This window comes from Cyanistes caeruleus, chromosome 3 (genome assembly GCF_971803275.1).
Source record: "Cyanistes caeruleus chromosome 3, bCyaCae1.hap1.1, whole genome shotgun sequence".
NCBI lineage: Eukaryota > Metazoa > Chordata > Aves > Passeriformes > Paridae > Cyanistes > Cyanistes caeruleus.
The window spans coordinates 75420953-75493041 of NC_141703.1; the positions used below are offsets into that span (position 1 = coordinate 75420953).

Sequence of the window (72089 nt, forward strand, 5' to 3'; positions counted from 1 at the left end):
TGCAGAAATAAAAAAACATTCAACAATTATCCTTTTTTAGTCATTAATAAGTGAAGGGAAATAAACCTGGAAATCCCAATGACTTAATTTTATTTAATCCGTGAGAATATTATAGGATGATAAGAAACCAGAATGTTCATAGAGTACTATATTGTTATTTACTGGATTTGCATTTTTCCTGCTGTATAAGTATGATTTACTGTATTGCCTATAGCCTGTATTATGTTATAATTCATGAAATCTAACACACATATCCACGTCCCTATGAAAGGAATGCTTCTGAGGAGTTAAAGAGGTCACTTGTATGACTTAGAACAGCTGTGTCAAGCAATTTCATTTTAGTAAAGCACTAAAAGAGAAAACATGAGCCTAAGAGGTCTTTCATAAGGCCAGTGAAAGGACAACATAGCAACAAGTAAAATTTTAAGTGAACCTGACAAGTGAATTTTCTGCCAAAAGACTTTGTCAGAATGCTATTACACTAAAGAGCTGCTACATGTGTATTTGACATTTTCCGCTCTAGAAGTGCTGACTGTTCATAATTCTAAGAGGTGAATGGGAGCACTTCTGAAGAAAAAATCCTGAAAAAATGCTATGTATTCTGAAAACTGAGGTCACTCACATCTCTCACACTACTTGCTATTTTTGATAATTTCAACTGGTTACTTTACAGATTTTTTTTGCCTTTTATATATGTATATTTATCATGTTACACTTGACATTGACTGTGAAGTAAAAGACACCACTCAACTTAGATGCAAAACCAACTTTAAAAGCCAGTGAGGTACCTAAACAACTAGTTTCAAATTTACCAAGTATGGAATGGGAACGTTCATTCAAAATTAATAATCTCATTTCTATATGAGTGTGAAAAACATCATGTACACAGCGCTACACAGTACTTATTTCTCAGGAGATCTGGGCAGACTCAAGAGAGCAAGTTACACTGTGCAAGGATTTTGGTGCTTACCTTAAAAAAGACATACATTCTATTGTGCTAAACTCACCAAAGAATCTATGAAGGTATAGGAGGAGCAGAGAAAAGCTTACTAGCAACACTGCTGTCTTTCCCAGTCTGATGCCTAGGTGCCTGATCTCCTCCCAGGCTAAGGATACAGAAACTACTTATCTATGAATTGATGAGGTTTTGAAAGGACCTGATTTGCCTGTTTGGAAAGTCATCACAGTATGCTAGAAATGCAGGTTCAAACTTCTGAGGATAAAAAGAACTTGTTTCTAATTTCACAGGCATGCAGGCAGTTTCAGTAAGCCATACTATCAGAAGATTTTAAAAGAAAAGTAATCTGAACACTGAATACCAATGTTTTATTCTGATTTTCAGTCTTAATAAGCCTGAGGTAAATGTACATAATTGTGTAGGAAACAGATTTTCAGCTGAACTTGTTGCTCTGTTGCTTTAGCATCTCAGTATTCAGAGTGCTGTTTTTAAGGTACCCTGTCCCAAGTGTCTAACTCTCACACACTAATCTGGTCATTCAGTTCCAGGAGTGCAATTTATAATGCTAGGTCTAAATACTATTAAAATTGTTAAATGATTAAATGGTGAGGCAGTGTGCACCATAATGCATTGTTCCCTTTTTTGTTTCTAACCCATTAATAAATTCAGTTTGAGCAAGCATTGTCTACCCCAAAAATTTGTCATGTAACAGCAGCATGGGATTGCATAATTAAAAACCACAATAAGGCAAATAGTCATAGAGAAATACTGGGCATGGATATGAATTATGAATTCTAGTAGTTTCTTTAGTGTTTAAATAATAATCATTTTAATTATTGCATTTAACAAATTTGAATGAACTGGAGCCATAACATCAGTAAAAAAGAATAGATTAATATTACTTGACCAGTACACAGTTCCTGAATTAATCAGTGTGAATACAATTTTTAAGATAATCTCTCTTTCAGCTGAGGAACTGCCCTATCAGAGCTCTTTATTTTCTAAAAAAAATAGTACACATTTTTGTAGTCAATGAAAATTATTGGTTTTTTTTTAGCAGTATACTTTGTAAAGCTTTTTTAACGTGGTCCCACTCTTGTGCACTGCAGCACAAGCAGCAGACAGGGCAGATGGTGGATTTATGGATTTTAGGAAATCCTAAAGGTCAGATACAGAAATATTTTCAGAATCATGGAACATCCCAAGCTGAAGAGGACCCACAAGGATCACTGAGTACAAAGTCTGACTCCATACAGGGCAACCCGAAGGCTAAATGATATTTCTAAGAGCACTTTCTTGTACTTATATCTTTCTAGAAATAAATTTACCTAATAAGGCAGTTTCATGTAATTTCCAACATTCATTGCATGCTTCATTAATATAATCACTCATCTTAAAAAAAAGTCTGTGACTTACATGTTACCTGTTTTAAAAATTCAACATTTTTCATTCAGATCTGTTTCAAGACGTGCTTCCTAAGAACTTCACAGATTTGATTTATAAGAACTTGTACAAGCTTTCAGCATCTACCTTCCCCTAAATAGCCTACCGAATTTAAAGGTTAATTTTTTAAATCTTGCCACTGTTTAAAATATTGGAATTCTTTGTTTATTACAAGAACTTTCAGTCTTCTGAAAGAGGTCCCAGTTACTCTCTGCTTATCCTTGTCCTCTACATTTTGTGTGTTTGGTTTGCTGCTTTATTTTGTACTTTATTAATGGTGAACCACACTTCCTTATGGAGATATGCAAGTATTGGGCATAAACTGCCCAAAGCTCAAGCTACTAAATACTACAGAAGTGCTGCTGCAGGTTGATAATAATTCATATTAGAAATAATTCATATTAGAAATAATGAAATAATTGATGGTACCCAGGCCACCATTAGAATACTAGGATAGAAAAAAGATGAATTCTGTGTTGCTTTACAATTCATGAAAGTCTTGTCTTTTAAAAAAAACCCTAAAACACAGTTCTGTCATCTTCAAAGGGCAAAATTGATTTGGAGATTGATACTTTAATCTCCATGAGAAATCAATATATTTTCCAGCATCACCTTGAGAAACCAGTATATACTATCATGGATAATACCACATTAGCATAATGCAGCACCCTGGTAGACCCATATGCACAAACTTTACATCTTCCAGACCTGTCCTTTAAGCAAACATCTTACTGTAACTGCAGTACACTAAAGATTTGATACTGCTATTTTTACTCTGTTCCTTTCTTTCAGCTACATTTATGAACATCTTACTCTGTTGCAATAAAACAAATTCCCTCCAAAACCAGTCATGAAGTATGGTAAAAATACTTTAGTGCATGTCTGTACATAAATATTTCATATATGTATAGGAATGTAAACCCAAAAAATGGAGTCACGCTAATATGTATGGCAATTCTTATGAAAAAACATTTGCTTGTAAAAAATGAACAGGTATACACTAAAGAACAGTAACCATTTTCTTGTTCCTGTGGCTTGTGAGCTATGCTGTATATATAACAATCATAATGTATTCACAAGCAAAACCTTATCCATGTATTAGTCTAACCCTGAAACCATCTCTTTTGTACTGAAAAGCTGTTTCAGCTTCAATCCTACATTATTACCTGTGCAAGAAGGGCTTTGAACTGAGGAAAGACACTGTTGAATGAGCTCCAGATGGTCAGATACGAAGACTGTCATGTGATTTTACACAGCACAAGCTTAGAATAAGTTATTTTGTGAAAAACCTCCCCTGAAACCTCAAAACCTACTCTTGAGGAATACACAATCAAAACAAGTTGGAGTATTTGGGTAAAATAATTTAGTCTGGAGATACATTTCAATTTGTCTTTACAGCACATGTGAATTTTGGATTACTAAAATAATGTTGAAGATAGCCGTTAGTCACAATATTGGTTGAAAGCCAATGAAAACTGAACACCTCTCCTCTTGCCAAGAGGAAAATAAGTAAGGAAATCATTCAGGCCTGTCATATAATTTAAATGATCAGCATAAAAATGTTAACACTCACATTTACAAGTCAAAAAATGGCCAACATTTCTAGATTTAAGGTGACCGTAGAAACCTATTTCAAGTTGTTGAATGGTCTCTACAAAATCGAATTTGACTTCTTCTTCAAGGCCATTTTATCCTTAGCCTCCCTGTCAGAGTCTGTTTTCCCACTAAATAGCTTTGAGCATTCTAAAAGTTCTTGGTGCTTGAGAGAGACTGTACACAGCACTCCTTTTTTCCATGCTGGTCTTGCCTGTGGCTCTGTAGAATTAGACTGACACGACACCCCTTGCAGAAGGAAGCTTTAGTTAACTCATTCCTGTCATACTACAGTTTTTCCATCAGTTTTACCTGAAACATCTCCAGTTCACAGACACTGTGAAACTCAAAAGCCCAGTAACAAAAACAGCTAACAGTCTTAGAAGTGAGCTCCTCCAAGGCAGGTGATGTCCATACCATTCAGTGGCACATCACTTAGAAAATATGCCTCATTGTTTCTCAGAGACTTATGTGATTTTACAGGTAACATGTATAAACACACACAGTACAGTAAGATAAAAAATTTTCTCGTATTAGACATAAGAATAACCTGCTGAGGTTAGGGTCTGGAATGCAGTTTCTGAGAAGTTATACCAGTGTTCCATTCCTATTTCAATAAAAATGGAAGTGTTTTCTTCCAAGGGGAATGTTATCCATAGAAAGACTGGTATTGAGTCTTGCAGTCAATGGCTGTACAATATGATCAGAAAAAACAGCAAACCAAGGTAAAAATCCTGCTTCAAATCAGTCAGAAGTGGATTCAAATTCAGATACAGATATCACTTGAGTAACCTAATTATGGTCATATAAAGGAGGGAAGAGGAAAATACAATCTCCATGGGATAATCTATACCTATTTTGTCTTGAATTAGCTCTTACTTCCAAGTAGTTTGTTTAAAAAATGAAACAATAGACATAAAATGTTATGCTATCAGTTTAATTTGGGCATAATATATTTTTCTGCTAGAGCCAAGAAATATTGTACTGACCAAAATAATGTTGCATGACCATGAAATTGAAGAGGTGACAAAAAGAAAAAGACAAAAAATACCTGAACAATACTCTTCCTTGTCACATTTGAGGCACTTAGTGGAAATTTTTTTTATTACTCAGTTCAAGGCAGGTACCAGAAATGGAAAATTTCAACATAATGAGTTAAAAGTTCAAAAAAATGTTAAGCACCTTGGGACTAATGTCACCTAATGAAAAGTTGCATGCAGCTTTAGCTAAAGACCATGCTACCTGCTCCACTTTAAAGATTTTATTTATGCATGCAATAAACCCAGGAAAGGATGGAGAGACAAAACCTTTTCTTATGGATGAAATTAGCAATATTAAATTCTTCAAAATGGAACATACCCATGAACATAAAACATTAACTTGATGTAGTGGCTTGGACGCAACTATTGCACAAAAGAAAATCTACTGCTCTCAATACCTTACATAAAATGATTTTGGAAAATGGTAGAAGCCACTAAAACCCTTGGCTTACTGATGAATCTGTACAAATATTTAGAGATGCAAAGCAGGGAACACAACAAATCTATTGGTAAAGGTTCACATAGAACTTTATTGCCCTGTAGGAAAGTAAAGAATTTTAGGAATCTTTATAATCCTGTTGGGCCTGTAAAAACAGAAACAAAGAGAGGTCAAAGGATTTCAATGGATGGCCAGGTTGCAAAGCATGTGCACAGTGAAATACTTTAATTTCAGAAATTACTGTGGACAATAGCTAGTATCAAGACTACTGAAGTCTATTGATTTCAGTAAGAGTATTCTAAATCATTAGAAATGATAAATTTTATTAGTAAAACTATTATAAATATATATTTCACAAAACAGGAAGTTACAATGCACATGCACACCAGCCACCAGCACAATCCAAGTATTAAACTTCCAAAACTCAGGCGTTGGAACAAGGTCAATAGCTTTCTTGTCTACTTTTCTAATCAGAGTCCAAAGCATGCAATTTCAAGAAAGCAAGTCCAAATGTCTGAAGTATAAATATTTACATTGTGCAACTATTCATCAGAGGAAAGAAGCTGAGCAACCCCTAGTGGTAGCAGAAAAATACCTTCTGGAAAAAAAGCAAAATTTTTTACAGGTATTTTCAAAAATACATTAATTTGTAAACACAAATTCCTATATTACATGTAGTGTCCAAAGTTGATGATAACATTTAGAGAAAACAAAACCAAAAAATTTATGCATGATTCATAGCCATTTTTCCTTAGCATTCAATTAGGAAGTGTTAATTTTGTTTGATAAAACACTCCAATATATAAGTCTTATAATATATTTAGAAGAATCTTTTAATATATTTTTCTGAAAGAGAACGTGTTTTGTTTTCTAATTCTAAGATGTTCTAATGCAGCTTCTGCCAAATTCAGCATCACCATTTAGGGAAGGATTTGTAAACTCCCTACTAGAGAAATGCAAATATGATATTAAAAAAAAAGGCTAGACCTTTTTGTATTTTTGTAATGTGGTTATCTAGAATTCAGTTTTATCAGCTCTCATCTATAAATTGTCACTTTTTCTTCCTTCTTTTATGCTTAGAAATAAGAAAGAACACTGCCAGTACAAACTATACTTTCTCTCCATTAACTTTTTTGAATCTCACTCCAGCTGAGTGAGATTTTCTGTGTTAGCCATCAGCTGCTCAAGATTTTCATGCATAACTATCAGAACGGAGTAAATACAAAGGCAGAGATGAATGCTCCTAGTAAAATCAATGCCAAACCATATCTGAACTCTCTAAAGTCTTTCACAAGTTATCTATACACTTGTATTAAAAGGAAAAGCCCTTGCTCCACAGACACCATGCCTCCAGCCATGACCAAATTAGAGGGACAGACTTCATGAAGTCCAGGTCATTTCACATACCATGACTCTGGATATTACAGGTATTACAGAAATAAAAGAATGAGCCCCAAAGTACTCCCTCCTTTTTCTAGAAAATGTAATGTTGCAGACAGTATTTCCAAAATCAAAGACAACAATAAGACATAAAATCACACTTAAAGGTGCACAACTAAAAATCACTTCAGATCTCAGTTCTTGCTTTTCACTGTTTCTAAGGTGACTCTTAAAACTGATTTTCAGTCTAAAAATTAATTTAGGCAGAAAAAGCTCATTGCTGGAACACCTGCAGCTTCTCCAAAGTTGACAAAAAGAGATCTCAAGAGACTTGAAGTCAATCTCTAACATATCATCACACACTGGGAAAAAAACAACCAGACAAAAAAATCCCCCAAAATTTGACATGCCATCATTATACTACTATAGCATTTTGTGCTGAGCTGTCACAATCAGCACAGCAGAAACTTGGGTGTGCACTGAAAACCATCAATTTCAGTGCAGAGGTAGCACAAGACTCCTGTGATTGACTAATGGCTACCAATGTCAGAGACAAGAAGTCTGACATACAAATCTTATGTTAACAGGAAAAAAGAACAACATAACAAGTATCTTGGATGAATTTGTGAAAATATTCTTATAAATATTTTTAAAGATCTCTGACTTCTTACTGGAAAATATGTATGATTTTACTAAAAATAATCTAGTTATAAGGCATAGTACAGTGTGTAGTCCTGTGTTGTCTAATTAATAAAGACAGCTGAACAGAACTTTCATTTTTATCACATTCAAGAAACTTTTTGCCACGCTTAAAAGCATCTTGAATTGAATCACATGAAAATGAAAATATACCTCCAAGTTGTTGAGATGCTGTTTTTCAAGGAGCCGTTGCATTTCTTTCAGATTTTTCTGGAAGAGAAGTTGGTGATTATCCTTGTTTGTTCTACTGCTCTCCTGTATTGCTCCATCACAGCCAAACATTGCTGAATTCTGCTTCTGATGGAAAGAATCTCTTCTAGATGCTGATGAGGATGAAGTGTCATTCGTGGTTCTTGATAAAAACAAGCAAATTATTACTTTGTCTTATTTCTATGCATCAACTGTACATTTTTAAATATGTTTCTTACCAAAAGTATACACCACCAATAAATGATGAAAAGCTCGACAAATTCAGTACTATCTGATAGTGTCCAACACTTTCCATTTTAAAACTTAAAATTTAACTTTCCAATTTAAAACTTATTTTCTGTTATTCATAAGTAGAATTTTCTGACTGAGTTGTTGGGTGACTGCCTCAGGCTTCATTAATATGGAAAATGTCAGCCAACAGTTTGGTAATTTACAGAAATGGAACATGGAGGGTTTTTTTAAAAAAAAAAATAAAAATAAAAGAAACAAACAGGAAAATGGGCTTTATTTTTCCATAAAGTTGGCTTATCAACTATATTGATGCTGTCAGGTATTCTCTTACTTCAAAGAGCAAGAAGGCTTTCTACAACCCAGAGAGCCCAAATCTACCAATGATGTGTAATGTCAGTATTTTGATATGTTAAAAGAATTGGAATTTGCTGCCTGACAAAAAAATCTTTAAAGTAGCGAATGTAGTTGGGCCCTGAGACCAGCTCTTAGCTGAAGATAAATGTTTCACATAGGTACAGAAATTTAATAACCTCTTTCCTTAATTTCTATCCATTTCTTCAGCTTAAGGTCTTTCTTCTGAGCCTTCTCTTCCTGCACCTAAAATTTTACCTTTTTAGTGAATCTGTTTCAAGTGGGTAAATAATCTAATAAGACTTTTTTTTTTTGATTTATCACAACACTTATAATTTCAGGGTAATAGAAAATGGAAACTTTCAAACCATTAAGCATTAAGAGTATTGTTATTTTTCAGGAGATTTTATACAAGACTACAAAAAACATTGGCTTAATTGCAGTGACCTAAGGAGAGCCTAAAATAGAATTTATTATTTCTGATGAGATGGCTGACAGCAAAAAGGGAGAACAAATGCAGACATTTATTTATTTAAGTCATTAAACTGCATGCTGTTTTCTTTTGAATGGCAGATGTCCTCCCTGTTCCAAAAATTTTTTGTTACTGTGGTCCAGACTGACGGACACCTGGCCCCCAAAAATCATGTTTGTCGGTTTTTTTGACACATACAGCTTTATATTTATTTGAGTGCTTAGACCATTCATATTTATAAGAATTTCTGCACACTTGGACCATTTATATTTATAAAAGTTTCAACATTCCAATTTTTCCGTGGACCATTTTTGATTTGCCATATTAAAATGTATATCCCATGATTGAAATTCATCAAACACAGCAAATTTACACACCAACAGGGAAATATATTTTGTACAAAGAGCAGCATGCCACACCTAATGTACAAACATCCCAGTGTCTGTTGGGTAATGAGTTCTCCAAAATCTTCGCTTTAGCATTCAATAACTCCTACTAAATCCTACTAGAAGCAAAATGGCTCTACTGCAGCATGGAATATACTTATTAGGTCTTTCAGGACTTTCACTTTCTCCAAAAGGAGTTAATATGTCTCCATTACTTAATTTATTTTTTTACACCTTTTAAAACACAGACATTAAAAATTCTAGAATCTTTTAAAATTCACAGTTATTCAGTTGGGTCTGAAGGGATATTTATCTTGCATACTTAATGCACTACTCATTTCTCCTTTAACAGGGGACTGTCAATGAATTCTGTGCTTTCTCTTTCTGAGGAAGTGTAAATGTGAAGACTTATGGCTTCATCATTTATAGAATTGTAAGAAGCAATAGAAACATTGAAAGGTATCTACTACTTCAGATGAGTTAGCTATTACCCATCCCAAAATTTCCAATTAAAGGCACTATAAGAAATGTTTGAAGCTTTATAGCTCAGAACTGGTGGGTTTTGAAGAACCTTCACTGGTCAGAATCTTCTCAAAATGCTCTTCTGTTTTCTCTGTACTAGCTGTCTTTTGACCTCCCAATAGGTCACAATGGACTCAACTTTTAAACCTTTCTGATGCTAGGGTCACATATTTTCATTTTTTTCCTTGAGCAATTTCTAATTTCAGACTTACATAAATGTAATTAACTTTGAGATTCTTAGCTTTCTCTCAAATTTGGTTACTAAGGGAAAACAAACCATAAAGGAATATGAATATATAATTTTAATTTCCTTAGGAAATCAGGAAAAAGAACACACTGTAATTATTAAAGAATAGTGAATTTTTAAAACTATACAAATTAAAATGGAGTGACAGCATTGTAAGAAATGGTATGTACAAGTCCTGAGTTATCAGTGTGTTGCACAAGAAACAGTTTGAAAAAAGATGAAAAATAAAGAAAAAAATTATTAAGGCAGTGAGATGCTGTCCTTAATCAAGCCTGTGAGTGAAATGAGACAAATGATTATGAAACCTGAGACAGGTTTCAGAAACTCCTATATTATTGCCATAAATTAAAGTTAGATTTAACAGGTAGATTTCTTGTTTGTTTCTTTGTTTTTGTTGCTGCAATTCCTATGAATGTTGACTAGAAAATAGCATGAGTGTTAAGCTCTATGAGTTATATTTTCCCAACTGACCAGTTTATCACCTGAAAATGTGTTAATCAGCAGAGATATGTAAACAAGTTGAGTAATAACATCACCATGAAGAACACACTGAAACTCAAAAGTAGGGAGACCCATTTCAGGCAGAATTTATCTCTATTCTGTGAATATCTGCACAATTTATACCATACAGAAAATAAATTAAATGCGGAAAGCAATAACAAAAGAAGCAACAACAAAAATAACCCCCTGAGTTGAAATGTTGAAGAAATGAGAGGTTAGGAAAGGGATAATCAGGAACTAGTAGGAAATACAGCAGATAAATAAACTGTGTATGAAGGAACATTCTGTTATAAGTCAAGGTATCTTATAAACAGTGCTTGGGTAGAATGAAAGGCATGCAAATAAAATTTTATGTGATAAAAATGAAATTACAGGTCAAATTGTTGCCAGAACACTCTCGATTCATGTAAGGAATGACAAATATAAAGGAATGACAGCTGGAAAGAAGATCCTTGGGAGAACATATAAACTAGAGTATCCTTGAATGTCAAAAGAAAAGCAATCTGGATAAGAAATCACCTAGAAAGAACCATTCTGAGAACAGCAAATGGATTGATAACCATGACAATCTGAGTTAGGTAATAACTGACTGAAGGCCGGATTAGTCTTGACTATTCCCAGAATTCCACTGAGGGGAAAAGGTTTGTGTCATCTCCTCTGCTGTCTTACCAACTGGACACAAACAACTCAAGGAAATTGCATAATGTTTAATTGGAAAAGTTCACAGAAATGCTTTCTTTGCCATGAGAGAAATGACCTACAATTTCTTAAAGGTAATTGTCCTCTGTTTATTGAATATTCAGAGTAAACAGGAATGCTTACCTGAAGTTGATTTTGTTTATGTTTGGCAAGCCCAGTCCTGGTGTTAAAACTGATCCTTTAATCTGTTCAAGAGCTTCTTCTAACTGAAAAGCTGCTTTTGTCTGGACTGGAGGGATCACAGCTAAAAACACACAATGGGGGAAAGGTTTTTAAAAATTGCAATATTTTACCATAAATGGTTTGGTTAAGTTGTTGAAGTTTGGAAGCCTAAATCCAGACAGTTACAATAAACACAGTAGTTTAGCATTATTAGACATGCAAGAGCGCTTCAAGATATTCTGAAACAAAATCCCAGTCTATTTAAGTGTTTACAGTCACACATGTATTCAACAGTTTTGCTATTTGCTTTTAAACTGTTGTACTGTTGAAAAAATATGAGGTTAAAAAAATCTAACTTTGTTTTTACATCATGATTATTCCCCTCATGAACTAAGCCAAAGTTATGGCTTGCAGATATTTTACAGAGGCCAGATTGTAACTTAATAATTGAACCAGTGGGGAAAGAAGGAGTCCAGACAGGCACAATGTGCCACTTTCAAGTGAGTAGAAGTAGGGTAGAGAGTAGCAGAGGCAGAATTTCTTTAAAAGAAAACCAAGAGAAAAAAATGTGATTCCTTCTATTGCTACACAGTCTGGGCTGTCAGTGGAGTTATGAAGAAGCCCTAAACCAGTACTGTTCTATTTTGTTATTTTAATCTGACATTTGATCTTGAAGTCAGAGACATTACCTCACAGCTGGCACAACTGCAGCTGGGAGAGTAAATCTGCTAAAGAATACCTAAGTAATAGACCATATCTTAAGCATTTGAACACTGGAAAGTTGACAGGAAATCAGACTTGGCCAATGCTCTTACAAACTCATGCCAATCTGCACTGATTCCAAGAAAGCAGGAACTGAGCTGAAGTGATCATTGCTTCCCAGCAAGAGAACAGCTTAGAAAGTGGACTAATTCAGAAAAAAAAGAAGTTATGTACCATATTAATATATGCTAGGACTACATTTACTTAATGATAAATAAAATGCACATTTTCAAATATTTTTCTATTCAAAGGTTCAAAGAAGTGATCATTATGCTATCCTAGTAACTGTCAGTGGCCTTGTAACACCTCTCAGCCAGCCGTGAAAGCACAGTACTGCAATACTACAATAGGCACATTGCAGTCAAAAAAGTGGGGAAAACCCAGGAAGCCACAATACCTCAAGGAGGTCATGTACTTATGTACTGTGACTCAAATATAGTGAAATACCTCACAGTACAGTTTCTAGGAGAAAAAAAATCTGGTTTTATTTCCCCTGCCCAATTGTCATATTATCAGATCTGAGCTTCTTGTCAGTTGTTTTCCAGTTTCCCTTCCAATCTAAAGTGTTCTATGATTCTGTGACTATAAAAACACTTGTATTGTAAATAATGGTTAATTTTTAATTGACAAACCTGTTTGTTTGTGCTGAGAAAAGGACTGATGAGCATGTTGGAACTTAGCAGTTGCCTCCTGAAATTTAATCCTCCTCTGCTGCAGAACTTGTTCTCTAAATCTTTGTTCTTTTGCTTCTACTTCCTTCTGCCTTTCTTCAAAGGCTCTGTATTTAAGAAGCAAAAGAAGATTATTCCTATGTTTGTGAATTACATTTACCAAAATATTAGTAACTTACCTGCTTACCCACTTGCTATTTTAGTACAAAAGCTTGCTTGCCCATAAATTAATTGCAATTAACTTCAGTACAGCTGGATTTGTAGCTTGTTGGAATGTAAATGGGACAGTGGATGGTGAAGAAGAGTCCCAATATATTTTTGTTTTTTAGACTCAACCAGGGATTTGATTCTTTTTTACATGTGAATTAACATGCAGACTCAACCAGCTCTTGTCACCAATGTGACTTTTACAACAGCCTTTACAGTACCACAAAAGTGTATCACAGTGAGATCAGTAGGAAGGTTAACTACAAATGCTCTGTGTGTACTTTGCACAAGCTGTTGGGGAAATAATAACAGTTAAAAGTTGTTATTTAGAAATAACACAAAGGACCTACAGCTTTTATCTATAAATATGCAAAAGTAAGTATCAAGTTGTAGTTGTTAAGAAGCTTCCTGAAAGACAATCAGTTTAGCAGTACAAAATGGGATAAAACAGTAACATGAAACTATAATTGACAGAATCTATTATTATTAAAATATATATGTGTCCTCTCAGTGGTTGGAAAGCAAAGCAGGCTCTAGTCAAAAACAACCATCATCACAAAAGTTTCCTTCAGTAGGCATGAGCTTCATGAACCTACGTGGAATCTCTTCTGCTGACAGAATCAACTTTTACTGACAAACTAGCTCCCTGGGTGAAATACACCCAGAATATTAATCGGCACAGTGCCTATGTAGGCAAGTCATATTTAATGTTCTTTAACTAAAAGAGGATAGATTCAGACTACATATAAGAAAGAAATTTTTTACGGTGAGGGTGGTGAAACACTGCAGGAGGTCACCCAGAGAGGTTGTAGATGCCCCATCCCTGGAAACATTCTATTCTAAAAGTAGTAATACTATAAAAGTAATGGTCCGCACGTGAAACTTTCAAAGCCTGCCATGTAAAGATCACTAAAGCTGGGAACTTCCCATCTGGGTATTAGTAATGGGATTTAACAGGTCACTAGTACACTAAGTAGGGTCCCCCTCTAGCCAGCATTAGTAGAAAGAAATGTTTAGCCGTATGTTCTTTGTTTCTCTCATCACAGTAAGATACCTTCCCATAACTCTAATCACTAGCAGTTGCTTCATAGTTCTTCTTGCTTAATGGAGCAAATCGGCTACTTGACAGAGATACTCCTTAACTCAAGCTATTTTAATTATTCTTCCCTTTGCTTTACAGGAAAAAAGTTCAAACTGAAATAATCATCTTGACCCTCTCTAGTATCCCTTCAAAATGATGACTGATCTCCTGTGAAAACAAACACAAAAATAATTTGAAATTGGTACTTTTTATTTTAGAAAGACTACAGGCTGTAATTGCACAATAGTAAAAAAATAGAAAAACTGCCAACTAATTCCCAAGCACACACTTATACAGGAATATCCACTTTAATCCACTTGGAAGCCAAAGTGTAGCAGAGAGAGACAAAGAACTTCCACTATTTGAAAAACTCATATATACATGTCTGTCAAAACATGTTAGAACTAAACAGTAGAACTACAGTTCATTGTCCAGTTTCAGTATTCCTGAATTCGACTCACCTTAAAATCTAATAAAGAAATCTGCAATTTTATCTTGACTAAATGAAAATCATGAGAGAGAAAACAGACTTCCTTATCCTTCAAGCCCATTCTTCTTGATGCCCTTTAATATTTCTAGAAGCTGAAGGCATGTAGAAGCCTTCAGAGAAGGCTTGAAGCTTTCAAGAAGGCCTTTAGTTGAACTGTAGTTGTTAAATTCAGATGTGGGAAATTCTACAACTTTACACTTGGAGTAATTCCAGTGTATAAGGCCAAAAAGGAAAAAAGTCAATTCTGACAGATTATTTATTTTTTTTAAATGATTTTGAATATGACTTAGCTGCACTTTTCCACATTCCTGATTAACAAGTATTAAAAAGAGGACTGCTGTTCCATATAGCTGGGAATGAGCAGGTCCAAATGCTGATGCAAGATGTCTTTTTCAGCACAGCTCATCATGATCATTATTTGGTTTGGATTAAGACAAGAAGGAGAAAAAAAGATCTTATTTTAATGTATGGAAATGCATGAAAGTTATTTGGTGAAGCCTTATGAACTTCTTGACCTCGCAGAGTGTAAAATGTAACATCCAGGTGCATTATGCAAAACAAGTAATTTAAAAAATGCACATTTACATCTTACAGAAAAACAGTTAAAGCAAGTGTTTGTTCATGCACTCTCCTTAGGTTCATATCACAGATGTAACATTGGCAAAAGAGTATGGCTTTAAGATGGATAGTTAGCAGAAGAATTTCCTGACTGGTGTTTTTTTAACAGAATTTTTCTGTCTACTATAAACAACCCAGTGGTGGAGCAATTTTTGAAATGGCTGCCAAAATATTTATGGAGAATTTGGAATACAAAACTTAAAATATTTAGCTGTCTCACATATACGGACATTATGTGGAAGGCATTTTTATGTTAAAAACAGTATGACTAGATGGCGGAACTATTTCCTGGTTAATTTTATTAAATTGTTTTCACAGTGAAGTGATAGATGTTATATTCCCAGGTGGACTAAATGCTTACTACTGCCTTGGATGAAAATGTTAATTAAAAAAGGAGTATATACAGTGTGTATGGAATGCTATGAAATGAACCTTTTGATACTTTTGATACTGACTTGATATTATTCTTCCATTACAATATCATGTTGCAAACCACTGCACAGTAATTTTAAAATGGAGGTAGGAAGATATTTGTAAAGTCAATTACTACAGTAGGATCAAGAAAAGGCTAGAATGTGGTGTCACACTCAAAATTCCCTTCATGGGCAAACAGGAAGCAATCTTATGTCCATAAAAAGATACGTGGACATTGCCCAGAAATCAACTTTTTTATCTTAAGACACTTACCAAGACCGGGAACATATATTAAAACTATTCCTTCATCACCTTTGATTATCATATGCTGAATACAAAGACAGCCTGAAATTGCTGCAAGAGCTTCAGAAGGACCAACCCTTACAACACTCTATGGGCTCACAGAGGGCTGTCCTGCAGTATGCCCCAAAGGTCCACAGGAGGGCTGCCTGCACTATGTACAAGTTGTCACATTCCAAGTCTTGTTCATAGGCAAAACCCAGGCACTCCTTATATAGCCAAGAGTTTTTTTGTTAGCATAATTCAAATCTTAAGAGTCCAGTTATCATTAATCCAGAATTGTTACTGAAAAATAATGACACTGTTAGAATATTTCTATAGAGAAAAAGGCTCAATAATAGCGATAAACCAGTTTGAACTGTTATTCACACATTGAGTTTCTATCCCTTTTCCTGATGCTCATTCTTGCATTGCTCTTTTGCATCCCAAGGCTTGTATTTTCATTCTAGTTGTGCTGGAGTTTCAGGGTGAACTGGAAGCATCTGGAGTCCCTTCAGCAGGACCAACAGGATCTTCATGTAAATGAGTTCTTTTCCCTCACCTTAGGATCCACTTGGAGTCATTGTTATGTTTGCTAATACACTTTTACACCTCTGCTCTAGCACTGTCAATCTGTAGGTCCACAGTACCTCCAAATATTCCATACATGGTGCCTTCTATGTATGTTACATACTATTCTTTACTTCTCTTCTCTTCGTTACCTCTAAAGCCAGGTTTGTCAGACCTAGCTCTGCATTTCTTTAGCTGACTACTGGTGACTATAGCCATGGGTCTCCAGTGCCAAACCTGTGTGCCATCTCTTACCATCCCCTGCCTGTACTCCTCCATGCCACATCCTGCTCCTCCAGTTTTCAAAGCCTCTGCTACATACCAGGCCTGCACTTCTCTATACTACTTCATTATTTTAGACCCATAAGTATCTCATTCTCTGCATAGAATAACTGCTTCTTACTGCTATCTATATAAAACTATGGTCTTACAATATAAATATAAACGAAGGCAAAACAAATTAGCCACAGACACCTGGTCTTTTAGAGAAATTTCTGTTACAGCTAAACCAAGCAAAACAAAGCTGCTTTCAGGTCAAGAAAAGTTCAAAGAGAGTAAGCTTGACAAGCATCTGTTCCAAGGCCTTGGAAACTCATCACAATCCTGTGGCCCATTATCAGAAAGGGTAATACTACATTTCAAGTCCACATGGTTACAGTGATCACCTACTTCTCACAGTTCCATTCTGATGTAGAAAGAAACACGAAATTCTCAACACTCTGCCCTCTCTGTTTACCAAATGCTCACATTGTTCTCATATTTCTGGCTGTAGACTGCTTTTCATTCTCTACCAACAAAACTAATGAATGATTTAAAGAGCTTTTATTGAATAATCAATGTTAATCAGCCAGTAGGTGGAGCACAAAGCTTGCGTGTATGTTGAAAATAAAGTACTAAAGAAAGAACAATAGATCATGAATAGATTGGAAACCGATATATATTTCCTTCCCCAGTTTCAACAGATGGATTAGCTATTTCAAGTTAATTCAAAATGTTGAACCCAGATAACTGACTGTAAGGTTTATTTTAAAATGAACATAGACAATTGCATTTCCAGAATGAGCCAGCTACCTGCAGACAGTAACATCCCAGTAAAATGGGACACACATTTTCCACTGAGCAGGAACAGCACGAAGTCTGTAGTCCCCAGAAAAACTGACAGCTGATATTTAGAAAGCAGTGTGTTATAGAAACATAAAATATGATATCCTATTCATTTGCATCAAGTATGTGCTTAGTCAGTAGCTCTTATTTCCAGAATACTGTTATTTAAACAGAATATCTGCCAGCTACTACCCCAGAGAATATTTGATTCTTAATCTGATCTTGAAATTGCAACTTCATGTATCAGTGAGACAATAAAGAAATTACTTTCTTGATACTTGGGCAACTTGTATAAACTGTAGGCTAGGGTTTTTTGCTGTGTTGAAGCACTGTAGTTAAAACTAAGGAGCTTGGACTCAGTACAAGAGATGCAAAGAAACAGATGACATCAGGGGGGTTGAAAAAGATATGTGATTTAAGTTACTGAGACTTTTATTTCCAAAGATATCCTTGCTCAGTTTGAGCAAGTGATGTTTTTGTCTTTTACTACTAAACCAATTAACTGAGTACAGCTTGTAGAAGATGAGTATTATTAATGCTGAAGCTGCTGCATTCTAGAAGTATTGACAACAAATCAACGGTACACTGTCAGGGAAAATTTCATAACATAAGTACATATAGAAAAGTTTGACAACAGAAGACCTCAATCTGCAAGAACCTTGCATATGCATACACAGGTCTCATTAGCTTAAAAAGTGCTTTGGTACAAGCTTTTTTTTTTTTTTTTTGGTACTTTAAACAAGGTACCTCCTGTTTAAAGGAGGTCTGCTGGTGGTTCCTGAAGAAAAACACAAAGAAAAACCCACAGAAAAGTTTTCCTCCAGAAAACAATATGAAGAGAATGAACCTAAATGACGCAAGATTAAGGAGAGAGCAGAAATTCTCCTGTATCTTCAGTAGTGCTTCTTCCTAAAGGAAATTAACTGCTTTTACTTTTTTAGTAGAAAATGTATAAACTTAAGGTTGACACTAAATTTGGTTAAGCTTGATCAACTTTATAAAATTCTACAAAGAAATGACAGTCCTATAGATGAGAGGAAAGCAGTAGATATTGTCTATTTGGACTTTAGGCTGCTGGTACTGTCTCCCATAGGGGGTCCTCATAAATGAGATGCTGCTGTACATTAGCAGAGTGTGAGGCAGAATGTAAATGGTCTGAATGGTCAGGCCCAGAGGCTGGTAACACAAAGTCCTAGTGGAGGCCAGTACAAAGATGACCCTAGAAGTCAGTACTGGGCCAAATCCTCTTTAACATCTTCATTAAACATAGAAACATAGAAACATTCGTGTTAGAAAAGACATCTAGGGTCATCAGCTACAAGAACAAATGCAGCACAGCCAAGTCCACCACTAAATCACATCTTGAAGTATACCACATGCAACCACTCCAAGGGGTAGCCTTTTCCAATGCTTGACAGCCCTCTTCATGAAGAAAATTGTCCTAGCATCCAAACTAAACCTCCCCTGGTGCAATCTGAAGCCATTTCCTCTTGTGCTGTAGCACTTGTTACTTGAGAGAAGAGACCAACCTTGATGTAAAGGTCAATGGTATCGTGAACTGCACTAGGCAGAGCTTAGCCAGCATGTAGAGGGAAGTGATCCTTCCCCTCTGCTCAGCACTAGCCAGGTCACAGCTGAAGGCCTGTGTCCAGCTCTGGGCTCCTCAGTACAAGAGAGACATGGACAGGCTGGAGACAGTCCAATAAACGGCCACAGAGATGATGGACTGGAGAATCTCTCTAGGAGGAAAGGCTGAAAGATTTGTAACTGTTCAGCCTGGAGAAGGTTCAAAGGAATCTTATTATGTCTATAAATACCTGGAAGGAAGGTGCAAAGATAAGAGAGCCAGGCTATCTTCAGTGATGCTTGCTGACAGGACCAAACTGATACACAGGTTTGAGAGGTTGTGGAGACTCCATTCTTGGAGAAGCTCAAAAGTTATTCCTGGGCAACCAGCTCTAGGTGGCCCTTCCTGAGTGGAGGTGTTCAACCAGATGACTTCAAGAGGTCCCTTCCAACCTCAACCACTCTATTTGAAGGTTAGAGGTAGAAAACAGATTGTCACACTTCACAGGGCACTCCTTCCTACTCTCCATATAAAAAAGGCAAAAAGATAAAAATTCTCTTTTGAAATCATGCAGTAGCAGTGCCAAGAATAACTCCTGATGCATGCCTGCAAGCACTGGCAGGGAGAATTTTGGGTGCTGCCAGGTGAAAATGTGGAACTTAAGAACATCATGCTACCCTTGAGAAACCATCATCATATCTAACACCTTTACATGTGTAAGAAAGGTAATGGAACTTGGCTCATACAGACTTTAGACATGACCTGAGAATTGATCAATCAATTCTTTCCTGCATAAGTGCCAGGGAGAAAAAAAAATAGACTCAAGGATCTTTATTTTCAAATTGCTTTCCTGCACATATGCAGTGACCCTAATTTTTAAATTATGTATGTCACAGCTTATAATATTGTATGCACTTACCACCTAACATTAAACAACTCACTCCTTTTGAGTTATTAGGAGAAAACTTGTTACCACAGACTTTCATTTGAACTGATTACTGTGCTAATAATTTTGCCATTCTCAATTTTCACAAATTGAAACAACTTCATTTTATGAATACTGTATCTAAATTTTTAAGTGGCTCACCTGAGTAGCTTGAATTTATATTGTATTTCTTAAGGCTGCAATGAAATACATATGGAAATGTATTTATGTATCCATGAGTATTACTTTAACTACACCAGTCTGTCAAAAATATGCAGGCTGTCTGGTATTTGCTTTTACATTAGAGTATAATATTTCAAGGCCAGTAATACAATAAACAGTGTTCATCTGAGATGTGTAGCATTACAGTGGTTCTGTTCCAGAAAATGAAATTAGGTATTTAATTTTTCAACTGAGACTCAGTTTATTATCTGCAAAGGTTGTGGGTTGCACTCTGTCTTTAATTACTCACAGGTTATTATATCTCCTCTTCCATTTTTCTTTATATTTCAAAACATAAGTTGATAGCACATACTGTCAGGCTAAAAAGGCAATATAAACAATATATATCACCTCTCTTATGAGTTATGAACATATGCCAATAAGTAAACATTGTACAACAGAAGTCATCTGATAGGGGAACTGTGGGGCATGAGTATTAATGAGTTAACAAGAGGCAGAGGAAGCTGGTCTGAGGCTGGGGGATTGCAAGGAGGAACCCATCTGTCTCTCCAGTGCACACAGCTGAGCCCCCTGTATGTGTGAGCACCACCTCAGTGCGAGGGAAAAGACCTCTATGCTCATTAAACTGCTTAGAGCACTTCACTGAGACATTTCAGTGCATGAATTATTTAATCCATTTGTCACAGAATATTTCACGGCTTTGCATTCTCATGTACGCAGAAGACAGACTATGCAAAGCTCTGTTTAAAATGTCAGTACAAAATATCTTTATTATAAGTATAATCCTCTACAATAAAAATGTTGCTTTGTGTTTATTGGGCAGTGGGAGCAAAGCCTTGCCATGAAGGGCAGGCTGTGCAGCTGTTAGGCCATGCAGACAGAGCAGCACACACTTCTGAAGGCAACAACTGCCTTCTGCTGGCCCACGCTGTACAGCTGAATGCATTTTTCATACATCCATTGAAGCTAATAAACCCCAGAACACCAGAAATGCAGATCAGAGCCACAAGATGAAAGTGCTACTTACCTTTCGTTTATATGAGATGTGACTACAGTGAGTTTTCAAAAATTAACGAGTAAATCAGAATATTGTTTTTATATTTTATTTATCCTATAGCAAGAAACTGAATTGGTGAAACTTTTCAGCTTAGATTCCTCTAGGCCAAAGCAGTGAGCTACTTATCAAAGTGAACAGGAAAATAATAGAGATATATTGAACTGTCTTAAGGTTTTGACTCTTTTTGCTTTGTTTTTCTCTCTTTTTTTTTTTTACAATCCTCCATTAAAGGAACCCTAGTTACTTGCCTTCTTCTTCTGTTTGTCTCCAGCAAGTATTTCATTGCCTTGCTCCGATGCATTTTTTGATGCTCTCTCAATGTTCGACGCTCTTCTTGTAAATCCTGTTCAAAATGAAATATGAAATCGCTATCCCTAAGACGGTGTTAAGGACAATAGAAACTGGATGGAACAGCTCATTAAAAGATATAATAGCCTGTGTGATTGACCTTATATAGAGTAGGTTCATAATTGTATCTTACTATCATAACTAACTTTATGCTCATCCAGAAAAAAATGTAATTGCATTTTACTTTTTAAAGGGATTTTAGAAGAGGCTTTGCACTCATCTTTCATGATACCACCAGGTGAAAAATCCCACCTTCATTATGTTCTTTTGAAGGGACATTTTGTGTAGTTATCTAAACCTGTAACATAAGGATGCAGGTATGACAGGGAAAGTGTTAAATAGTAAACACCCTCCCCCCACACACCCCCACATCCTAAAGGATTAGTTGTTTACATTGAAATTGATTATCATCACTAAATAAAAGCTCTCCACAGCCAGGTCAGTCCTGCATCAAGCCAGTAATTATTTAAGTAGAACTGTGCAGGTGCATCTCAATAGTTTGTGTCAGTAGTTCTTACTACTAAAACTCAAAACCACAGGAACCCACAAGTTACGATGAAAAACACTATTCACAGTGGCATAATCTCCTAGAAGAGGGAAAACAAGAAAACTCCGAAGTTGCTTGAGAAGCCAACTTTCCCACGGCAGTTTAAACCCCTCAGTGTACAAGCTTTAATTTGAAGACACCCCCGAGGCGGTATCTGCCCGCGGGGCAGGGCGGAGGCTGGGACATCGCCGCCCGGGCCCCGCCGCAGCCCCACACGGGCCGCACGCAGCCCCGGCCCGCCTTGGCGGGGCCTGGCCGGCCCCGAGAAACGCCCGGCCCCGGCGCTCGGGGGCCGCCTCAGCAAGGATACCCAGGGACGCTCCGCCGCCCTCCCGCGCGGTCCTGCGGGCCCCCGGCGAGGAGCTGCCCCCGCGCCACCCCGCCGGCCTTCTCGCCGAGCTCCATGCAGCGCCCGGGTCAGCGCCGTGCCCGCACCGCCGCCAGCTCCGCGCGTCTGCCCGGCCTCGTAGCAACCGGCGACGCCGCTTCCCTCGCAACGGGGCGGGGCCGCGGCGCTGAGGGAGCGGCGCTGAGGGAGGAGGGCCGGGCCGGCGCAGCATGCCCTGGCTTCGGGGCGGGCCGGGACCCGCCTCGCCCGGCAGGGTCTTGGCGGTACTCCTGCCAGGGCGAGAGCCGGCAGTAGGAAGCGATCCGGGCACTCGCCGAGGGCCGGTCACGTTCGGGACAGCGGTGCCGGACACCGCGCCAGGGACGGTGCTTGGTTCTCACTGGGCCTCCATCCTCGGCAGCACTATAAACCGCGGGATAACCTTTAAAAGCCCCAAACGCACCCGGGGCCCGAGCGAACGCGTTCTCGTAGGCAAACACCGCCCCGGCCCCGCGTGCGGAGCTCTGCAGGTACCTCACCTCTTAAGCCCATCGGAGCCTTGGAGTTAACACCATAAACTTTTTTTTTTATTTTATTTTTTTTAACCACAGGATGTAGAAATAACAGCAATAACAACAACAACCACCAAAAGATTTTTGTGCATCAGTTGATGCACAAAATGAAGAATATTAAATTATAAAAAAGTCTATAAATACAGTTGCACAAAGAAAAAAAAAAAAGGAAAACAAAAAACCACCCCAGTTTGTTCTTAAGACTGCAAAACTTTTTTTTTTTTTTTCTTTAAGCAAAGCAGGGCGTATTGTCTTGGGATATTGCCCCGCCTTGGATGAGCTGTCAGCAGCAGGCTAAATGCCTTGGTGGTTTCCTGGCGAGACATTTCTTGGCTGGTGTATTTGAGCTTAAACCGATTTTTTTTTTTTTTTATTATTATTTTTTTTTTCCAGTGTGCAGCTGTTCTATGTCTTTGACTAGGAAGGTAAAAATAGTACTCTGCATTTGTAAAATACTTTTCTCCACAGACCACTCCCCCATTTTTGTAGCACAGTTTGGGAAGTGGGTTTTGCTGTTACCATTTTACAGACAAGACCAGTGGTGGTCAGGTTGCCAAATGTGTCTAATATTTATAGTATTCCTGTTATTGTAGTTGAGAAGATGACCCTAAAATGGAAGTCTTTCATCTCTAGTTCAGAAAAACAACCCCAAATTTAGCACTTCTTTTCCCCATGAGCTCTGTTGTGTTGCAGAAGAGGGAAAAGTGGTTGGCAATTTACTGCTGTGTGCTTGTCACCCCTCTGCCCCCCCACATGTAAAATTGCAGTTTGCCTGATAAAATGCACTGTTTCATTTAGGATGCAGTACAAGGCTTTATCAGGATGGAGAACTGAGTCACCCAACCAGAACTGAGGCAGGGCTGGGAAACTGCAGAATTTGGGCCCATGTCACACCTAGGAAGATTGAAGGTTGTGGTCAGCTCATGCACCGATAGAATTTGAGCTTCCTTAGGTTTACTGAAAATTTTGATCTAACACAACACAACTTGCAGCTTCACCTTAAGATACCTTCTGAGATTCAGAACTAAGTATAGTGTATACATATATTTCTGTCTTCCTGTTGTTAACGTTTTTATTAAGTCTTCATAGTCCTCCTTTACGGTTATTGGATTATTTCTCCTCATGAGTAACCTCACATCTTTCAGACTGTGGAACAAGAAGGTGACAAGCTGAGGGCCATGTAATTCAGAAGTGCATGATTATTCTGGGGCAGCAAGAAACCTGTTCTTAAGTAGTAATAGGATGGAAGGTCCTGCTCTGGTTTGAAAGAAGTTTCATAAATTTTACTTTGGGTTGGACACGGATATTCCAATGAAGTATAAAAATAAGCTATTAAAACTTTGTGGGATGTATTCTGAATTTATTACAAGTCTTACTTGAAGGCTGGAGCATAGCTGTGCTGCTGCAAAAACACGTTTTTCTTTCCTTCTTGTTCCAGTGAAGGATTAACCTGCTGATGTCCTATAGTTTTTCTCCAACCTGTGTAGGCAAATGCATGGGAGAAGTTAATGTTCTGACTATTTTAACCATTCCTGCCTGAACTTTCTCATTCTGCCTATTTATGTACATAGAAAGAAGAAAAACTGTTAATTTGCCCTTAATGTGATATATAGAAAGCCATGGAAATCTTCTTCCTGAGGCTGAACTAAGGATCACAACCTACATCTTCTTGAGAGAGCATCAACTGACACACTAATTAAACCCTAGTAAGTCTCATATTGGAAAGCTATTATGTACCATGTGGTCCTTTAGAAAAAATTAAAAATTTGATTTTGAGGGATACAGTAGAGCCAAAGTTGTTCATAATTTCACAGGCAGTTGAATATACTCCTCTCAGTTACAGGTTCTTAGTACCATTTAGTTAGTAACTTTAAAATATAACATTGGATTAAAAAGTGTATTATTCCCCATTCCCAGCAAATGTTGGTTTCTCCCAGCAAATCTTAGTAGCAAAAGCTATTTCCAGTGTATTCCAGCTTTAGATAGAGGTGAAGATGAACCACATTATCAAGACAAATTTGGAACACTGTCTTGTTTTGTAGCAGTGTAAGGTGTGATTGAACAGCGTATCCTGAAAATCCTTTAGACAGTATATTTCCCAGTTGTACATTGGAAGCTGAGGTTTCATTTATTTAGCCAGATCACAAATAATTTAAATTCTCTAATGTGTCTAAATTCTCTAAATACATGGGACCTTTCTGAACCTTTTCTTTTTAGACTATCATATCCAGTTTTAAGATAAAAAGTAGTGGAACTGAGTGTGTGAAATTTGTAAGTGCCTCATAGTTTTAATTAAGCTTCTGTGGACTACATTTTATTTTCTTCTTTTCATGCCATTCTCTTTGACTTTTTTCAGGGACAAAAATCATTCATTCATCAAGTTGATTCAGAATGATAGTCTCAGTACTTGTGTTACAATGGGTGGGCTACCAGTGACACCAAAATACTACTATTATTCTCCTGGTAAAAGATTTTCTCTGTAATACAAAGTACTAATTTAAAATAATGTTTTTTCAGTTTTCTGTTTTGAACTTTGATGACCTATTCAAAAATTGCCTCCACAGCCTGTTGTAGTTCACTAACACCACAACAATACAGACTCCTAAATTTTAATGATAAAAAACTTGATAAAAATTTAAAAACATCAAGTAATACTACTTTTTCTTTCAAGTATCCCAGAACACTCATGCCAAATATACACAAATGCTCAAAAGTAGCATATAAGAAAATTTGTCAGAGTTTATCACAATGAAAATACATATGTTTGATGTGTCATGTAGAGGTGATAAGCAGTAGTTTTCCTCAGGATGCAAGTAGTAATATATAAAATCTACTGTGCAGTTGAAATGTGGTTTATTAAATCCAGGCAGTAAAGGAGTGATGTGTTGGCTGCCCTTTGTGCTGTAGACATTCCCAAATAGTTAGATCAGGCCTTTATAGTGTACAATTCTTTCCACAGAAATTTGAAACCCATCAAAACATTTGCATTTCTTCAAGTAAAAGATGAACCACCACTTTAGGGTCACTTCATTTATTTGTCTTAATATTTTTTTGTTCAGTTTAGGAGAGACTGTCATAAATAATGGCGAACCTTGTTCACCTAAGGTAAGATTTTCTATTACTTTGTTTAGATAAGGTAAGGAATGTAACTGAATGATTTCTCAGAAAAGTGACATCTTTTAAAAATATGGATTGTCTTATTCAAGGTAGATATGAAAATAGAGAAAAATCAGATATTTTCAGATAGACAAAAGAAACTATATTGAAATTGTAGGAATTCAGCATATTAGAACATTTTTGTGTTAATATCACAGCTCAGTTGTTATGTCATATTTTTAATCTCATCTGCGTGACTTTAAATGCAGAGTTACTGTTGTTTTTGGCAGAGTCAGTTTTTGCTTGAATTGCTGAGATCAGACTTAATTGCTTGTTTCATGTTGGCTTTTGTTAAAGATAAATATTGATTAAAAATATTTGCTTAACAGTGTTTAATTGCACATCTGGTCAGTATCTGTGATAGCCCTGGAACAAGTCATACTTTTGAGTGTTCTATTTATAAGTTTCTAGAGATCTGTTTATAACTCTTACATAATTTTTCTTTCTTTATTTTGTGCTTTTTTCAATATTAAAGAAACATTTTTTTTTTACTTCTCTACCATTCTCCAGGCACTAAATGCAATTACACTAGTAATTCAGAAAACTGTTTTTGCAAAATTCCTTTGTTAACAGATTTTTGTAGTTTTTACTTTCACTTTTTAAGAGCAAAAATCAGGGGAAAAAACCCTGTTCAGTGCTTGCTGGTATAATGCCAATTTCAGAATCAGAAAAATGAAGCAGGAAAGAACAACTATGTTGAAGATGTATTCAAGTATAAATAAGTTTTGTTTTTAATTAAAATCTTGATGTTTCTAAGGATCCTATTTACATTTGAAAACACAATATATGAACATACTACAAATGATTTGCTGAGATTATGAAATTATCAAACAGAGACTCATGCAAAAACATGTTACTTAATCTTTTGACAATGACACATATTTTGGGAATTACTTTTAGGAATTATTTTAAGTGATTATTCAGAGACATTCCCTTATTTTATGTCATATGGCACCATGGAAGAAAAACTATTAAATATGAGAATATAATTTTAAAATAACAGTAATAGGTGTAACTACTTTTACTAATGCTATTAGTGCTACTATTTCAGATAATTATGTGCCCAGGATTACTGTTCCTGTATTCTTTCCCCTATAAGAACATTTAAAATATATATTTTTTTAATGCTGAATTAATTTGCAAATCTTCTCATGACTGCTTGTGTGCATAAGTTAAAAACTTATGCAAATATTTCCCCAATCAGCATCTAAATAATGAATTTAGGTATTTTCAAGAGTAAAAGTATTTTGCTAATACCTGGTGAATTGAAAAGCCTACTCCTTTCCAGTGAAAATAAGTTCCTTAGCATTTGAGATATCTATTGCGTGTGGTGATTCTTAAAATGCAGGATTTGCAGGTTTTTGCCTCCCATTTACAGTGTTCACAAGTAGAATACCTTACCAGAAATAGTGGTGGTATTTTTTTAATTTATAGAGGTTATTCTTTACCTCTGACTCTACTATTTTCTTGTGAGATATGGCTAAGCCGAGAACATCTAATCAGTTTTGGTCTCACCTCTGTCAATTATCCCTTGATAAAGCTTTTAAATAACAGGTTTTGAAGGAAGTCCTGTGAAGCAATCTACTTCATTTTGGCAGACTGAGCTGTTTCATGTGTCCTTCCTGTTCCATTTATTTCCCCTTCCATTGTTTGGTACAACAGGACACAACGAATGGTGGAGCTGTGGAGGAACCACTCCAGGCAGAAGAGAATAAATCTGCAGATATTTCAAAACAAAAAGAACAATGCCTTGTACCATGTGATGCTCAAGCTAAAATTTTACAAGGGGACAAACATTACATGTGCAGTATGTATTAATAAAGAATACTTTGAGTGATGAGCTAATCAGTGCCATGCTATGCAATCCTCTCCTCTGCTACGCTATGCTGTGCAAATTTATTTTTTAATCTTCTTGAGCGCATGTGACAGCCTTGTGACCCTGCTGCCCAAACTGTGTGTTGTCCAGAAAATTTGGGATGTCCTGTTTTTGGGATGCAGCTGGTGTGACAAAGCATAATCATTGGTGAAGACAGGCAAATCCAAGGAACTGCACAACCCACCTGGATCTGTTACCCTCTGAATGTCAGTATCTCAATTAGAGGAAGAGGAGGATGTCTGTTCCTCATTCAAAGGTCATAGCTGGATGTGGGGGATATAAGTGGGAGGTAGTTAATTAGTTAGTGAGTTACATGGGAGTAAATGTGTACTTCACCTTACCTTTTATAGAGGTTTACACAGGATATTCTCTATTCACTACCTTGACAAACTGCACAGCAAATTTTACAATCAGCCTCTGAAAATAATTGTGCAAATTCTTGGTTTCCACATATGATTTAAAAATATACAGTATTAATTATATGCCTTGATGATGGTGATGATGATTTTTAGCATCAGGGCAAAAACCAGGAGTAGTATAGTGAATGAGCAAATGTCAGGTGACAAGAAACCTTATATATATATATATATCTGTCTTTTATCATATGCATTTATATTTCTGTGATATCCATTATCTGGTTGTCCAGTTTACCCAAGGATAAGATTAATTCTTCAAAACATGAGAAGACCCATCACTTAAGCTGTCTTTACTGCAGTCAAAAAGTCTGAAGCTTTTTAGCACCTTTGGCTTTAATCTGTGGCCTCTGTATTACTTTCATTTCACTTTTAGGTGCTGTAAGGTAAACCATGTTCAGTATTCACTAAGATGTAATAAATGTTGACATTTAGTCAGGAATATTTCTAGAGTTATGAAAACAAAGTGGATGAACATATTTCTTTTGAAGGAAATTTGCAGAACTCTCTTGCTGAATATGCCAGAAGCACAAAAAAACTTGTAAGAGACATGATGGATGATCAACAGTCTTCACTGGATTACCTTTCTAATCAGGTACTTTTTTTCTTTATTATAAAGGTTTGCATTTGTTATTTCTCACAGCAGGTGTTGTCTTTCTGAGGAAAAATAGGGTTCATTAAATTGCCATTAAACCAGTAGGATTAGAGTGTTTTATCACCAGTCCTTGTACCTTTGGTAGGGTGTGAGTTCCATTTCTGTGAGGAGTGGTAGGCACCCTGCTTTACAATTTAGTGTCGTACATTGCAGTTGGGTAAGTGGAGGACCATTTCTTCACATTGGTACAAATTGCTACACATCACAAAAGTTAACTTCAGGTTATGTTTACTGGGATTCAGAAAAAATCTTTAGGATGCAAAATTTCTCATTGCAACCTAATTAGAGATCTTTTATTTGAATTTGCAGGTGAATGAACTCATGAACAAAATTGTTCTTTTGAACACAGTAATTTTGAGAAAACAGTTAGATCCACTTCCTTACAAAGCAGTTCAATCTCATGGTAAGTACTTTTCAGATGTAGTCTTGACATCCTCCCTTTTTATCTTTGTATCTTGAAAAGGAGCTAATTAAAGCAAAGGCAAGCAATTGTAACATTGACATTTATCCTGTGTTAGTAACATATAAACTTTGGAAACTTAAGAAACTATTTAAAAGTGTTATCATAAATACTGCTTAAAATAATTTGCAGCTGATAACTCTGGACATCCTGTTAAGCATGCTGATTTTTATGTAAAATACCAAGAATGATTATCAGCTAGTAAGTGATCTGAGGCTGCTGAATGGCACATTCTTTTGCAGTGAAATAAAGTGTGCTCTGCATCTAGAGTATCCTTATTCATATGGAATGTTTTTCACATATACTTTATGATGGAAAGGCTTTTACAAGTATAAATACAAGTATCTGTAGGAAAAATATTTCATTTCCCAGATAATGTCTTTTTGACAGTACAGGTGTTATAAATAAAATGAAAAAATAATCTGTAAATTGACCCAGATACATAATATTTAATTTTGCTTAGGTATGTATCATGTCTATTAAGATTAGAAAGAACTTTGTCTGTACAGTGTCATTTGTACTTAGAAACTGAATGGTGTTTAGAGAATTTTAATTTACAAGGTAAATTCATGACAAAGCCTGATTTTGAAGTTTGCATGAGAAGAAAATTATATTTTAAATAATTCATTTCACCAAGAAAAGTAATATTCCTATATTAATCTGTATTTTTTTTTAAACATATTTTTCTAATGAACTCCATTGAATAACTTTTGTCTCTAGGTTTGGACTGCACTCATATTAAAGATACTGTTGGTTCCATTTCAAAAACTCCAAGTGGTCTGTACATTATCCATCCAGAAGGATCAAATTATCCTTTTGAGGTAATACATTTATTATTGCAGTCACAATTTGCTTGAGAATATGCATTTAGAATATTTCTAGTAGACTTAAAGCATTTTCCATGACAATTTCTCAACAGATGAATGAAAAATATATTAAATCATCTGCACGTGTCTGCTATTACTGTAAATTTGACAAGTTTCTTATTTTCTACAAAGAAATTTAATCTCTGTCGTAAGAGCCCACTGTCAGTTTTTATATGCAGTGAAACTCTGAGGAAAACAAAGAGGAAAACCCAAGGTATTTTCCAGCACCTCTTTTGGGTATGGAGAAGAGTTGTTCTTCTGGCTGATCCGTTTTGCTTTTAAGACGGGACTCTTAGATTTTGAGTTATTCTGCTGCATAACATTGCCTTCTCTTGTGATGGGACTCCAGTGATGCAGAGTCATCCAAGTGTAGGTGCAGATGTGCCTTGGTCTGAGGAGTAGGTGCTTAGCTCTTGTCTAAGTGTCATTATAACCCAATCTTGAGACACGGAGGCATCTAAAATTGTGTCTTTTCTCTCCAGTTTGTAGGATTTATATTCCTGAAGCAAGGATATATATCCCTAAAACAAGCTGCAGCAATCATACTTCCTGTCACTGCCTGCACTTTATGTAATTACTCAGATTAATAGTGCTCATCTAGAAGAAAGGAATTTTGGGTCAATTTCTTCAGACTAAGAATATTAAGATCCTTGCAAACACAAGGAATATTTTGTTTTATGTGTTTATTTCCATTTCAGGTTGTTCTAGTTAGAGAAGGCCTTATGCATAGTGGCAAGGCAGATATGGCACTTTCAAACCTTCAGCTTTGCCATACAGGTTGAGGTCATTATTTTTTGCAAAAAAAAAAGAGGAATTTAAGCCAACTAATAACCAGCAAAATTTAATATCTAACTTTGTAGCATTCCTTTATATGTAATAAAGGAAGGATGAATCCCTTTATCTCTAGCCAACCGGGGCCCTTCAAAATGCTACAAAAAGGAGCTTAAACTGGTTAAGAAAAGGTTTCAGAATTATGCTGGCTTCTCAAAAGGAAAAATGAACTTGATTCTTCAACCTTTGATATGAAAACCTGTCATTCTCTCCATACAAAGCAGTGAGCTCAGAAAAAGATCTGTAACTCATCAACAGCTCCCTTCTGTGTAAAAGAAAGGCAAATACACGTTGCAGTGTTCACAGAACAACCATATTTGTAGTATGAACAACATTCCACCACAGCAAAAAATGCTTCTGTTTCAGAATTTCTTCTGGATTGGAGGTGATTCCGGAAATATAAAAGAAAAATCATAGCAATTTGATTAAAAGAACAAGGTAACAATAAATAATTAAAGAAATGTTTGCAGTCATGAGTGTCTCATTTCTTGTCTGGTAAACGATGCACCGAATTTAAAAGACAGTGCCAAAAAGCTCTCAGAGAAAAATATCTAAAATATGTGTTCCATAAAGAATGTTATTTTAAGAAAAACTATTTAATGTGAATTCTTTCATGTGCTGAAGATAAATGGCCGATAGACAAAAATATCAAGACATTAAAATATAAACAAGAAATTATAAAGCATCTTTTAGAGGCTAATAGACAAGGGTTCTAAATGTTCTGCAGACCAGCAAAATAAGAAAAAAATACAGAGGCAGAAATCCATAGGACAAAACTGAAAAACAGGAAACAAACACAACATGAAACAATTTATTTCGATGAGGACCTTTGCAGCAATAAGATGCCTTTTTATGCAACAGAACCTAAATGAAAAATGTATTTAGAATAATATGCATAAAGATATCAGTTAAATAAAAACTAGACAACGTGATCCCATTCTTATTTTTCAAGTTTGATACCTCATGTTTCCAAAAGTGAGTATATATTTTGATCTTAACTTGGGCTAATTGAACTCCAAATTCCAGGAGCAATAAGAATATCTAGCTTTAGTGGTATTGGCAGGTTTCTGTAACCTCAGGAAGTTACTATCAAATAGGCTTTTTCCTGAACATTTATTCATGAAGTGATTAAAACCAATTTCACTGTTGGAAAAATGAACCATGTCCAATTTCTGATACATTTTTCACTCAGTAAATTTTGATCAATGATGTTTCTCAGCTGGATCAGACAAACTAAACTGTTGTTTAGAGCATACCTCTTATACACACTGCAGGTGGAAAGGGAAGAAATATTCAGTAGAAGTGTCCTCCTTCTCATTTAATTTAGGTTGTACCTGGCACAATCATTCCTTTCATGGTATGAGGCACAGAGCAAACTGTAAAGCAGATTAACTATTATAATGCTTTACAATGGCAACATTTCCATAAGGGATTAAGAAAACTACACAGCTATGACTGTATTTTTCTCTATCTATTAATATTTTATTTAGCTGGTGTATGTGCTGGTACTGTGTTGAACTGGCTGATCACCTCTCGAGTAGGTCTATATCTGCTTCTTCTGTGAATTATCAACACTTCCACTGATTTATATTGAACTGAAGATTGATGTTGTGACCAAGTGGGCTCCTCATAATATTTCTGACTCATAGTCAGAGGAGTAGCCAAGCATGCAATCATCTTCTCAAGACAGTGGATGAGGCAATGGGATTATTTTGAATAAGGTTTAGGTATTTTCATCTAAATATTCATTTTGGAATCTTATATAGTTCTTTTTATTCCAGTTCTGTCCTCCTTGGGTGACTGAAATAAGCATGTGATTGTCCAGGGAATAAAAGTCACAGTTTTTTTTCATGCACATGAACCTTACTATGATTCATTTAGTATTTGTTTTGCAAGAATTGCCTGAAGTATCTTACTTGAAGGTTGTATTAGATCAAATTGCAGCTCTGTCCTGTTCCTTTCTTGTCATTCATTGAGAAGACATTGTTAAATCACAGAGGCTTTGACTATGATGTTCATGTTTTTCTGCTAAGGAGCAAGTCTGGTTTCCTGAAAAATATCTAGCTACTACAGGCAATGAAGGTGCAACATAAAATTCTCAGTCTGCCACAATTTTTTTTGAGGGTTAACTGACTTATACCTAATTTCCACTTTTATCAGCTGGCTAAGACTGCAAATCTCTCTTTTCTGAAACGTTCAATTTTGTACATTTCCTGTAACATAAAAAAAAAATTTCTTTACTCCATCACTTGTGCATTGGCTTAATGTTATCAGAGCAACATTATGCTCTGAAAATACTTTTGTTACTACAAGAAGCTTACTGGCTCACTAACTTTAAGCATTTTGCAGGTTAATTCTCCTGATATTAGTCACATTTGGAGACAAAAATGAACTCCTACTTTTAAATGCTAATTATGGATACTATCCCTTATAACTTCCTTGGTTATCTTAGGTGGTGCAGTGTATAAATGTGCCATGTGATCTTTCTACATTAGGTTCCCAGACATTATAATCCCAGTTAGAACTGATCAAGATTTGGCACTGCAGATCTACTTAGGAAAGTCAATTACACATCTTAAGTTAGATGGGCTGAGGAGAAAACGTGCTACTTAATGTGATATTCCAAAACAGAGCAGATGGCAGCTGGACCCCTGCCATTTGACATACTGCTGGGCACAAATTTTAGCAAAGACTTACAAAGACTCATAAATTTGAGAGCTGATCTTATGTATTCAGTGGTGCCGCTCAGTTGCAGGCAGTTATATGTTCACATTGGGACTTGCCTGGATCGGGGCCACTTCTTATGTAGAGGTTTTTGCTGCTGCAAATTATTGTTACATGCTGGGTTACTGCTATCACTGTTTTCCATTTCCTCACCCTTTATTAAAGGCTCTAAATTTCCCAAGCATCACAAACACAGTATTTTCTGGAAGAAGGCATGATGGTGATGGAGACCATACAAGAAGTTGTGTCTATTTTGCTTTGCTGAAATAAAAGTTCATTCAGTGTTGCTACCTGTATTGATGATATTTTGCCTGATTAATACATGACATTGCAAGTTGCTTCTCTTTCATGCTATATATGTTACAGTGACATTTACCAAAGCTTATTTATTATATCTGTTGTGAGAATGTTATGTTATGTTATGTTATATTATATCCAAATATATCCAAATCCAAATGTTCAACAAGAACATATAAAAAAATACTGCAGCTTGTTTTTTACTTTCTTAGAGCTTTTTTTTAAAGATATTTGAAAAGTATATTACTTAGCAAAACTCTGAATATTCCGCCTTTATTTAATTAAAATGTGTTTTTCAAAAAAGCTGCTTCAAGAATGCTTAATCGTGTCTATGTCTGTTTTAGGTTTTGTGTGACATGGATTTTCGAGGAGGTGGATGGACTGTGGTTCAGAAAAGAACTGATGGAATCGTTAAGTTTCAGAGAACATGGTCAGAATATCTGGATGGATTTGGTGACCTTAATGGTATTAATTTTAAATACTTTAAAATGCTTTGGATCCCACATTTCTACTGCTTTTATGTGAGCTACAGTCCTCTAATTTGTGCAGTAGTTTTAGTAGTATGAAATTCTTGCTTCCTAAAAGTCTTATTTTCACTTAAGGATTTTTTTTCATCAAACCTATTGTGTGATCTTCCCAATAGTGACTATTACTCCACTATAGTCTTTAGGTATTGCAGTCTCACAAAAGTGTTTAAAATATTATGTTTTCTGCTTGAAATAGTTTATAGCTTCTATTTCCTCTCTTTTCAGCTTAAAAAAAAGTGTTTTTGTTGGTTTGAATCACTTTTGCAAAGTATTTCCTTAGAACAGACAAAACTCAATAATACTTCACCATAGGGCATGCAAAGTTATAAACAATGGAAATATTTCAGTAGCTTATACCAACACAACTGTGATATTAATTTTTCATTGCCACCTTTAATATCCCACAAGTCTAAACCCATTGGCTTTTTCAGAAGTTTATCTGGGATTGCAATGGAAGCACGCAGCTTTTCTGTACAAAGAAGTGCACCTCATATGGGGCTACAAGTGTGATTTACGGAGGCAGCAAGTCTCGAGAGCAGGGCTTAAATTTCAAGAATAGGGTTTGCATTTTTTTTGCATTTCATAGGATGCTAACATTTATCATTTCTCAGTATTGCCCTTAGGAGTGCTACTGAGCTCTGTTCATGCAAGTGGATCTTTAGCACATCAAGTTTTTGTGGTTTTCTAAGATATATTGAAGATGAATATTTGAAATCTATCATCTGGACAATCTTCTAAAACATATCACAGAGAAAAAAAAGATGATACACACATGGGAATTCTGAGGGATTTCCTAAGGAAGTAGGAAGATTACTCTGTTCCTTCATTAGTCTTTCAGAGGAATATAAGCCAATCATGCAACTTTTATTACATTTGGTTCAGGTGGGAAAGCAAAAAAAAAGGAGCAATCACTTTTTCTTGTACAGTTTCCATTTCTAGACTATATATTATATTTCTCTTTAAGGAGAATTTTGGCTTGGACTGAGGAAGATTTTTGACATAGTGAATCAAAAAGCCACTCATTTCAGTCTTTATGTGGATCTGGAATCAGAAAATGACAAGCATGCCTATGCATCATATGATGGATTTTGGATAGAGGATGAAGCGTGTTCTTTTAAGATCCATTTGGGGCATTATTCAGGAAATGCTGGTAAGAACTTCCTTCTTTGAAGTATTTAAAAATTCCCTTTCTTAATATAAAAAAATGCATTCAAAAAATAATAAACTTCAGAAATTTTATTTCTAATGTGTTTTTCTCTGGTACATAATGAACACTTATGCAGATAAAATTTTAATTCTGCGGTGATCACTTATGCCTGTAATAATAAAAAAAAAGTAAACTGAATGAGATATATATAAAATAAATAAGGGTTTTTTTGGGTGTTAGTGTTTATTTACCTAATGTACAATTAAGTTTATTTACCTAATGGTACATGACTATTTAAATGACTATTATCTCATCACGGATGTTACTGGCAGTGTGCCTGATGATGCTTTATATAATTCAGAAGTGCCCAGATAGTCATGTACAAAGGATAGAGAAAGAAACTGAGTGGAGCAAAGCTGGCCTACAGTGTGTAACAGTTGCTGGGTATACATAGATACAAATTAATTCCAGACCTCCCTTAACAGCATAAATACACTACGCGTGCAGAGTTTTGCATTAAGCATTGCCTCATGCCTTTCTGTTTTTTTCCACGTTATGCAAGAATGGCTCTTATTATCAATTAAATAGTTGCTCTCTAAAGGTGTTTGTGCTTTACTCTGCATTTGTGAAAAATACTGTTACTTCAGTAGGTTCTTTTTGTTTTTGTTTTGTAAGACAACAAAGACAGTAATAACTGACCTTTGTGATTTAACAATTCAATCTTGTTTCATGACTCATTCTGGGGCTTTGGGCACGTTACTGGAAAATCTGAAGTTACAACCCTTTTTGTTTACTTTCTTCTTCCTCTGTTTCTGAGAACAGAAGCCTTTACCTTCATAGCCCGCATGCATTGCTAAAAGCAACAAAAATACAAAGGCGTTTCACTGAATTCCAGCTTCTTCCATATTTCTTAGTATTTTATTCTTTTATTTCCAGCATCTTTAGCACTTTTACAACTCATTAGCTGGCGCTCTTGAACCACTTCTGAAAAATTCTACTTTTCAAATAGATTCAGAGGAAAAGTTTGTGAGGTGTGCATCAAGAAAGGAACATTTCTCTGGAAATAACTTTTTTATTATTTTGTTTTATCTATTGCACTTAGGTGATGCATTTAGAGGATATAGAAGAGAAGATAACCAAAATTCCATGCCTTTCAGCACTTTTGATGTTGATAATGATGGATGCAGGCCAATGTGCACTATTAAAGGACAGCCAGTAAAGAGCTGCAGTAACTTCAGTGACAACACTGGATGGTGGTTCAATAAGTGTGGCCTTGCAAATCTTAATGGTGTTCATCGCTACACAGGTAGATTCCTTGCAACTGGGATTCACTGGGATACATGGACAATGAACAAAAAACCAGTCAAAATTAAATCAGTTTCAATGAAAATTCGGAGAACCAATTATCCATATTTCCATTAACATATGAAAGCAGAAACATATCTCTCCTTGCAATTATGTGGAATGATGTATCACAACACTCATAAACACCTTTCATGTTCACTTCAACAGTTCAGTCCTAAAACTTCATTAGATATTTCTGTAATACAATTACTCATTTTTATTGTGAAATATCAGCATTTATAGTGCACCAGCTTGAGAAAGAAAGACCTGAGAAAAACTGGGTTTTCAGAAAAAGGATTAAGCTGAGTGTTTGTCAGCTTTTATTCAACTGCCTCTAAGAAAATCTCAGAACCAGCAGAAAAAAACATAAAAAGAAATGTAATGCTGATTTTTGAATGTGCTCTTTCTATTCTCTCCACATATATAAACATAGAAGAAGTTTCAGCAAATTTTATTAAAAAAAAGGTACCATTTTTATCATAATATTTTGGAAAAAGACTTCATCTTAAATTAAATTTTCAGAATGTTTTTCTTTCTATATTCCTTATCAGGCAAGAGAACAATTGTTTCAATGTATAAATAAAGTTTTGTATACCATCAGGGCCCAACTTTTATACAAGTAAGGCTGATAGTGGCATTCAAGAACTATGACTAATTTTATATTTAATTTTCAGTCAATGTATTTCATAATCCATTTTTGACTCTACCATTGTCTATTTCACAATTGACTACAAATGAAAACATTTTTTCAAAGAAAACTTACAGCTTTTCATAGAACCTTTGCAGTTTTAATTTTTTGATATATGGGCCTGATCTTGCGTTTTTCATTCTTAGTGGCTTTCACTTTGTGAACAATCATGTGGTAATGAATAAAACCAGCTTAAGTTGTGTGAGCACATTTAAAACTAAGGATTATGATTCTTTGAATTTCTGTCAGTAAAAATACAATAATAGCAATAAAAATGTGAATATTGTCAGTACAATGTTTCTGGAACTTGGCATGAAATCTGTAGCAGCTAGGCATGGTATTTCTCATCTTTGCTTCAGTTTCAGCTCCGTAGTAGCATGTGGGATGAAAATAGTTAAAAACTCCATTAACTTTCTCTTTGCTGTTTTTTATTTTAACCAAGCATTAATACAACAAGCAGAAATCATCATCAATTCAGAACCACCATGGTTTAGGATTTCTTCCCAAAGATTTATGTAGCCATAGGAGGAAACAAAGCTTTTCATAGGGTATGTTACAAAGTTAAAGGGGAGAAAAGATTCCTCTTTTCTTGTATTTTTCTAGTATGTGGTTTGGTCTAGCCTTAACAGTTGGAGGCAAAAAGTTGCTAAACTTGCTAAAGTTGCTAAAAGCAGGTTTCCTCTCTGCTAGAGGGAAACTGAGAGCTATCCTTAGGGGTAGGCATACAGGAGAAGCATGGAAGGAAGTAGCTTGAGGAAAAATATCACAGATACCTTGTAAAATATACAATGCTTTGTAGAGGCATTGTGAGAAAGGAGATAGGTCCTGCTCTTTGGGGAGTCTGAATTCTCTGAGCACAGTGGGGGTTTGTTTTTGTCAGACACTGCAGTCTTTGAAATTAGAGGTGAAGAAATTGTCTGTACACCCGCTTCAACCTGCCCTCACACCAGCGTTATTAGGAATGCAACTGCTTTGAACAGCAGCCTGGACCCGGCAGACTTATAAAGGTAGATGCTTAAGAGCTTCTGCACTAAGATTAGCAAGCACTGGAGCTTAAAAAGGAGATTAACTGTGACTGCAAGTCTGGATGTTGTCAGTGTATTAGGGCTCTTATGTCAGAAAGAGCCCTCAGCCTATGGCACAAGAATCCTACTGGAGAATGCCTGTGGGTAAATTTCATGGAAATGTAATGGCTTTAATGAAAGCCTCAAACTTTGATGGTGTGGCCTCTGTTCTGACAACCAGGTCCAAGCCTGTGAGCAGGAGTCCAAGTAGGTACTTTGGACGTATATAGCTATATTCTACTGACACCCAGAGGCTGCTTTTGGCCTATTTAGAATGCCTACTTAAAAATGAAGGTGGCAAATGAAGATTGCAGACTTGTGCTGGCAGATATTACTGCATTTAATTATGAGGTTTAATCTCCCCATTGTCAGCATTGGCTAGATTAGCAACAAATCTCAAAGGAGATAGACCTGAAAAGATAATTAGGGATTAAAGATTCATTCTTGCAAATAGACATTGTTTTTAAATGTAGGACATGCCTAGAACATCAGAGTGCTAGAGATTAATTGGCAGCTTCCTGGTGCGTATCTGAAATACAGCAGTGACAAGAGAACATTTTCTGTGTGATAGATGGCTATTGTCTTCAAAGGCTCTTTTCCCTTGTAACAAAAAAACTGGGAAAACAAATTTTTAGTTAAACACAGAGAATTTTCAAGGACTTTAAACTTTTTCCAGGAGCCTATGTTTCATATTTTCATCTCATGGTTCCCAACTGTCATAAAATAGCGTAAGATTTATGTGGCCATATATTTAGGACTGGTATTCAGCTGGTTATTTCCCAAACAGTCTTGTTTCAACTATAACGAAACATGTAGTGTGTCTTAATATGCTTATTAAGAGAGATCAGTTCAGTGTTTCAACTGTACTTAGTATCTATTCCAGGAATATTTCAAACTATGAGAAGTTGCCATTAAAAGACACGTAATCTGTGATGCTAAAAAACTGCACTTCTTTTGTTTTCTTTTTCCAATAGTATGTCTTCAACTTGTAAATCTCAGTTTGGTGAACTCAAATTGTTTAGTTATTTGGCCATTCTGGTTACAAGAAACATTTCTGATGACTTTAATTTTGTTTCACATGTCTCCCTCTGAGGTATGCCCTGTATTGTCCCCATTGCCAAACCAGAAGCCAGAAGAGACAATCCCTTGGCATGGGAGAAGTCTTTTGTGGGATTCTCTTGGTATGGCTGTAGAGAAAATGTAATTGGAAATCTGCACACCCATTTCCAAGCTGGGTATTGATCTGCCAGGTGTTCTGATCTATAAAGGCAGGATGCACTTCATTTAGAAGCTTATTGCAAACTGAGTTAAAATTGAGGAAAGAAAGGCATCTATGGCTTTCAGTGGAAACAGATTTTGCTGACATGTTCTATATTCATCAAACAGAAGTTTTTACTTTACAACATGCTTAAATGAATATTTCTTATACAGAACAGTGCAAATGGCACTGTTCTATTCAGAATCGTACAAAGATGTGATACAAGTATAAAAGGGAATGGTCCTTTAATTACAGAAAGATTTTTTCCTCCATCATTTCAATTTTTAGCTTTGTGTGTGTCTGTGTGTGTAGAATTCACACACAAGCAGACAAACCCACGTGTGTATTTCCAGTGCAATTCCCAGTGAGACAGAAGGCTGCTAATACCGGTATCACAGGGGCTCACAACCATATATTATCCATGTGCTATCCTCCATCGCCTCAGCTTTTCCCGAGCCTCATCTGATCCGACAGTTTTGAGTTTTGTGCTTGTGGCAGGCTATCCTTGTCAGGGGGACAAAGTCAAAAACTAGCCTTTAGAAGCAAAGACTAGGCTCAGCTTTGAGTCCGGTAAAGCTTTGTTACAAAAACCATTCAAAACTGAGAGTGTTTTTCCAGGTCTCCCGTCCTCTGCCTGAATCCCACCAGGTTCCAAACCCGGCGGGGCTCGCGCTGCCACCGCGTGCTCGGGACAGCCGCTAGGGGGCGCCAAAGCGCCGGGCGCCGCGAGCTCGGGCCTTGCCTTTCCTTTCCTTTCCTTTCCTTTCCTTTCCTTTCCTTTCCTTTCCTTTCCTTTCCTTTCCTTTCCTTTCCTTTCCTTTCCTTTCCTTTCCTTTCCTTTCCTTTCCTTTCCTTTCCTTTCCTTTCCTTTCCTTTCCTTTCCTTTCCTTTCCTTTCCTTTCCTTTCCTTTCCTTTCCTTTCCTTTCCTTTCCTTTCCTTTCCTTTCCTTTCCTTTCCTTTCCTTTCCTTTCCTTTCCTTTCCTTTCCTTCCCCTTCCCCTTCCCTTTTTCCCTTTTTCCCTTTTTCCCTTTTTCCCTTTTTCCCTTTTTCCCTTTTTCCCTTTTTCCCTTTTTCCCTTTTTCCCTTTTTCCCTTTTTCCCTTTTTTCCTTTTTTCCTTTTTTCCTTTTTTCCTTTTTTCCTTTTTTCCTTTTTTCCTTTTTTCCTTTTTTCCTTTTTTCCTTTTTTCCTTTTTTCCTTTTTTCCTTTTTTCCTTTTTTCCTTTTTTCCTTTTTTCCTTTTTTCCTTTTTTCCTTTTTTCCTTTTTTCCTTTTTTCCTTTTTTCCTTTTTTCCTTTTTTCCTTTTTTTCCTTTTTTTTTTTTTCCTTTTTTCCTTTTTTTCCTTTTTTCCTTTTTTCTTTTTTTTTTCTTTTTTTCCTTTTTTTTTTTTTTTTTTTTTTCTTTTTTTTTTTTTCTTTTTTTCCTTTTTCCTTTTTTCCTTTTTTCCTTTTTTCCTTTTTTTTTCCCTTTTCCTTTCCTCCTCTCCCCTCTCCTCTCTTTCTTCTCAGAGTATTTTGCCTACAGTCTCGTCCAGCAGTGATATCACACGTTACCTCCCTGAACTGCACCAGCCCTGGATTCCTGGGCTGGCAGGAGGCACAGCCTGTTCTGTGTTTGCTTTGCAGCCCAAAACTCCAGTCGCTGGTGTTTGCTTTCCGTGAGAAAGCCCTCACAGCAATGCCCATCAGGGTTTCCATGTACTCTGGTTTTCATTACTGGTTGTGTACAGTGCTGTGCAATGGTTTAGGGGGGATTTTATATTTAGCTCTAGGGAAGAAGAACTCATGGCAATGAATCTTTACACAGAAATGTTTGGTAAAGATAGCGAAAGTGTGCATGCATTCAAAAAGGACTTGAATGCATTAGTGAAAGATGAACCTCTAAGGTGATCGAGTCCCAACATTTAACCCAGCACTGTCAGGTCCACCACTAAAACATATCCTTAAGCATCACATCTACACATTATTTTTAACTCATCCAGGGATGGTGATTCCACCATCTCTTCCAATTCTTGACCACCCTTTCAGTGAAGAAAGTTTTTTAAATATGCAGTCTAAACCTCACCTGATGCTGTATGTTCACAGCTGTTGTCAGTAGGTCAAGGAGCCCCTGGTCTGGTCAGAACACTCATCAGATCAGGACCCCTGAGCTCACCATGTACCCTCACTAAGTGCAGAGGGAGAAGATGTCACCCTTTCTCTCCTTGTGCTTCTTTTCCTAGACCATGTACAAAAACATAGCTTTCCTCAGCTGAAACAGGGTTGAGGAAACTATGAGCTATACAGGAAAATGAAGTCAATCCTTCCAGTCTCAGCTATTTTGTGGTATTTAGCTGCAGACAAAAAAATGTCAAAATCCAATTAATTTTCTTCAATGAACAGATGTAAAATGGAAATTATTTTTTCTTCTTTTTTTTGGGTTGCAAAACTAAATACATGAATTATGAAACAGAACTCAACACAGGCACACAAGTAAGAAACTGAGTATTTTAAAAATAAGGCTTCATATTATATGTCTCCTGCCTATGACAACAGATTCATTTTTGTATTTGCAGCTATTTCTGCCTCATAATATTCAATAAGGTCCTGTATTGTTGCAAGGTTAAATATTTTTCAAACTTTTCTAGCATTCTGATTTAATTCTGATCACATCACATTGGCAGTTCTCTAAAATGTCGAGAAATAAACAGAATTCAGAAGGCCAGAGTACAAAAGTTGAGAAGGTCCTAGCAATATAAAAGAATATTTTGTACAAAGCTTTTTAGCTATTACAATTTTAATAGCTTATTTCTTATCCAGAAATTGCAATCAGAAGAAAAAGCACACTCTATTTTCTAGTGAAGTATTTGAAAGAATTCAGCAATGTAACTTTTCAGATTTTGCTTTATATTCTTTTCCTAATACCTTTTTAGATGCTCCAATATTTTTCTGCACTTTCTTTCTGTCCTTTTAAATTAATAATTACCAGACATAAGCAGAATTAACTCCTGCATTCTAATGGAAATGAATGGTTGATTAGTGCTTATCATTCTAAACCACTGCATTTCAGTTTGTGTGCCCAGGTTTTGGTAGCAAGGAGCCTTCATGGGCACTACAGGGATGGCTTCTGTAGGAAGCTGCTGGAAGCTTCCCCCATGTCCAGTGGAGGCAATGGCAGCTGGCTCCAAGATGGACCCACTGCTGGCTACAGCCCAGCCCATCAATGATAGCAGTAGCACCTCTGGGATGATGTATTTGAGATGGGGAAAAACCCCTGCTATTCTTGTTGTGCATGAATCAGATCCCTTGTAGAACGTGCACTTTTTTTTTGCTTGGGATTAACATCAGGCAAGTTGTCATTGAATTCTGTCAGACAACCTGCAGCCTGAGAGAGAAGTGAGAACGTGTGAGAGGAGCAGCCCTGTAGACCCAAGGTCAGTGCAGAAGGAGGGGCAGGAGGTGCTCCAGGCACCAGAGCAGAGATTCTCCTGGTGCTCTCCCTTAGTGGAGACCATGGTGAGCAGCTGTGCCCCTGCAGTGCTTGGAGGTGCATGAGACCTGTAGCCTGGGAGACCCCACACTGGAGTAGGTGGATAACCAAAGGAGGTATTTTTCTGGAAGCCAAAGTCTCAGTTTAGAACCCATAATTAATAAATCAAAGCAAAAGATTTTTAGCTGAAATATTTATTTCCATTTAGTATTGGACAAAGTGTTCCTTTGACTTGAATTTACAGAGTGTGCTCCAGGTATGTAATAAAGTAAAATCTCTATTGTGTTGAATAAACTGTGATTAATCTGCTTCACAGAAGTAGCTGTAAAATAATTTTAACCTAAAAGGCTGTAAGCTTCTGCTGACTTTGAAAAATGTACGTGACAAGCTTTTATTTGGTGAGTTTGTAGATAATTTTATGAAGGGTTACTTGGAGAAAGTCTTGGATTAATTTATTCTCTGGGCTGTGATGAAACAAGATTTAAAAGGATAGGAAAATTCCACAGTTGGTTTGGACACAATCAAACATAATTTTATCTAATAGCTGATGCTGTTCATTGAAAAACCTTCATCTCTTTCTACATCGCTACTTACAGAGTTACTGAAGACAGTAATTGTATGTATGGATTCACTAACAGATGCAGTTCATGTCATCAACATTAACAGATGCAGTTCATGTCATCAACATTAATGACAATTGGTTTAGTCCACTCCTTTACAAACTTGCTTTCTCAAATTACATCAGAAAAGGAAGTGCTCAGGTTCCAGATTCAATATTTTTAGAAGCCACCCAGGAGCAAGGAAAACTTATATATATGCATCACTACCTTGAACCAAATGTGCCTTTCCTGATTATAGTTTAGGGAAAATACTCTGGAATACAGACTCTACCTTCATGGAATTTTCTAAGTCAAGGATATGAAGGAAGGATATGAGTCTGCTTTAGGCCTGCCTCATGGTAGGGAGCCTTGCAATGCACTGAAGCATGTTATCTTAGATTAAGAAATGGGCAATTTTTTGAGAGAAAACTTTTAAAACCCATTTTAAATGGGAATAAAGTATGTTCTTCTGTAGTTCATAATATTATTACTATGGAATCGGGTCTGCTGTATGAATATGGGGTTTTTCTTGTTGCTGGATAGGCAGATCTCAGCTGATCTATTTGGTCCATTTCTAAATTGTACAATTGTATAATGTAATTGTAAATTTTTTGAGGAGGCTGATCTTTATAAAGTGTCAAGTTCCTTAGCTATAAACACCAAAAATATTACAGAAGTTTTTGATGGCACCTCTATGAAATAGTGATCATTTGAGTCCTTTACACATGTGAGTACAGTGAGTTGATTAAATTCTTGAGGTAGAGGGATGTTTCCTTGTTTCTGAATGTGCATACTTATGCCAGGATATTCTTCAGAAATACTGAAAGCATTTTCATGTGTTTGCTTCTTAAATGGCCCTCTGTACATGGTTCTTACAATGTTAAAAATAATTTCTTTTATTGCTTGTGAAGCATAAATAAATAATTTTAGTGGAGCTGACGAAGTTTTAGAAATTATTTTGGCCAACTGTTTTGTATTGAAAAATACTGGGTTTAGAAACTTCTGGAAGCTTATTTGCTATATTGTTTTCTATTAACTTGCTGATTTTTCATCTTTGTTCTTCAGTTGCTCTTCAGAAGCTCAGTGTAACCTGAGGTCTGGGACCCCAGATGAGATCTAAAATTCCCCTTTGACATGTAGACTGGAACCGCAGAGGTGTTTGAGAGGTGGCAAAAGCACAGCAGTAGTGAGCAGGCCCTGCAGCAGCTATCGTACTCCAAGGAATCAGCTGTGGCCCAGAAGCAATCAGCTGAGAGCTGAGACCAAATAAAAGCTCTGCGCCTCATAGATTCTCAAATATTCCCATAGATTCTCATAGATTCCCTCTGCATGGTGCCAAGCACCATCTTTGTGTGCTCCTGTCCCCTGGCAGTCCTGGGCATGGGGGCTCAGGGAGCCAGCACTCCTCCCTGCATTCCAGCCCCTGCTGCAGACACAGTTTCCCCCAACAGAATATTCTCAAATGCTGACTTTGCACTTGCTTTCCAAACTAATTTGTTTCCACATGCCTCCCACACCCACCATTTCCTGTGGACAGGGATTTGAAGAGGAGAGGGTAAACTGGGCAGAATAAGATTTGCTAGAGGCTGGCATAGAGATATTATAAGGGTGGAAAGGAAGGAAGGAAAACTGATGGCCATTTGTTGATTTAGGGTCAGCGAATCCTGCTTTCTCACCTACGTCATACTCCCTTAAAATATTTACATTGGCATGAAACTAAATGTCTTCACTAGACACCTAGCACATGCCTGTCCCTGGCTGAGCTCTCTTCATCTCTGCCTCCTCAGTGCTCTGACAAATGTCGAAACCAACTGATCCACACTGGGAAAATAATCTCCTGCTTTTACTTAGCTCTGCCTCTTGCCTTTGCTATTTCATTAAGTCTTTCTAGTTTTTTTCTAGACTCAGCCTGTCCCTCAAAGCCAGTTCCTGTGAAAGGGAGAGGATGGAAATGCTGCCTGGAGAAACAAGTCACAGGTGAAACTTGTACTTTTATGTCAGTGAGATTTTTCTTACAATTTTCTTATTGTCCTGCTCCCCCACACTCAGTACTCAGGTACTCTTCTGTATCCTCTCAGAGTTACTAACACAGAAATTGTCTAATTCTGTATAATGTCTGCTTTAGGACTAACATAACAATGGCAAAATCCCTGCCCTGAGCTGATGATGAGCTCATTTGAATAAATAGAAGCCATAAAAGCATAAGGGGCTTATCATTAACCTTGGAGTCCAAGGTAAGTCATGAAGGCAAGACAGCTACAAAGAACAAAAGAAGGTGCAGAGATACCAAGGAGAGGTCTGAGCAGAAGGTAGAGATGGAGAGAGGTGGAGGATGAAGGAGAACTGAAGATTAGACTACAGGCAGCACTGTCTTTGAAGAATTACGAAGATGAGGTCAAGAAGTTTGAATCTGTTGAGCAAATGGAGAGGATGCCAGCAAATGCATGGAAAAAGGCAGGAGATACATTTTTTTTTTGTACCTTTGATTAGAAAGATGCAGGGTGTTTTGATTTCTAAACCAAAATTTTCACAGAACTTCCAAAAAGAACAAATCAATTTGTCTAAGCCATATGGTAGTGTCAGTTATAGATACTCTGAGTTAAATGACGTTCTGCTATGCTTTTCTTATACAAACAGGTTGCCACTTGGAAAGTTACTGAGTCTAGGAAAATATTCCTCATGAGCTCTCATTTGTCTTTGCAGACAATGGGAGAGTTTCCCATTGCTGTCATTTTCTCCTGAGGGATTATCCTCCCCTGTCCACCAGTTTTATACCTACTATGAATAACAGGTTTTGTATTTCCATTCATTTAGTTGAACAAAATCTGTCATCAAATTCCAGATACCCTAGACAGAACAACCATGTGAACAGAGAACAGTGTGTTAATACTGGAAAGACTTCCCAATTGACACTGATTTGTCAAAATACCAGTGATAGAAGATTCTTGTTCTTTATGTGAGTCATTCCTAATTCAAGAAAATAAAGCACCATCAAGTGGAAGAATTAATGAAATTTAGGACATCTGGTCCCTGAAAAAAAGAAGTTAAAAAATGAAATTTAATTTTTATTTCATTTAAAATAAAATTAATACACAAATACATGTAATTAATTTTTCTTTATAACAGCACATTTAATAAATATCATCTCAATACAGTGTGTGTCATTAAACAAGAAAACTGTGAGGTTCATTAAATAAGAAAATTGTGAGGTTCATTTTTCAACTCACAAAAAACCAACCAAACAAACAAAAAAATAAACAAAGAAAGAAATGCAACTTCATAATTCAGGAGCTCCAGCAGGGGAAGACTGTGATATACTAGTTGCAGTGTTACAGGACAGGAAAAGAGGTGCAGTGGTAGCTTTTAATGCTAAAAGTAAAAATGCAAGGATTTTGTGAATTGTTCCTATATATGTTAGCTATACAATTCTCCATATAGTTCTGCATGACTGTCTACTCATAGATACTCTACAAATAGATATTTTTATTAAATGGTCAGTGTGGGAAAGATGTAGAGCAAATAAGTTGAAAATACATGTGCATGATTAAGTATTTCCTGACAGCGTATTCTCATTGGAGACATACACTGCCTCATACAGTGGACCAGATCTGCTGACTGTGTTGCACTGATCACTGTTTTGTCTTATATTAATTGATCAAGCAATGGCCTTGTCATTTATTCACTACACACATCTGACACTACACACTACACACATTGCTGAAAATAAAGCTACTAACTCCCTTGTGCTCTTTCTGTTGCAATCATCTTTTGAAATATAACGCTTTCTAACATACTAATTTAGTTTCACAAAAATACTGTTAGAAGGACTGTTTTTATCCTCATTGCACATCTTGAGGACTGAGACACACAGAGATGTCTACTAAAGAATAAGCCTTGTAAAATAGTTTTATTACATAACACAGATGGAAATGCTTGCTGCTTCAGAAAAAAAGAGCCTTGGGCAGCTTATCAGGTATTCCAAAAATAAAAAAAAAAAACAACATTCAGTTTAGTTACAACTCATAAAAATCTTCGTATTAGTTATGCATAATCAGATTGTCATTCAGAGGCAGGTACAGGAATAAATCAAGGGCAATAACTGAGCTGATCTGTGATCTTTACTTTTCCTCATTCAGCATCTACAATGCCTATGTCAAGCTCTTAGAGATGGGAGGGGCTCTTTCTGTGCATTCCTGGCCCAGTCTGGGCACCTGCTCCCTCCTGTGCTTTTAGAGAGGCAATGTCCTCTCTAGAGTATATCTAGACCAGCCAGGAGGGACTGTTGAACCTCGAGGGGAAAAGAGTGAAGACTTGAATATTTCACATTTTCTCGTGTGAGACTGGCTGACAGTCACAGCTTGGAAACCCACTGCTGATTTGGGCAGTTTATTGCGCTTTGAACTGTAAACGACTAGCTCATACTTCGTGTTCTGAATGGAACTGCTCTTCAGGGGATGGAACAAGTGAAGGGAGAGCTCCATAAAGGCTGCTCCAGCCTGAGACAGACCAAGTGCACAATTTCCACTAAGTGCATGATTAAATTTGATGATGCACCCAAAGGCAACATTTCATATTTCATTAGAGCTTCTGTTTCAGTTTGAAACTGGTCACCCAGGAGATTTCCCTGTTTTGAATATCTGCTGTGTATGGCAGGTATAAATAATGGTAATGATTATGATTCTCCACATGAGGCTGCTGTGGGTTTCTGTGCCTGAAAAAGCAGGTGATCGCTATGCCCACACAGAAAATCTAGAAGTACGGTGCATCAGACAATATAGACTAGACTAGACAGTAGGAAGAGATTAGTAGGGTGAAATAAACAAAGCTCAAAGTTCTGGAGGAAATGAACAAACTAAAATGAAGAAGAATAAGAAAGGTTATGGTAAATATCCTGAACAATTTTCTGACAGATCATTTATTTATTCATATTGGACCCTGCTTCATTGAAGACACTATTTGACACAGAAATTTGAATGTCAAAGGGGATTTCTGCAGAAGATGAGAGGATCACAAAGTCCTCTAAGCCAAGTTTTGCAATGAGGCTAGGGGGAGCATTGCAGCTTCCAAGCAAACACCAGTAACGAGTACAGTCATAAGGTGATTTGGGACATGGTAGCTGTAGAAGAAAGAGTCTTCCTTTAAAATTTCACCAGTATAAGCTGTTCTTTGTAAGGAGAGACAGAATCTCAGCAAAAGATACAACTGTCAGCAGGAATGTAGATAAGGAATGCAGGAGGTGGCTCTTTTACTTGATCTAAACAGATTATGTAATCTGCTCCAGGCTGTAACACAGATGGACTTCAAATACACGTATATTCAGTCAAGGAATGCTGCTACTGACTGGTTGCTTTTATAATGTTCAAGAAAATCCAGCTCATTGTGTCTGGAGCCTACAAAAGGATCCACCTGTGCAGGTCCTTAATCCTGCTCATAGCTGTAAATTGAAGCAGTGATGCAATTGTTTGCCCCTTCTGATCTCAGTGCAGGGTCAGACCCTTTATTCTATCATCAGATCAACTCAAGTTACTGTTGTCACTATGAACATCTATGAGACCGCTCAGAACACTGTGGGACACATCCAGAGACAGTAGCTCCAGCTTCTTAGGCTGCAAGTTAGTTAGGGCTTCACATCATTAGTACCTCCAATAGGAGCACAGATAGTTATCAGACCCACAATGATTAACTCTGTGGGGACCTTGACATTCCAATAGTTCTGTGAACAAGTTGCTATGTGATTTGATTACTTTTCTGTTGCCGTAGAATAGGGCAACCTCGGTGATACTCAGGACAGACAATACTTACCTCCTGGTTTCATCTCTTGTGATTTATTCTCTCAGCCTTGCAACTTTCTTACAGGAAGAGCAGTAATAAACGTACTTGTAGCCCTGAATTTGCTGCTTCATCAGCTGAATTGGCCCAACTGAAAATTAAATACTAATTCTTTATGTAAGAAGGTAAGCTGGTGTTTGTAAAAACAGAGTACCAGCTCCCTAGTAAATATATCAGTAGCATATTTAGACCAATAAGATGTTTAATGAGATGGTTTTAAGTAAAATAAATGTTACATATCCAGCTTTTTCCCTGCCTAAAATTGTACTGAGAGCCTTGTGGAGGTAACATGTGAGGATATACTACACTGGATAGATCTTCTATTGTAATGGTTTGGTAACATGCAGCATGGAAATATACAAGGCATGATTCTAAACTTTATTGGGTTTACAGCCATTTAAGTCCATAGATATTAGTTTTACTGTCACATTTTTCCTATGCTGTGAATAATAAAAGAGAATCAATAATATTTATGGGACCCTAGCCTTTGCTAACTTAATCTTGCTGTGAAAGGAGGTTAAAAAAGTAGTGCTTTAAAATCTTAAAAAAATGGAGAGGAAGGATCAAATCATAGTGTTCTTCTAATGCCACTGGTTAAGTTGCCAAAGATTTACAAAAGATTTACTGGACCTCCTGAAACTGTAGGATTTGATTGCTAGTAATGTCTTCAGAACTTTTTTGTGCTCTAATAAAATTTAATTTTCTCTCCATCAACATCCATTTTGTTTGCTCAAATGCTTTCTTGCTTTTTACTTTTACAAGCTCATCTTCATCAGATTCATGTGCTAAATACTTCTCTTGGGTAATTCTGGTGATCTCACACTTTTATACATTTTGCTTAACCTATCAGCAATGTTGATTTGACCACTACCCTATTTCATCATAATTATGAAAAAAAGCTGCACTCATAAATTTGGTCAGTGCCTTAATGAGGCCCTATTTCTTGCTAAGTAGTTCCTGAATATACTGAATTAGTATTACAGAGCATTACTCTTTGCTTTCCCTTCCTTACAAGAGCAGCAGTAGTGCAATTTTATGAAGACTGATTCTCAGTAAACTGGGTAATTTCTAACTGTAAAATAATGCCTACTCTGATTTGCAATTAATTACTTTATGGTTTATTTATGCTTTCTTCTATTTCCACTCAGAACACTAGCACACATAAGGCTGGAAGCAACACAAAAATAGTTGCTCTTAACAGATGTCTTTGATTCCTCCTGAGTAATTGTTGGATGGTAGTTCAGTTTTTAGGAAAAAAATCGCTCCAGAAGGAAGTCTTTATTTTATTTATATCCACATCTTTTAATTTCCTCAGACTATATTACCAGTGAGTTTAAACTGAGTAAACTGTTCTGTAACACTTTTCAGCTATTGAAAACAGAAATACTACTAAAATAGAAAGAATTAAAATATTAGTTATTAAGCTGATCGTGATTTTACAGTGGTGTCACATAATTGATTTCAAAGAAGAGACATTAATGTAAGGTTGGTGGTTGGCAAATTGGGATCCTGCTTTCCATTTGTTTGGTAATGCTATAGGCAGACACTAGCACAGAAGAAATTATTAATTTTATGCATAAAGGGAAGAAATCTTAAAGCATATAAATGACTTTTCAATTAGAATCAAAAAGAAAAAGAAAGAAAAGCTTGTTGTATACTACCCACAGTAGAACTCTAATAGATAACACAGAGTGGATATAGAAGTCTGAGCTCAGATTTTGACATATTGGAATAAAAATATGAAACTATGCATTTTGCATCATAATAAAAAAAAAATACTGCAATTTCTTAACATGACTCACTTTGTTTTGTGCTAAATTGGAACTTTTTGCCCTAGGATTTCATATCGCATACTCATGTGATAGTGAGATGGGCCTCACTAGATATGCATCTTTTCTCATTGAAATAAAACTATGAGCTTGTATCACACATTAAAAGCTATTTAAGGAGTTTCTCAGCATTTAAAGCCACTGGAATTCAAACAGGAAATGTTGGATGTTGTGGGAAAAGTCTCTTGTGTTATTGTTTGAACAATACTGATATAATGTAAAAGTTTACTGCAGACAATTAGAACTAGAAATCAACCCTCAGTATACGTGTGCACCAATGATACAAATTAGCTTCTGTTAAGGTAACAAAGATCACACCAAAGATCATGAGGACGTGTGCTATCTCCTGCTATGATTTATTCACATTCCTCGTAAGGTTGTTGTGTAGGACAATATTCTGATGAAGTCCTTAGTCACCCCAAGGAACATCTGGCCTTGCTGCTGCTTACGCTTCAATCCTTTGACAAAATGCCTGGGTCTGAAATGGCTGGACTGCTGTTCAGAGAGGAAGGAAAAATTCAAGGGATCAGAGTCTGATATAACAAAGAAGAGGAGGCTTAGCTCCCAGGTCTGGCAGATAGGAACACCCCAGAGACAGGTGGGATCCTGGTTTTCACCTTTTGTCTTAGTGGTGACTCTCCAAGGAAAATGTCTAAATAGATTAAGAAGAGATGTCTCTTAGGGAGTTTTCATCCCTGTATAGCTCTGCATTTGGTCCCTACTCTGTGGTTGTTTCCAGTCTCCAGGATTCTTTCATGGCTCTGAGTAGCACTGTGAGTCAGCTTGTTTCAGTGATCCCTTTTGCAGAACTGCTCTGCCTAACAGCTGTCCCAGCTCAGCTAGTGGGGCTGCAAGCTATGGCTGGGGGAGGGAAGATCTGAGAGACAAATACCTTCAGGTGAGTCATGATCAGCAGTCTCTCTGAGCAAGTGATCAGAGAACAGGAAGAACAGATTCTGTTCCTTATCACTTCTCCTCGGGTAGTTCAGCTCTGCATTCCTTTTCCTTTTGGTGCAGAAAGGCTGGAGTCATTGCTGAGTTCCAGCTCAAGTTGAAGATATTGCCTTTGCTAACAGAATTCACCTAAGTGCAGAGAGCCACTGTGCTGCTGACATGTGGTAAAGAGGTAGGGAAAAAAACTTCAGCATCACATTCAAGATCAAAGGTCCAGAACTTTATGCACCCTTTTGGAATGAGCCAAACAAAACCAAGTCCCAGTACAAAGGTGCTAGTGGGTGTTAGATCATGTTTTGTGACCAGTGCTGCTCCTCTGCAACCCTTTTCCACAGCACCCAGCACAGTGGTGCAGGTTGCACACCCCTGATGTGGTTGCCCCATTGCTTGGACATCCTCCTGACACTTTTCTTGAGGATAAGAAGTAAATTTGTTACTACCTCTTCTCAGTCCTTGCTGTCAGACTTGCAGCTTCATGCTCCTTCAGCATGCTGGGATAGAGATGACCCTGTTTGTACAATTAAAAATCCATCAAGCAAATGCTGAAATTTGTTTCAACCTCAGGTGCAGAAATTTTGATTTTTTCTCTCATTCCCTCTAAATAATCTGGCTTTGTCTCAAAGCTCAGCTTTGCAACTCTACATTCAGGTAAAGCAGTTATTGTGGAAACAAGCTGAGATTATTTATTGTCATTCTTCAGGAAACCTTTATTCCCTTTTCTCTTTCTTTATCTCTGTACTCCTTGGCTTCTTCAACCATAAGTTCCTTTCAAAAATAGCCATTAAAAAAAAAATGCACTTTCTATTTCTGCTTACTGTCTTTTTGATTCTTAAGTCTTCAGTATTTTTTTATTCCTCTACCTAAGACACAAATGCAAGTTAGAGTTTGACTGTTTGGCTTGTTGATTAGGTGTATGCCATCTTATCATTGACATCAGACTTGAGAAAATATTTTGAAGGAAAGAACTATCAAAGATATGGAAGTGAATGGAAAAGAGGTTAAAATGTTACATTGTACCTCATTAGTCCAGTATCTTTATTTTAAAAGAGTAACTCTTAACTACATAAGTGCTGCTTTACACACTTCACGTCACTGGTGGGTTTGCTTGCCTAAGTAGTGATTCAGTAACTTCATTTAGTGTTGCTTCTTGTCAGTTTAGTTAGTTCTTTACATTTCCTGCATTACACAGAAAGCCTTAAATACCCTTTCAGATCCACAGAGGCAGTCCAAGAGTGCAAACACAGTGTTTAGTTTGGTGTGCATCTTCCTACATCTGAAGTGTATGGAAAAGCTTCATCCTGCATCCCTGCCTGCTCTCCCCAGTATATTACATCAAGAAAAAGCACCAGAATGGGTCTTGTAACTTGCCTGGCTCACTGGGGTGAGAAAGGTTGAGAATAATTTATCACTCCATCTTTAGTCAGTGAGATGTGAACCAGTTCCATTTCCCTAGAACAGGGATTAAGTCCTAGTGGAAAAATTTTAAATTCATGGTTGCACAGTCCTTAAGCTAGCAAACAAATAAGCAAGCACAGTAGCATCCACTATCATCTCTCATCAGGGATTTAAAGACCTGGGAAGACTATAAAACTGTTTTAATTGCTCCTTCTCAAGGAAATCCTACTGCTTCAGAGCAGTTGCTATTGTTATTTGATAGTAACAAGAGGTAAGTATGTTTTAGAGCAATCTGAATTTGTGCAAAAAAGAAAATTGCATCAGCACAAACAGGGACTGTTTCACACTGCATCTAACAAGACCTCCCTCCCTGGACCATGGGTCTGCTGGAGACATCTGCTGCCTGAAGCCCATTCTTTTATTACCTTGGACACTATCAGCAAGGCTGCTGAGAGATTGTATTTCACATACATATCCCCTTCTTCTCCAGCTAATGGGAACAAGTGTTTAATTTTGAACTTATAATGAGGTGTTTCTCTGCAGAAACACCCACTGAGAGCACAGAAAGCTGCAGGGTAGGACCTGCTGGTTATCCGTATTTCAGCCTTGACAGTGAAGAAGCCCAAGCACAGACCTTTGGTATCTGTAAGGTAGCAACAGGCTAAGAAAGATTTAATTAATATTAGCTTACTTTGAACTTGGAAGTAAACACACTAATATGGCACAACTGGAACAAATCTATAAGCATTTTTGTACACAGTGTTCCAGTACAAATAATATTGTTGTTGCCAGTAGCTGGACATGTGCCTCATGATGTACCTTATGCTAAAAGTGTCCTGTGCAAACAATGCAAGCTCCAGTCAGGGCTTGTACCAGCTTGCTGTGTGAGCTTCCTGTGTGAACTGGAACATGGTACTGGTTATCCCCTGTTAAGATGCAAAGCTGAAGCATGAATTAGCAGTGAAAATCTTGAATGTATGGGTTCAGGTTGAAATTTGAGATCTGAGAGCTATGACCAACCTGCTGATGGTCACCTATTTGCTAGGAGCTGGTGTTACTCAGAAACAAGAAGATGCAGCCAGGCAAGAAAGGAAAACAACTATGTGATGTAGTAAGATACCTGCTACAGCTTGCAAAATAACCCCATCTAAGCATCACCCACCTGTAACTTAGGAACCAAACTAGAGTTCAGAACCATCCAGAGACCAAAAACACATATGAAAAGGGATCTCAGATGTGCAGGTGATGGCAGGGGAGAAAGAAAAGGCCTGTGACAGGTCCAGCTTCCCGTGTCAAAACTCTCAGTGACTGCCCACTACAAAAAAGACCATTTGGGCCCATAGCCACCAGCATGGGCTATGTGGCTCGAGTTTCAATGTGTATTTTGTTTTGAAGTTTGATTTATCAGCCTCCCACCCCAGCAATCTCTAATTTGTAGGTATATACATTTATTCAGTATAAACAATAGGCAAATAATGAAAATTCATTTTGGCAAAAATTGTGGTCTCTGTAATTTTTGTTGGAAGCGCTAAAAATTCCTTATGATAATCTTAAACCACTCAATGTGAGACAAGTCTGATGAGTTGTCATGTCCTCTGAAAACATCAACCAACTACTTCTGCCATTATTGCTCAGTGTCATGTGTTCATTGAATAGGGTCTTGCAAAAGTGAGGTTCACCTTATCTTTGCTAAATAATAACTGCTCCCTGAGAGCAGCAAACCTACAGCTGGATCTGACTGATCAGTCCTCCTGTCCTTCTTCACCCTCTGCTTTGACTTTCTACGTGGGGTGTTCTGCTCTCAGTGTTTCTTCTTATAGACGAAGCACTGTATAATTTTAAAAAATATTTTTATTTTAAGGTTCCTAAGAAGCCAAAATTATCTGATGAACTGAGCACTTGTAAGTCCCAGTTGACAGCCAACAGCTGAAAAATGCAGAAGAGTGAGTCCTGTACCCATTCTGGAAGTTAATTTAGTTCATTTGATGGTGCAGTATGAAAGTAAAAGCTGCTTTTCCAGCCAACTGTGTCATCAGAGAAGGATTTAATTTCTAAATATAACGGCATGGTGATGTTGAACACAGATTTTTTAGAACCACTGAGCTGATTTTTTTTGTTGGTATCATTGTGTTTCTGCTAAATGGACTGTGCCTGGCCTATAAAGACTTCATCCCTGCTTCTCAGCATATGAGGTCAAGTAATTGCTGTGGCTCACTGGTGTGGCAAACTGATAAAATACACTGGGCCACTTTGACAAGTGCAAATCTAAAAGACAAATGCAATTTGTTTCTGGTAAATTTCTGTGAGCTGATTGTTACTGCCTTCTGATCCCCACATGCAGCTAATTCTGTGCTGCTGGACTCTGCCTTTGAATTAGTTTTACACTCAAAACCAAGGCTCTCTCCAGTGCAGGAGAGTGAGGGACTTTGCTAGCACCTCAGTTGAGGTTAGGAGTGCACTTCAGAAGTGAATCCCAGACTTAGCACACTTAACTGCCTGCTGGGTTGTACTGTCTCACAGCGCACAGAATCAACAGTTTCTGAAGAAACTTAACCTGGTAGATATGCCTCAAGATCCCCTCCAATGCCCTTTGCCTTCCAAGGGATGTTAAATTCCCAGGGAAAAACTAGCTCTAGTCTAAAGTTAAACCTCCCACTGTGTATCTACTGTGCACTTTGAGTCCTTGGATCCAATTCACTGCCACTGCACTGCTTTTCAGCATCCAGTGCCTGCAGCAGCCCAGTCCCCACACCCTCCAGGGAGAGGGCTCCAAGCACAAAGAGCAGGGAGGGCAGGAGCAGCATTCAGCTCTACTCAGCCCGAGAGCCTCTGACTGCTTGAGAACAGCAGGACAAGACCTCCTCTGGAAATAATTGCCCACATATTTTTCTTTAAAAACTGGAGAAAGGGTCAGTTGTCATAAAAGAAAGCAAAACATAAACTGGGTGATAGAACTTTGCTGATGCTCTTTTTCTTCAGCAGCTAGAAGGTTAGAAAAAATGCTTGTCTTTCAGAAGGTTTTTAAGGTGGGAATTGGAAGTTTTCTGTTTTGTATTTCAGTCAGGTGTCTTGTTTGTACTTCTGTTCAAACTCCATGGACAGACCACTCACTTTCTGGTGTGCCTGAATCACGTGTTTATTTTGTTTCTGCAGAATCATGCAGTAGAAATATCAGACAATATTAAACATATCAAAATTAGTAATGCCACATGTTCAATTATTATACAAAATCATTCTATATACTTACTACTAACTTAGGACGTTCACATTGCAACGTCCTTGCCTGAATATGCACTTGAGGACACATTTATCTACTGAATCCAATGCCTTTTACAGTTCATGTATAGAAGCAGAAGCAAAGGTTGTCCAAACCAAAAAATGTGATTTATTCCTGTGTGATTTATACAAAGTTTAAATAGACTCATTTTAAGGTTTTGGACCAAATTTGTTTTAAACTAGTTTCAACTCATTCCCTACCAGTCAGTCTAACACTGGTAAAGCCTTAAGTTAGCTTGAACTGAAATTCAAATATGAAACTTCAGAAAATTTGAAATAAAACAAGTTGTTTGTTAGTAAGAACCTTAACTGACCTAAAATACTGAGTTTTTCACTAAGCTGGTGTTGACTACAGCTCTAATTTCAAACATCATAATATTGTTAAAGCACCCTTAAACTATTTACTGTGATGCAGAAAATGTTTGATAAAACCATTTGATGTAACTTGTTACAACATGACTTGGAAGAAGGTCAAAGTTTGACCTTACTTATCTCCCCCAAAACTGATGGTCACATTTGCAGAAATGGAAATGAAAACAAATCAGATCCATTGAGTGCACACTTTCAAATTGTCTGTTACACAAAATAGTATGAAAAGAAAATCAAGGTCCTGCTGTTAGCAGAGTAATTGCAGAAATGCAGCATGAATAATGTAATTCAGATTACATACAAAAAATGGAGCAGAAATCACTTTTCTGCCTTATAGCAGATTTTGGAAAAAATTGTAATCTGTCTGAAACAATCCTTACATTCTCAGTGTTTATATGACTGAGGTTTAAAAAATGTAGTCTGTTTTGGACAATAGAAACTTTTGCTTTGAATATAACACTTTTTCTAAAGCATTAACTTTTTTAGCTTAGAATATATTAGATTTTGTAATTAAAATTATGAGACTTAAAAGCAGAATTCATGAAAAATAGGTCACCGTAAAAATTATTAAATTACTAGGTGACAAAAGCAAAACATAATTATATATATATATTATTTATAGCTAAAATGGAGTGATATTTTTTGTCAAAAAGCAGTCTTTGAAAATCTCATGATTAAATCTGGGACATACATTCCACTTTTAGGATACCATTCACCTGGTGAGCCAGTTTGAAGTACAAATTCAATTATTTTCCAGAATCTAGTTTCACCTTCTGTGTTTTTATTTTGTTTATTCTACCTTTGTCAAATATGAACATGTATGTGCATTGTTTGAAGACTTGTTTGACCTCTGTCTTCTTCACACAGAGGCAATGCTGCTGGGGGAGGAAAAGGATAACTTCTTGGACTCATTTTGTCTTCTTTTAAAAGAGATCAGAAGCAATGGACAAGGATGCTGTATGTGGTTGGTTTTTTTTTAAATAATAGAATTCTAGAATATCCTGATTTGAAAAGTACTCAAAAAAATCATCAAAGTACAACTCAGCCCTTCAGAGGACAAAAAATCATACCATGTGCCTGAAAGCATCATCTAAACACTTCCTGAACTCAGGCAGGCTTGGTGAAAGTTCTAATTTTGGTATTTTGAGATGATTTTCCAGTCAGTTTTTGCCTCTTTCATTTAGTACAATTTTACCCACCTTGAGTCCAGGTGTCACTTCAGAATCTCTTAGCATAAGTTGTGGAGCAATCACTCTACATAGCTGTTGAGTAAGACTTGTGCACTAGTATTAAAAACACTCTTTGTGCATATGGAAACATTTAACTGTTGCTCAGTGAAAAAAAGAAAAAAGCCTACTGAAGTCCTGTAGTTCTCAGAGTCTGTGTGTCATATAGAGACCACAATATTCTCAATATATGAAAAATTTGTGAGGAAGAGTATAGAGGTTGAAGTTAACCATATTGATATTTTCAGGCTATCTTCTCAGAGCCCTGTTGTCAACAGTAACCCTGTGACAAGGATGTAGTCCAGCAAAAATTAATACTATGTCCATACCTCTGAACAAAATGTCCTTGGTCTTTGGGGGCAGGTTGCCTGGCAACATGAAATGTCTTCTTTGTGTTAATGTAAGGGCCAAAGGAACGTCTTGTATATAAGCTTTTCCTCTGACCCATTCCTCTCTGACTCATTTTGCATGTTGGTTTTGGGTGAATCAGCAGATCACTCACCGCTCACAGTCTGCTGCTAAATGTGAAGCTGAAGAGAGATGTGGGATTCCTACCACTCTGTACATGTTTATTTTTATCAAACTCAGGATTTTACTCTGTCAAGCCCCCTTCAAGCGGATGATCTTTCTGGTCCTCTGACTTCATTCCAGATTCAACTAGGAAGGATAATAGTCTATGGTATGATATCATGGATTCCCATGTAACAGAAAATAACTGCTAGTGCCTCTCCCTGAAAACATCGCTGCTTTGGGGAAAGGCCAGAGAAAGGCTTGTTCTGTGCAAGTCTTGTCATTACAAACTGTAACAAGAGCCAGTGAAATATAGACCAGATATTTTTCTGGAGACTCTTCAGTGTCACCTCTCTTGTTTTTATGATTATTATTTAATTTGTTAAGTGGTCACTTCCCATGAGGCAGTGTACTGCCTTGGCTATTCATCTTGAATGCTCCATCAATAGCAAATAGAGAGACAACTCAAAAGGTGAAATCTTGGCCTCATGGAATTCCTAAATTTTTTGAGGAGGCATTTCAGTGTGACTGGGATTTAAGGTTTGATATTTAGGCACTATTGAGAGGCATTACCACATCCCTATAATTAAACTCAGTTCTGCTGCTTTGTAACATTTTATCTGAAGAGCTACCTCTCATTTGATCACAAAATGACCATTTAATGTTTCATACGTAAAATGAAGTAAAAAAAAAAAAAAAGGAAAAGTCATATGGGAAAACTAATTTTGGTGGAAAACTGGTCCACTGATTCTTAAAATGGGGATAATTAGAGATTTCCCCTTTCAGAAACCTCTTAGGTAATTTTTTGAGAGCTAAATATTCATGAGTTATCTGGAAGTAGACAAAAGGCAAACCAGTAACCTTTATTAGTCACCTTTATGGTTTAATAGTAGAGAATTCAGATACTTGCCAAAGGGCTTGAGTTGTGGAGCCACTGAGGTCATTGGGAATAATCTGCATGTAATGTGGCTGCGTTGAAATTTCCCAAGTGGCTGTAGAAAACAAGGAGAGAAGTTTGCCTTAGCTGTGCTGCCTGGGTTCTGTGATTTAACACGTCACTGTGCATCATGCAGTAGCTATGTCTGATAGCATGCATGCCCTTAACCTCCTTGCAAATGTGAGATGAGGTGGAATAGCTACAACTTCCTCCATCATTATGTACCACCTTGTTTTCCAAAGCCTGAGAATACAAACATGATTCATGACTGCTGCTCAATGGATGAACAGCAGTTTATGAAACTGGTGAAATCTTGCCTGTGTCCTAGGTTTTAGATAAGAGGTAGCTGGTAGTGAGAGCTCTCCAAGATGAGGTGCTTTGTCAGTGCTCCTTGCCCCTCCTCACACATTTAGGGTAAAATGATAGAAATCTGTGTGCAGCCTGGGGTAGGGGATTTGCTTTATATGGTACTGGCTTTTATTTAACTATATTTTATAGTTAAATATAATTTAACTATATAATTTATATTTTATTTAACATGCTAAAATGACATGTGGATGTCTTTAGAGCAGAGTACTCTTTAGGGAAGTGGACTCTTGAGTTAAAATATCCATGGGAGGTGTAGAGACTACAAAATACACAAGTATTCCCCTGGAGGGAATTCTGGGTTTGAAACTAGGTAAGTATCAGGCCTGTTTGGTACAGCTCTTCCCAGTAAAATTGTGGCCTCTGTTAAGAAAATGTTGGATTCTGGTTAACGCCTTTCCTACATCCTGAAAAATACAGAGTACTGTTGACTGGAGCTATTTTTCAAAGTCTATGTAGAGGCAAAAACGTCAGGAGAACTTGTTCAGCTTAACTGTCCTTTAGGAGCAGGTGGAGAACATGTTCTTGGGAAGATATTTGTTTAAATGCCTCCATTTCAGGATCATTAACCTTATGCCATAGGGGGCAGAAAATTCCAAGAGAAGCTGACTAAGCCTGTGAATTTTAGAACATGCTTTGATAGTGACCTTTTAAATCATTCTATGAACTGGAAATGGTAGTGTTTCACACAGAAAGGAAATGTGCAGTGCACTTGAACAAGCAGATCACAGGAGGTCGTGGAAACAAAGACCACACTACCCAAGGGAGCAATTCCACTCTGGCTCACAGTCTTTATTTGTAAATGCCATGTGGCCTGGATGTCAAAGCACTTGACATCTCTGCTTTAAATAATTTGTCATGGCTGCTTTTAAACTTCAGAACACTTGTTCATGGCCTCTCTTGAAAACCCACAATAAATATTATCATTGCAAATGAACTTGACTGTCTTTGAAGTTGTTTTGATTCTAAAAATGGTATTAGAGCCTATGTGCAACATTTTATTTTCCAAAATTAAGACTTTCATACACTTAGTGCACAAAAAATATGTACAAATCCTTATTCTTTTTTTCCCACCTGAGACTCATTGCTCCAGATATACTACAGTAGGCTGCACTTTGCTAGCACTTTCAGTGTGACTTTGTACAGGGAACTAAATTCCAAAAGGCAAACAAGATCAGGAGCTTGATTCTGCATCATTAAACCCCAAAAACATCACAGCTTAGCAGAAGCCATATCACAGCTAAACACTAAGTGGGACTTTGGTGGCAGGACCACTGATAGACCACTGCCCAGAGAATCAGTAGGGACAAGACAGTAACAGGTTGCAGAAAGATGAAAGTTGAGAAACAAATCTCATGAATTTTCTTCCTTCTTGATGATAAGGAACCTCAAGAGTCATTGAAGAGTAAAGCAGTTTGATAGCAGAAGAGATGATTGTGGGATGAGAACTGCTGGAAGGAAAAATAATGTTATTGTTTTGGCAAATAGCAAAGCATTTAACATGCATAAGTGTTTTTTCCTCTAAGCCCAGTGGGAAAGGTCTAGGACTGGAAAGCTGAACAGTGGGAAGAGTGATTGGAAAAGCCCCAGATAACAGTGGAAAATTTTATCTACAGCCTCTTCACGACTTGTGGCTACCAGTATTTCCAGTCTCAGATACTAAATATTGAAAAGACAGGACCTTACTTATGAGAAAGGCTTTAAAGTTACATATTTTTTCGACATGTTCTCATCCATAAGTTTATGCTCAACAAGCTTAAGTAGGAGCAGGATTTATCTGTCACAGGAGGTTGACAACTCTACATTTTCTTGAGATAACCTAGTTGTGTTTTATCCTTAATAGTTTATTCTTATCCAATCTATTTTGCCATAAAGCCACTTGAATTTCAAATATTAATTGAGAAAAAAGTTCTGGAGGTTATGGTTCCATTTTCCTAAGTAAATTCAAGTGAAACATTGATGCTCTGAGTGTCTGGACAAATCTTTGGCTTTTTTCTTGGTTTGAACTAATCAGCAAAGTTGTCCTGTTTCTTCTTGTTCTTTGCTTGAGTCTTAGAATTATTTTCTTAGCATTTTGTCCTTTTTGAATTTTGCCTTTTATTTTTTTTTTTCTTTTGAGATTCCCTAAGAGAAATAATTCTATTTTTTCTCTTACTTTTGAAGCTATTACTGCTTTTTTTTTGTATGAAAGATGCTGTACAGAATAAAGCTGCTCTTTTGTATGATTTTCTTGCTGGAAGTACCAGTCTGGCTCAGCCTGACCAACTCTTCTGTCACGTGTGTTTAAATAGTAAAAAAAGTCGAAGTTCAATTTCTAAGGATTTTTACTCTAAATAGTTAAACCAATTGCAGCTCATGCTCCATCCTAGACACTAAACTGCCCTTCTGGATGCTTCAGGAATAACAGTACTCCCATACATATAATATTTGCATCTTCCCATAGGGAGGATAAAGGTCCTTCTTTATCTGAGGAAAGGAAAGCAGAGTTGTGATATCCTCTTGGAAAAACAGATGATAGAGTTACAAGTGGGACAGACTGGAAAAAATTGTGACAACAGTCCTCAAATGGATACTCCTCCAGCTGAGATGTACTGATGTGACTAAAGCCACAACCCTTCTTTCCTACTGATATTTTACTTGGTGCTCAGTGCCTGGCTCCTGCTCAGCTCACTATCTGGTCCTAAAAATTATTTGTTTTGACTGCTATCCCATTACTGCTGCTTCTGAACACTTTCTGGTTTTGTTTCTTGTCACTATTTTGCTGTTGCTGTTCCCATTTATTTGAATATATCTCAGCACTGCAAGATTTCTCCTCCCTTGAGGTACAGCTGCATCAGCTGTGGGGCACAGCAGAGGTCTGAAACCTACTCCAAACCTTGTGATTTTAAAACCCCAAATCCAAGTCTGACTAAAGGTATTTTGGATGAAACTAATCCCTGTCTCTGTTTAGAAAGCCACTTATGTCTGAACTAAACTTGTTTGATTCCCTCTACAGTTAAATCAGAACTACTGTAAGAACAAGAATCATCTCATTCTGATAATGATGCTTAAAGTAGGTCACCAAATTTCACCAAATGCAGGTTCCATATGATGGGTTTCCCAAAGTCAGTTTCTCAGATGTTGACATCTCTGCTGTATATCTCTGAATTTAGATAAAAAATTAATCAGGAGGGTATTTGAGTGAAGCATCCTGTTCTTTTTCTCACAGTGGAAGATTACTAGCAAGCAGAATGAGGATCCCTGCCACGATGGGCATTTTGTTGACTCAGCACAGGCATTCCCATGCTCTGGGGTAGGCCCATCTTTTATGCTAAAATGACTTTTATGGTATATATTTGCAAAAGTAGACAGCAGAGGTCTAAACTGGAAAATCAAAGTATGATCTGCAGTTTGAAGAGTACACTGCTAGGGAAGAATAAAATCACAAAAGCTCTCAACTTTATCTGTCTTCCTTGACAATGAAGATTCTTTTTCTCTTCTGTAATTTCCTACCTTGTTTTAAAGACTTTCTTTCTGCTGTGGCAGCTGTGTCACAGCTGTGTTACTTCCTCACCTCCAACATAGAGCAGGATGTCCAATAATCTCTTGAACAAAAATACAGATGTTAATACCATACTTAAAACAAAAATACTGTACAAGAAAAGAAAAAGGAGAAAAAAGCCTACAGAAATTAAGCAGATATTAGCAATTTCTTCCTCTCTTTAAATCATGAACATACCAACTGAGTAAAAATCAGGCCAAACAGAGAGGTTGATATCAGATGAATTTCATGAAAGGAAGGAAATATGTAGTTATCCTAAATTTACAAAACCACTTTAAATCTTCTTATGAAGCCATGATCTATTTTATTCAAATTGGATCCTATTTTCATCTCATTTAAAATTCAACAATTCAGAAAAATCAAACATATTTTGTCTGTCAGTGAATAGGGTGGAGATAACAAAGAGAATGAGACAGCACTCACATGGAGATGAAGGATAGAAGAGTAAGTAAACCAAGTTTTCTGAGAAAGGATTTGACACTGTATCTGTGGTTTCTTGCTTATAAAGCAATAACATTGCTGTGACAAAGCCAGATTACAACCTGAAAGTAGTTTTATCAGTCAAACAGAATGGCTGAAGCTGGGAGTCACCTCAGGAGATTGCCTAGTTCAATCAGCTCTCTCAGGGCAGGGTCTGCTTGCTCAGGGCCAAGTGCAACTGGGTTTTGAAGACCTCCAAGAAGGGAGTCTTTAGAGACTCTCCAGGCAATCCATTTCAGTAGCTGTCCACCCTCAGAGTGAATGTCCTTTTTCTTTAATGGTATTTTGTGTATTTCAATTTGTGTCCGTTACCTCTCTTCCTGCCACTGATCACCACAGAGAAGAGTCTGTCTCTGCTTTCTTTACCCCCAGCATCAGGGATTTACATCCTTTGCTAAGATCCCCCAGTCTCTTTGCCTGTAGACCCATCTCTGTCTCTCCTTGTGTGACGGGTGCTCCAAGCCCTAAATGACCTCCATGGCCCTTCACTACACTCACCCCAGTAAGTTCATGTCTCTCTTGTACGGGGAGCCCAGCTCTGGGCACAGCACTCCAGCTGTGTCTCCAGCGCTGGATGGAGGGCAAGGATCACCTCCCTCGAGCTGCTGGTGACTCTCTGCCGACACAGCCCAGCAGGCTGGTGGCCTTCTTTGCCTCAAGGACACTTTTCTGCCTCATGGGCAACTTGTTCCCTGCCAGGACCCACAAGGCCTGCAGTGCAAAGCTGCTCTCCAGCCAGCTGGGCCCTGGCTGGAGGCTCCCACTGTGTGAGTCTCCCTTTCTGGACCCGATAAACAGAGATGCTGCTGATCCCTCCCTCAGTGCAGCTGAGGCTGAAGGTCATGAGGCTGCAGGTCTCAGAGAGGACCCGGCCACCCTGTCCCTCCTCACCCTGAGGCTGTGCAGGCTTCTCCTGCTGTGAGAGTTCCTGTGGGCAGAGCTTCTTTCCCAGCAGCAGCAGCAGCAGCAGGCACCCTGGCGCTCCTCAAAGGCTTCCCAGGACTCCCCTGACAGTCTCAGGAGAAGTTCCCAGCAGACAGACAGGATCTCAAAGGACAGCCAGAAGCTGCTGCCTGGACTGTGGTGACTGCCAGCTGTGCTGTGATGTGGGGCTCTGTGGGACTGGAGGGAAGCAGCTGCTCTTGTGCAATGTTTTTTAGGAAAAAATGAAAAAAAATACATGCATCAAGGAAAGCAAAACAGAAACAGAGGAAGACAAATTATTCTTCTGTGGATAATAATATACACTTCTAAAAATACTTTTAGAGGTCTTATCAGTCCTTGAAATTTCTGAGAATGTTTGGGAATATTGATATATGAGAGTATTATTGTATTAAAGGCCTCTGAACATTTTTCTCTTTGGAAAGGAGAGATCAGATTAAATCCTGTGGTTCTAGGAACTGTCAGTTCTCATAGCTGCTGCAACTAAATTCTTAATGGAGTGTTGTGATAAAGCTGAAGTGCTTTATTCTTCCTTTATCATGTTGATTTTTATAGTAAAATTTATCATGGAAAGCTTTAGTGAGAAGAGTGTTTTGGATTTATTGAAATGAAAATCCAGATAATACCCAATAATTCTGAAGTGAATTTTTCTAGAAGTTTCACCTCATGGGAAGTTTTGACATTTTATTTCAATTTCTGTCAAAAGGAAATGTTGAAGAACTAGACAGTTGTGCAGAACAGAAATTTCAGAATTTTTGCTCTGTAATGTTCTTTGAGATAAAGGTTGTGGTGTTTCCTCTTCTGCCTAGCCTTAATTTCATATCCCTGATCAAGTTACATTTTAGTAGTAAAATCTGTGCTGGGCAAGTAGATTTCAGTGTGTGCTGTAATGAGCTCTGTTTTTGCAGAGTTGCTTGTACAGATCTAACATTTCTGGTTGCATCTTTCATGCTTGATGAATTTGAGCAGCACCACCACTTTGTAATGGTCCAGATTTTCTCTGTGATCTCTTACAATGACTGAATTGCTTTGGGAAACAGGATGAGTGCTGTAATTGAGAAACTAGTAGTTTAAATGCTTTTAACATACTTGGTGTTTTCTCCTTTCTGGAGAATAGTTAATCATGGTGTACCTATTTTATGTTGGTTTTGACAAGGAAACCATCAAAAACTTGGAGCAAACAGAACCGTGTTCCGAAGACATGTGGCATTCCATTCTACAAATTGATGGTAACCAGAGATTGTGGACAGAACTTTCTAAGGCAAAGGGCTCAGTTTGGTACTCTATTTCTCATAAAATAATTTTTGATCTTTTTTTGCAGTAGCTGTCTTCTTTAAAAGGTTCTTTCCTGGAAAGTATAACATTTTCATTGGAAGATATTTTCCTACTTGAAGATTATAGGATTAAAAACTCCCAGAACATACTCTGAGTATCATTTATTTTTGTTTTACTGTGACAGGCCCAATAAAGTAAAACTAGTTTTGGGGAATATAACAACTATAATCTGGATTGAAATCCTAAGATGAAGAACTAGACAAACACAAAACTTTCCCAGAAATGTGTTCATCTTTTCCTAATTATTGCTTCTTGGAAGTCTCATTCCAATAGGTAGGTGTGGATGTGAAGGTTCTTCCTCTATCAAGCATCTCATATGACTGATTTTAAGTGCAGCCTTTAAATAAACAGCCCCATCCTCAAAAGCTGTCATTTCAAATGCATCCTCCTACCCTGCAGGAAAAAAGTGGTGTGAAGGTAGGAAGGAGCTAACTTTTAGTATTGGGAAGTTTCTTTCTATGCTTTCCCTAAAGTTGTTCCCTATGAGGAATAAATAAGCTATAGAAAATTAATACTGTTATTAGGAAAAATTAAATGAAAATAATATATTTTTATTTGTAGAAAGAATACTTAAACATAAAAGATAAAGGTTTTATCTTTTTAAAGATAAAAGATAAAACCTGAGCCTTTCTCATAAAATCCAAATACAGTATGACTTAATATTAAAAGGGATTGATTTATCCCATAGGATTGAGCTCAGGATTAACTACAATTCATCATGTGCTGGAATGAGGAACTCTTTTCATCTTTGCTGCATACTCAGTTATTTTCCAATTGAGATCATTGAAATGTGATCCTACCCTGAATAAAAACAAACTCTTGGTTCCTCCCCCCAGTATGAGACTCTTTGTAACACTGTTTTATTTGTATGTCATGACATTCTGTTTCAGATATGCCTTTTTTCTGTGAATAACAACAACTTTTTAAGGGACATCTCTAAGATACAACTACTGTGGGTCAAGGTCACTGGAATCACATCTCCCCAGGAGACACATTTTGAACATCTGTCACTGAGAGCCTCACAGATGTTAAGTTTATTATGCATCCCTCATTTTTGGCACTATCATTTGTTTCTCTGTAATCACTGCAAAAAAGTATTCCATTATCATTTCCAACAGTAGTCAGAAAGTTAAGCCAGAAAGTTAATCACTGGAAAAGTCATTACCAGTTCATCCTATGATTCAGTTCATGCCCAAAGCAAAAGTATCACTACATTGTTCCACCCTATACCCTTTCTGTTCTGTGGCTGATGCCTGAATTTTGCTTTTTGGGTCTCTCTTCTCCCCTCCCACTGCCTTGGGGGGTATCTGAAAACCCTTTTTGCTCTGGTTCCCCTCTCTGTCCCATGGATGCTGTGATCCCTACCCAGGAATATCACCTGTCTACGTTTGTGAATGCAAACTTAAATCCTCTTTTAGTTGGTAGGAGGGCTGAAACAAAAAGCCTGGGGAGCTAAATTTGCACTTATCTTTGAAAAGAAATGTTGAAATAAGTGAGAATCTTGCTGTATTTTAATAGAATCTGAAAACTAATATGCATATTTATCCTTTTACAAAATTAAGCACTTGGAATACACAAAATTTCAGAGTAAAGCATTACTAATTTGGAAATACAGGAGTTAAAATCTCTGACAAACTTCAAAACATTTCATCACCATTCAGAAGGGATGGCAAAACATCAAGGTACTGCAGAGGAATACTCCAGTGCTAAAAGACACTGAGCATCTTCTTTGCTGCTGCCAAGCTTAGCATCTTTCACTACAAAGTGTGACAGTGAAATGACCTTTAAGAGGCTGTGTCTGGTAAACTGAGATCAAGAGTGACATCAGTCCTGAAACAGCTGCACGATGGATGATGTGACTGATAATTTTTTCAAGTAATTTGATTCTTCCATTAAGAACCTGATTTTCAGAGGAGTTCATAGCTCAGTAGCACCATCTGCAGCTCCCAAAGCTAAGGCCAGGCTTGAGAAAACACCTCCCTATAGACATTCTTCCCCAAAGTTGTAGAAAAACTCCCTAGTTCTGCACCCATATGAACTGGTGAACACCATAGCACTAACGTGGTGGGGAACTAGCTGGTATCTTAGAATTTTTCATTGCTTGCTTGTAAATATCTTATCCAGCACTCCCCTGAACCATACATAGAAAACTTTACATTTTACTTAATATGGTTTGCCTTCTGAAGAGTTTCTAAAAGTGGAAAAGCAATTATGTAGCTTAAACCTGAAGAGCATTAATAGATTCGTGTGAGGAAGTTTTTACAGTGGTTTTGCTCTGTGCCTATATTAAACCAAGGCTATTAATAGGGTTGAAATGTTTTGGTAAGTCTCATGAACTTTCACATTGAACTGAGACAGAAACATTTGAAGTCTTGAAGAAAATCTTGTGTACTTTTCTCTGACTTGCTTTGCTTACCTCTGTTCTTCTTGTTTATTAGAAAAAACAGGAAAGGGAATGGTCAAACTGAAATCTGAGGAGCTGTTCTCACAGGGATCCTGACCTGCCTGGCAGCCAGAGCCATCAGAATTTGCCTGAGTACTTAGCTTTGCTTTACAAAAGAAAGGATCAAACATGTTCCAAATTAGAGCTGCTAACCATAATAATTAATCAAAAAAATATAGCTATTTTTAACTGGCAACCACTAACAATGTATTTTGAGAGAACTGTTCATTGTTTGAGGGCCAATAAATACTCTACTCAAAAGAAACGTAAGAGGAAACTAGCTAGAAATGTCTGAAATATCAGGGGTTTGACTCATGCCAGGGATTCACTGTTTATGACTGCAGGCGTTACTTCAAGGATTCAGCATGCTAAAAAACTATGATCATTATGTCAAGTAATAAAGAGAATTAAAATAATGTTACTCCAAAAGAAGTATGACCTTGCATATAGTGAGGGTTCTAAAGCAGCTTTTCTAGTTTTCAAACATTTTTATTCTTTGTACCAGCATGATACCAACGTATGCCTAAAGCACTGCTTGTCTTTATCACACACATACACATTAGCATTCATGAAGACATTCACATGATTTTAGGGAGAAAGAGTTATATGGTGGTTTTGTGGTTTTTTTCCATTGGTTTACTCCATGAGGAGTGGTCAGTGCTCTGTTTCAGACATTTCTAAGTGGATGTCTCTTACAGTCATTAGCCTCTTCCACCAATATATTTGATTATGCATCATAACTAAAATTAATAAATAGACTAATTCAAGACATCAATTTTTATCATTGTGAAGCATATGTTCCTGAAAGCATTCTCTGTTCTCCTGTGCCTGGGGAGACTATGGGGCTGTCTCTATGGAGAGTCTTCTGTGCATCATTATATTTATAAAGCAGTCATTAACATTTCCAAATCTGACCACTGGAGTGTCCTTCCTTCTCATCCACTCATACAGTTTCTAATTTGATTTGTAATACTTTCTGCCTTGGATTTCAGTTGAAGTACCTTACAATATCCAAGAGTTTGTCCATACATCCCTATTTCTCTCTCATTCAGTCTTCAGTCCCTCATTCCTGCCTTTTAACCTATTCAGTTTGTCCCTAATACTATTACCATACAAGAGACTTTCAAACAAGAAAAAAGATAGAACAGACACTATCAGACTGAACAGAATTGCTGTTTAAAAATCTTTTAGTCTTGTTACCATGGTTTAATGTCTCAATATCTTTCTCCCCTTCAGATTCTGTAGATTTGACTTTATTTGTTATGCCTTTTTTTTTTTTTATTTGAGAATAAACTTGATAAAGCAATTTATTTGGGTTACTACAGAATTACCTGCCTTTCTCTGTTTCCATAATTTTCTGTACTAATTTATATAGGATTTTGAACCTTGTGAGGATGAACACACTATTAGTGAGCACTATAGTTAAGGACTAAAAGTCTCAGATAAGTGGCTCAGATTAAAGTGAACTTCTGTATTTCTGATTTAAATTACAATGAAGACAGAAAACAAGATCGAAAAATATTTATGATGATGCTTTGTAAAAGAGCAGCTTCACAGGGAATCAAGCCATGCATGTTAAACAGGGTAAACAGGCAGATATCATAAATCCAAGACCAAAAATGCAGACAAACAGAGTAACTAGTTATAAATGCTTTGAGTCAAAAGACTTAACTTTCCTTCTGTTTTGGAGCAGCATATTTCACAGCAGTGTCTAATGTGCCTTGAAACAAAACTGGCAGGAAATGTAGTAAAAGGTCATGTAATGGCTGTTTTCAGATATGGTATCCTCGAAGCCTGCTCTCAGCAATGCTCTATATATAATGTTAGCTGTCCCTCTAAGAGGTGATACAGCCTCACAAGGAAATCTGTTTTGGCACTGGGTGTAGCCTTGGATATCGGCAGGACCATCCTTGTGCCCACAGAGAATTCAGATTACCAAAAACCTCCAGGAGAGTGCCCATGGGTCTGTCTGATGGTTCATAGGTGCTACTAAAATGTACAGCACTGCTTGCATCAGGGATCCTGGTGGACTTCCAGATGGTTTTTTTCAGCATCATATGAGTGTTTGTCAATTGCATTTGGCTTTAGCTTGGCTATTAATAAATAGGAAATTGAAAATTAATATTTGCTTTGTTAATTAAACACACTGTCCTCTGTTTAGTGTCCAAATAACAAGCTGCTATATACAGCAGCTCTCAGATGTTACTAATTTTCCTGAAATAAGGCTAC

The 72089-nt window shown here is 37.1% G+C and overlaps 2 protein-coding genes and 1 long non-coding RNA gene across 6 annotated transcripts in view; 1 reads left to right on the plus strand and 2 right to left on the minus strand.

The window, feature by feature from the left end:
* The window catches only part of CEP126 (centrosomal protein 126), a 53180-nt gene extending 30513 nt beyond the window's left edge, over positions 1 to 22667 (minus strand). For all 4 annotated transcript variants that reach the window (XR_015284811.1, XM_086882002.1, XM_086882004.1 and 1 more), the window contains exons 1-5: positions 22467 to 22667; positions 21510 to 21635; positions 12728 to 12873; positions 11295 to 11415; positions 7706 to 7904 (exon numbers count right to left, since the gene is read on the minus strand). Coding sequence is in view for 3 of the 4 variants with exons in the window: in XM_086882002.1 (XP_086738128.1) it covers positions 7706 to 7904; positions 11295 to 11415; positions 12728 to 12873; positions 21510 to 21635; positions 22467 to 22561 (687 nt within the window). In the remaining variant the exon portion in view is untranslated. The remainder of the gene's footprint in view (positions 1 to 7705; positions 7905 to 11294; positions 11416 to 12727; positions 12874 to 21509; positions 21636 to 22466) is intronic.
* A 3302-nt stretch (positions 22668 to 25969) lies between these two features.
* ANGPTL5 (angiopoietin like 5) lies at positions 25970 to 40047 on the plus strand. The gene is made up of 8 exons (XM_023920593.2): positions 25970 to 26161; positions 27875 to 28019; positions 28993 to 29096; positions 29466 to 29559; positions 30337 to 30437; positions 34679 to 34799; positions 35826 to 36011; positions 37111 to 40047. The coding sequence occupies exons 1-8, from the start codon at positions 26060 to 26062 to the stop codon at positions 37428 to 37430; spliced, it is 1173 nt and encodes a 390-aa protein (XP_023776361.2). The 5' UTR covers positions 25970 to 26059; the 3' UTR covers positions 37431 to 40047.
* Positions 40048 to 51656: 11609 nt separating this feature from the next.
* LOC147654262 (uncharacterized) lies at positions 51657 to 52935 on the minus strand. Its single transcript, XR_015284814.1, has 2 exons — positions 52704 to 52935; positions 51657 to 52581 (listed from the first exon to the last, which is right to left on the minus strand). It is a non-coding gene; the product is annotated as an uncharacterized LOC147654262 (long non-coding RNA).
* Positions 52936 to 72089: the final 19154 nt, after the last annotated feature.

What these genes read in the sequence shown, in the direction of transcription:
- ANGPTL5 (XM_023920593.2), top strand. Translation starts at nt 26,060, where the DNA reads ATGAACCACCACTTTAGGGTCACTTCATTTATTTGTCTTAATATTTTT. An exon ending in CAAAGCAGTTCAATCTCATG is followed by an intron (nt 29,560 to 30,336) that starts GTAAGTACTTTT and finishes TTTTGTCTCTAG; the next exon opens with GTTTGGACTGCACTCATATT. An exon ending in GATCAAATTATCCTTTTGAG is followed by an intron (nt 30,438 to 34,678) that starts GTAATACATTTA and finishes TGTCTGTTTTAG; the next exon opens with GTTTTGTGTGACATGGATTT.